At 51.6% G+C, this 71,788-nt stretch overlaps 1 pseudogene; it reads right to left on the minus strand.

The window, feature by feature from the left end:
* Positions 1 to 20,947: 20,947 nt before the first annotated feature.
* On the minus strand, positions 20,948 to 22,734 carry LOC115316614 (annotated as a pseudogene).
* Between the last annotated feature and the right edge of the window lie 49,054 nt (positions 22,735 to 71,788).

Consider the following 71,788-nt stretch of genomic DNA (forward strand, 5'->3'; position numbering starts at 1 on the left):
ATTTATTTTCGTTTAAGATTGTTCCATGTTATATTAAGCGGCGGAATGCCAAAGAACGAAATTGGCTCGGACCAACAGGCTTTCGTCGAGGATGCGCCTTTTGTCCGGTGTCTTCCGCTCGCTAACTAGGGCGGGGGCCATCTGGAACCTGGGGACCGTCCGTGTGAATTATGACCGGGGCGCGGGGCTGGCCTCGCCTCACTAGAGCGACCCCTACGCGGCTCCCCGGACCCCACGTGCAAAGAGACGGGACCTTGTTAGCGTATTCTTGGAAAACTCATTTCCCACTTGCTCTGGTTCTGTTGTCGCTTGCTTCGCTTTTAGATGTTTGCTTTGATTTTGTTGTCGCTTGCTTCGCTTTTAGAAGCTTGCTTTGGTTTGTTTCGCTGGCTTTGATTTGAGAGGTTTGCTTTGGTCGCCTAACCCATTCCCGCGGAATGGGTTAGTCTGAAACTGGGAGCTGAGAGAGACGGACTTTTCAGCAACACCCTCCTAACCCACACTTCGGCAACAAGTGCGCCGATATCTGGCACCGTACTATTTCTGAAACCTTGCTTGATTGACAGTCCTGAATTTTCTCTTAAATTACTTTTCATCTTTACGAACGTCTGAGCGGTTTGGTGGTCTGCCAGCGAAGTCACAGGTGTGAGCAGAATTACTGGACGTCCGGAAGCTTCTCAACAAGCGACGCCCAGCAGCGACAAAACATCCATCGTCGACAGAACAACGAAGCAAAGAACCTTTACTGGCGCAGCCCCGACAGGACTCTGCTCGTACCTCGGTGTGACTTAGGCGGCCATCTGCTAGCAGACATCCGGCGATCCCGACCGACGGACCGAGTCAAGGGATAAAATCTGCCAACCACTTCGGCGTCAAGACCCGGACCGACGGACCGTGTTCTGGAGGAGTGCTTTCCGACGGACTGGAAGAGTATTCATCGGCGTCGGAGAGGGACAGAGGAACGGCGTCTCGAAAATCAAATCGGCAAGACAAGCAGCGGCGAGCGGCACCATTCCGGAACCCGGACCAACGACCGTGTCTTGGGGCTCTCAGGGCCACCACTTGCCGACAGACAGGCAAGGCAAGAGTCCCGAGCTCAAGGACGACCAACGGGCTGTGTCCCAACGAGTTACCTGGCGACGGACTGCTAGGACGAAGCACAAAGAAAGCCAGCCAACGGACTGGCGTGGCGCTGTACGGACTTTGTGACGGACAGAAAAGCAGTGGTCGCGGCGAACCTGGGGCCAGCAAGCATCGAACACGGTAGGTGGTTCCAGATGATATTCTCGGAAGGCCGTAACAACCCGATTGTTGTAGTGCACGTTGATGCGCAGTGGTAGGACCGTTGCTGGCGAGGTACCATCCGCTATGAATAAAAACGCAGATGGGGAGTGCTCGGACTCCGTTGTTGACGCCGCGGCCGGCGGTCACGAAGAAAACCCTAACGAGTCCATGGCGCTTAGAAAGATCGAGCTTGAAACGAACAAAGCCGCCATGGAGCTTGAAAGAATGATTATTCTGCTCGCTATTGAGAAAGAAAAAAACTAAACAAATCGAGCTCCAAATGGCTCCTGAGAGGCGGGAGGCCCCAGACGGCGGGGCGCCGCGCGAAAACAGGCTAGATCACTTCGTTAAAAAACTCAAAAGCTTGTTGACGCCAATCCCGTCGAATGGTAGAATGTGCTCCGCTAATGGACGAGCCAGCTTATCGCGGGCTGCCTGAGTCTTCGACTAAACACCTTGCCCCCCGTAAGGAGCGGGAGGTGCGCGAGATTTTCGACCGCTACCCTGGCTTATTCTCCGAGACACCGGGAAAGGCAAATGTGGGTGAGCACACAATCTCCGTCTGCGAGGGGTTTGTGCCGAGGAGATCCTACCCGTATCGGGTGCCCGAGTTGCTAAAGAAAAATGTGGGAGTACAGGTTGGTGAGTTGCTCGAAGCGGGGCTCATTTATCCTAGCACTAGCGAGTACGCGCACCCAGTGGTATGCGTCTCAAAAAGGGATGGCACAATTCGGCTGTGCGTCGATTATCGGCAGCTGAATTCCGGAACCACAGACGACGCCTTCCCGATGGCTCGACAACAAGAGCTGATTTTCCGCGTCGGCGCGGCTTCGTTCGTTACTCTAATTGACTTAAGAAGGGGCTACTGTCAAATCCCTGTCGCCGAGGAGAGCCAGGAAAGGACGCCTTTGTGACCCACCTCGGGCAATTTGCGTGGAGAGTAATGCCGTTGGGTTTGAAGAATGCCGCGGCAACCTTTCAGCGCGTCATGAACGGGATCTTAACACGGCACCAGGACTACTCCTGTGCGTATCTCGATGACATCGCTGTCTTTTCGGACACATGGGAGAACCACCTGAAGCATCTGGACGTAGTGTTCAGAGTGCTCTGCGACGCAGGCTTCACCGCCAACCTTGACAAGTGCCAGGTGGCCAAAGGGGAGATCAGGTACCTAGGACACTTGGTCGGCTCGAGCAAGCCTGGTCAGGATCCTGACAAGATCAAGGCGACAAAGGGACTTAAAAGACCAGAAATAAAGCGTGACCTCCGGAGCTTGTTTGGTCTGTGCGGATACTACCGCGACTACCTGCAAAACTACGCCGAGATCGCAAAGCCTCTGACAGAGCTAACCGGGAAGGGGGTGCCGAGTGTTCTGCCCTGGAACCCGGAGGCAGAGAGAGCGTTCTTGAGCTTATAGGCATTGTGTGACGCGACCATGCTGGCGGCCCCAGATCTCGAACAGCCATACTGGTTATCTACTGATGCGTCCGCGCATGTGGCGGGGGCGTGCCTGGCTCAGGTGGGGACTGATGGGAAAAAGCGGCCCATATCTTTTGCGAGGCACAAATTCACTAACACGCAGATGCGTTGGGCCACCATTTAGCGCGAGGCCTTTGCCGTCGTATGGGCCCTTCAGAGGTTCGATACGTGGGTGTTCGGCGCTTCCGTCAACGTGGTGTCCGACCACAATCCCTTGGCGTACCTCACCCTCATGCGTCCAACAAGCGCGAAACTCGTGCGCTGGTCCCTCGCCTTTGCAGCGGTACACCATCACAATAACACACCGAAAGGGATCGCAGCATCTTAATGCCGATGCTCTTTTGCGTTTGCCTAACGAATGTTGGACGGTGTGATTTGTCGACCTCATGGCACGCGTCGTTAGCCTGGCCTTCCGAGGAGACTCACTGGAGCCGCCTTTCCGCATAATTTGAGTGGTTCTGAGCAAAGTGCTCGCAGCCCTTCATTTTAGTAATTTTTTTTTGTGCGTACTGTTTACATGAGCCAGTGTGTGCATTCATGTATTTTTCTTTCTTAGAGTAACGGGACGTTACTTAAGACAAGGGTTATTATGTGCACGTTATATTATCACTGCTGATTGCCTTTTATTTGAGTTGCTACGAGCGGGGATAAGGTATCGTTGTAGCTCTAATGTAATTGTGTTTAAGAGCCATAGGGTCCTTCCTTATCTCAATCTTAGGTGGGGGGTGTAAGGTTGTGTGGCAAAACCCCATTTATTTTCGTTTCAGATTGTTCTATGTTATATTAAGCGGCGGAATGCCAAAGAACGAAATTGGCTCGGACCAACAGGCTTTCCTCGAAGATGCGCCTTTTGTCCGGTGTCTTCCGCTCGCTAACTAGGGCGGGGGCCATCTGGAGCCTGCGGACGTCCGTGTGAATTATGATCGGGGCGCGGGGCTAGCCTCGCCTCACCAGAGCTACCCCTCCCCGGCTCCCCGGACCCCACGTGCAAAGAAATGGGGCCTTGTCAACGTATTCTTGGAAAACTCATTTCCCACTTGCCCTGGTTCTGTTGTCGCTTGCTTCGCTTTTAGAAGTTTGCTTTGATTTTGTTGTCGCTTGCTTCGCTTTTAGAAGCTTGCTTTGGTTTGTTTCGCTGGCTTTGATTTGAGAGGTTTGCTTTGGTCTTTTCGCGCGGAATGAGTTAGTCTGAAACTGGGAGCGGAGAGAGACGGACTTCTCAGCAACACCCTCAGTCACGGCTTGTGGTTTGGGCGCCGTGGGACCCGGGAAGGCAGGGAGCCAGCCTTTTGGGGGGAAAGCGTTTTATTCCGGTTCGAAGTCGTGCTTGCACCAGCTCCAGCCCACCGCGTTCCTTTTTCTCTCCTCGTGCACCGTCTCCAGCCTCGGTCCTTCCGTCGTCACTTCGTCTTTTTCGTCGCACCAATCAGCGCACACCACGGGTAACAAAAATATAACAATCGCAAAGCCCGATAACCCGTCGGCGACGGCGCGCGCTGAATCCGCTGCCTCGTGCATGCCACATGCATGACACGCCCCCCCCCCCCTTTTTTTTTCTTTTCCAATAAAAAAATTACAATTTATGTATTCCTTTACAATCGTAGCATTTAGAACAAAAGAAAACGAACTGCGCGCACATTCCCGTCCATTCGGCGTGAATGATCACTAGAAAGACTGACAAACTTCTTGAGAACATCTAAAGTACATTAACCACAAACAAAACTCCACCCCGCTACAGCCTTGACAACGCATCAGCAGCGACATTTCTCGTCCCTTTTACGTACCGGACATTCAGGTTAAATTTTTGCAACGCTAGCACCCAACGAGTCAGCCTCGCACTATTTGGTGCTGCTGACGCCAAATACTGCAAAGGGTTATGGTCGGTGCGAATTTCGACCTCCGCCCCAAATAGCCACGTTTCCAACTGACCCAAGGCCCACACAATCGCGTAAGCTTCGCGTTCGATTACAGCCCACCGGGTTTGGGGATCAGTTAGTTTTTTACTGAGAAACGCCACCGGGTACTCTTTCCCATCACCTGCCCTTTGGGCAAGACATGCCCCTATAGCTCTATCCGATGCGTCGGTGGACAGAACAAAAGGCTGGCTGGCATCTGGCGCTCTCATGACTGGGACTTCCATCAGGAGACACTTTGCCTTTTGGAACGCTTGTTCCTCCTCGTCACGGTCCCTGGTTCTAGGTCTCGCGTTAAACTGGCAGTAATGGCATTCTTTGCAGTATTTACTAATCTGCTCCTGCATGTTCGGCCAGTAAAATGAATTCTTAATTCGCTGTTGCGTTTTCTTTCCAGCGAAATGCCCGCCAACTGGTTTGTCGTGGGCTACTTCTAACACTGTCTTCCGCCTGCTTTCCGGTAAAACTAGCTGCTTGACAATTCTGCCATTTATTTTTTCAATTTCCAACCGAGTGTTCATCACTTCAGAATCAGTTCTCCCCTCATCCTCTGATGCGTTATCAGGCTCCTTAAGTGTATCAGGCATTTTACCCTCCCCTGTGCCCGAATCATAGTTCTTCGCCATGGCTCGAGTGATCATTCAACCCAAATAGACAAGCATATGCGCTCACCAATTCAGGTTGACCAGCTCTTCGTCGTCGATGGGCAGTCAGAAGCACTGGCAGCGGAAATGCATAACAGGAATGTCTCAGGGTCCGTGCATCACTGAAATCCGGATTCTACCCCTTGCAGGCAGTAGTTCCTGTCCCTTTCGAAGACTGGAAGTCTTGTTTTCTGCCGTTGGTTCTTGCGCCGAGGCTGCGTCATGCAGCGTTCGTCCCACTGGTCACGCCAAGCGCTCGCCTGGCGTCCGGTTGCATGGCCGCCGAAAAGCCGAGTTTGCTTGCTGTCAGCACCGTTCGTGCTGTGCTCCGGACTCGCCGCTCCGTCGCTTATGGTAGACGAAAAGCCTGGCTTGCTTGAACTGGCAACGTCCGTGTAGTATGCCGGACCCACCGCTCCGTCGGTTGTGTCAGGCAAAAATCCGGGCTTACTTGAACTCGGCGACGTCTGTGCGGTGTTGGAGCTGGCCGCTCATCCCAAGGTTCTGTAGCTGAACTCATCCTGTCGACTGCGCCAGTCACGGCTTGTGGTTTGGGCGCCGTGGGACCCGGGAAGGCAGGGAGTCAGCCTTTTGGGGGGAAAGCGTTTTATTCCGGTTCGAAGTCGTGCTTGCACCAGCTCCAGCCCACCGCGTTCCTTTTTCTCTCCTCGTGCACCGTCTCCAGCCTCGGTCCTTCCGTCGTCACTTCGTCTTTTTCTCGTCGCACCAATCAGCGCACACCACGGGTAACAAAAATATAACAATCGCAAAGCCCGATAACTCGTCGGCGACGGCGCGCGCTGAATCCGCTGCCTCGTGCATGCCACATGCATGACACCCTCCTAACCCACACTCCGGCAACAAGTGCGCCGATATCTGGCACCGTACTATTTCTGAAACCTTGCTTGATTGACAGTCCTGAATTTTCTTTTAAATTGCATTTCATTTTTACGAATGTCTGAGCGGTTTGGTGGTCTGCCAGCGAAGTCACAGGTGTGAGCAAAATTGCTGGACGTTCGGAAGCCTCTCAACAATCGACGCCCAGCAGCGACGAAACGTCCGTCGTCTACAGAACAACGAAGTAAAGAACCTTCACTCGGGTCACCAAAAATGTAGCGAGCTTGGTTTATGTAACTAAATTTATATTTAGAATATATACAACTGGTTGTTAGTTCCAATGCAGAATCCGGCCATCGTAGAACGTCCGTGCACCACGTCACCCCGAATCTCAGTGTCTCGTGGCACCCGTCACAAATCGCGTGACGCCGAGACACACCGCTCTCGCTGTCGTTCCTGTTGTCCTTGTAGCTCGGGGGTTACAGATTTTTTCCTGAGAGCGCTGGAGATTTGTTTTAATAAAATCCAGATATTTGACTATTCTTAGGAGTTTGAGCGCATTTTGAGGCAATTTTGAAATTAAAATTACTTAGATGATAATTACGCCCGAACGAATGGCGGTACCTACTAGAGACGTTTCCTACCTTAAATTTAAAACCCATACGGGAAGAATTAATGTCTTGGTATTTATATATTTGTTTAAATAAATTTGACAGGGCAGTTCTCGCAAGATTTATTTTCAATGGGATCAACGAGATGGCGACACCAGCACCAAAAGGCCCAAGCCAGAGCATTTGTTTCTGTTTTTTTCTCGAGGTCGCTCGGACGACGACTCGCGGCACGATTCCTTTACCTGATACCGCCGAAATAAATAAATATTTTATGTATAGACGCTTTGCAGCAGCTGTGCATGGGCGCCGCCATAACTGACCTTCAGTTTTTGTTCCCTCTTATTCCGTTCGCTTCACTTCAAGATTACCACAGCAGGACAGGTTATTGCCATTTTAGATGCTACTGTGTTCTTGTGCCCAGCATAGGCCCTTGTGAAGACCCGTGAACGCCCGCTTCAGTGGCTCGGCATCTCGGTAAGACAAGAGAAGGGCGGCTATGGCGGCTCATTCTGGCGCGTGTGTAAAGCGTCTATATAACTCAGGTCCGAGTCGGGTTTTTTTTACGTCGTGGCGTCTTCGGCGGAGCTCGTGGCTTCGAGCTCCTGGCTTGGTGTCGATAAAGGTTCTACCTGCTCGGGTTCTATCTGCTCGGGTTCCAGAATGCCGTGGATATGTGTGGCGAACAGCGGCCACAATGTGGCTTAGAGTTCATTAGGTGGGGGGGGGGGGGGGGGGGGGCAACTACGCCAGGTGTGGGGGATATGGGAAGTGAGGAGGATGGGGAGGAGGAAATGGAGGGATTGGGTGGCTCTGGGACATGTTCAATAGGTATGTTTGTTGTCTGGCTACGCATTACGCACTTTGCAGTGCGGGCGTCCTGAACGTTTGTGAATGTAGTGGTGGAATATGTCACACGGTAGTGAGTCCGTTTGAGCTCGTCGAATGTAAGTGGCGTCGCGTCGTGAAAGAATGTAGCATGGTGAGGGAAACTCACAGTGGTTCGTGAGGCTGGCCTGGAGCCTTGCTCCTCGCATCTTGCGGTGGTTGGCGTGCTCCTCTTTGGGGCCATAAACTTCAGGCCAGATTAGAGGGTTGCTCGGTGGCTGTGTATCACTAGCGAGGGCATGCGCGCTTTCATTTTCCTCTATACCCGATCACCCGGGATCCACTCCAGGAGGATGCGCAGTTGAGGGTGTTGGTGCACGTGTGTGGTGAGGGGCCCCCGGAGATGGTCAAGTATGTTCTTATCGGCGAAGACACGTAGCGCGCTCTGGTTGTGTGTACGTACCGTGATCATGAGTGTGGTGGGTTGATGCAGGGGGATGGCTTTCGGTATCGCTCGGGCCTCCGCAGCGATGGGAGTGAGGACGTTTCTGTGATGTTTTACGACGTGACCTTTTGATTCGATTGATGCAGTCGTTGTGATGTCGTCCGTGTGCCTAACTTCGGTGTAATACGTTTCGTGCAAGGGCTCCCTGAGGTGGTTAGCCCCCTGCCGACGGTCTTGGTTGGCTGTGGCCTCCATATTCTTGGGGATGGGTTCTACGGCGTTCAACCTTCGGTCAAATACTTTACTAGGGGGAATACATTCCACTCCGCTCATTTGCATTAGACAGAACGCCCACAGAGCCGAATCCAGCCCTGACGGAGGGGAGGCCCGCGTCAGTCCACGCGCATGTGCACCTGGATGTTCCCGGCGGCCGAGACGGTGTTGTCTCGTCTCCGATTCTACCTAAAGACCTTCCATTTTTCAAAAGTAGCGCAAGGTGCGTCGATGCACGAGGCACGTGCAACGTGCAACCCTTGGGAAGATCATGGCGGCACAGCGCAGCGAAGTATTTGGCGCAGCACTGAGCTAGATTTTAGACGCCATGTTCTTCCTAGAAGTGGCGCGAGGCACGTGTCTCGAGCATTTCCACAACAATGAATTTGGTATGTAGAAAGACCATCGTCATCATTATCATCATTTACCGCCCGATAGCCGAGACCTCCCCGACGATACATGGCACTTGCCAAGCCCAGAAAACCTGTCCACGTCGAGGCTATAGGAGGTATTCACTGGACGCCATATTTGAGGGCGATGTTTAGAGCGCATGATTAATTGATTGAAATGTTTATTTGAAAGACCACGCCTCTGGCTTGTGGGCCTCGTGTGGCGTGGAAGAAGGGAAAAAAGGAGCTAGCGATGACGATGGATCAGATGTACCGTCCGATCCCGGAGGACCGGAGGTAGGAGAGGATGGATAAAAAGACGGCTGTTCTATCCGCTGGTTCTGAGGACCTCGGGTGCTCAGAACGAGCTCACATTAATAGCCTGCTAAGACCGGCAACCTTGGTGGTGCTAAATGCACACCCCAAAAGGGCTGCGGACGCTCGCCGTCAGCACGCGCTCAGCAGCAACGCACGCGGATATGGCCGCCAGTGAATACTCCCTATTGTATTTGAGAGGAGTGGAATGTATACCCCTAGTAAAGTACTTGCTTCGGTAGTCGTGAAGCACCCATCTGGGAGGCGAGGGGTGATTCGGCTGACTGACCACGAGTGTCGGTGCAGCATATTCGCTTTGTGTAATGTAGTCCACTCGAGGCGTCGGGTGCGTCAGGCACGGAGGAACAAGGGTTTATTTGTACATGTACGTTGTGTACGTGCTCTAGGTCGAGTAGCCGTAACCGAATGGGGGCACGCGGAAGGAGGCCTGCTCGCGCAGCGGCCGGCGCTCGTGTGGACCGTCGCACTGTCTCGCGGCCGGTATGCCACCACAGATCAGTACACGACACACCTCCCCCCTAAATGTAGTCTCGAAGATACCCCGGACGACGATGTTCGCGTTGAGGACGTCCTGATGGAGCAGCGCCAGGATTAGGAAGATAGGAGGTCGATGTGGATTGACCTGCCTGGTGTTGCTCGGTCCCTTGGTCAGCAGTCGGAGCAGCTGCTAGACGGACGTCCGGGTCTGCATTCGGGCTTGACGTTGCGGAGCTTGTATCAGGAATCTGGACTTCGCAACTCTGGCTTGGACTGTCACTTGGCATGCTGCAATGCCGCGTACGGATATGATCTATGTGTCGCCGCCACACACGACCGTCTTCAAGTTGCACTTGATACGAAAGCGGGCCCAAACGGCAAGAGATCACACCTGGCAACCAGCGGTTCCCGCTCGTGCCAAAATTAATTGCAAAAACTTGACTTCCGGGTTCCAATTGGCGAGCGGCTTGCCGATTGCTCGCCTCAAAGGCTTCTTCCTGGCGCCGGGTTACTGCCGCCTGCTGATCTGGATGTAGGTGATCTAGGGCCGACCGAATCTGCCGTCCAAAAAGAAGCTCTGCGGGGCTCCTTCCAGTGGAAGTACTGGGAAGGATATGTTGGTCGAAAAGAAACCTGGCAAGACGGGTTGACCAGTCGCCGCGAATGATTTTCTTCAGTGATTTCTTGGTCTCTTGAACCATCCTTTCGGCTTGCCCGTTCGAGGAGGGATGGTAGGGTGCCGCGAGGACTTGGCGGATGCCATTTCTACGAAGAAACTCTTTAAAATCCACTGAAGTGAAAGCAGTACCGTTGTCGGACACCAAAACATCAGGCAATCCATGCGTTGCGAACAGCGTACGTAGAGCTGCGATCACTGTCGAAGCTGACATGGACTTAACTCGTTGAACTTCCAACCACTTAGAGTGCGAATCTACTACGATGAAGAAAAACTCCCCCTGGAACAGGCCCGCGAAATCAACGGGTAGCCTCGACCATGGTCTTGTTGTGAATTCCCATGGGTGGATGGGTGCGCGGGCTGGCGCGTTTCGTGACTCCTGGCACGGAAAGCAGCAACGTACTCGGCGCTCTATGTCTTGGTCAAGTCCCGGCCACCATACATAGCCCCTTGGAAGGCCCTTCATCCTCACCACGCCAGGGTGACCACTGTGAAGTAGGTCCAGAACTTCTTCTCGAAGAAGCGGTGGTACGATAACACGGCTGCCCCACAAGATACAGCTGTTGTAAACAGACAGTTCGTCACGGCGATCGTAGTATAGCTTGAAAAATTCGGAAGGTTTGTCAGATGGCCAGCCATGCAGAATCCAACGCAGTACGAGGGCAAGAACGCGATCCTTCCTTGTAAGGAAAGCTATCTTCTTCGAGTCGACAGGCACCTTGGGGGTTGACTCGATGAGCAAAACGTCATGAAGGGGAGGTACCTCGAAGTCCTGAACCTTCTGCGGAAGGCGGCTGAAAAGGTCAGCATTTCCCATCTGCCGGCCAGGTCGGTAAATGAGCTCGTAGTCGTACTGCGCCAACATCAGGCTCCAGCGCAAAAGGCGTGGTGACAAGACCTGGGGAATCGGGTTGCTGTGGTGAAGCAACCCCAGAAGGGGCTTGTGTTCCGTAAAAATCTTGAAATGCCGTCCGTACAGAAATTGATGAAACTTGTTCACTTCCGCTATGGCAGCCAAAGCCTCACGATCCGTCTGTGAGTAGTTTCGTTCTGCTTGTGTCATGGTCCTTGACCCAAACGCTACTGGAGATTCTTGACCCGACGGTGAGACATGGCTCATGACGAATCCTAACCCATACGAAGAAGCATCACAGGCCAATACCAAGGGAAGGGCAACATCATAATGTGCCAGAACCGCGGACGACTGTAATAGATCTTTGGCTTGTCGGAAAGCTGTCGCTTCTTCCCTTCCCCATTTCCATGCAGCACCGTTGTCCAGCAACCGATGAAGAGGCTCCAAAACATGAGCGGCCCCTTTCAGAAACCGACCATAGAAATTTAAGAGGCCAAGGAAAGACTGCATTTGCTGTTTGTCTTCCGGTTCGGGAGCGCTCTTGATGGCCAGAACCTTGTCTTCCGTAGGATGTATGCCTTCCCTGTCAACTTGGTACCCCAGGAACGTCACTTGAGGCACTCCGAACTTGCACTTGCCCTTGTTCAGGCGGAGACCGTCGTCACTGATTCTCTTCAGCACGGCCCGGAGAGGCGGGCTTCGTGTTCTTCACTGTTTCTACCACCAATCACAATGTCGTCGAGGAACACCAGAACACCATCAAGTCCGGCGAGCAATTCTTCCATGTAGCGTTGAAAGATCGTCACGGCTGTAGCGACGCCGAACTGTAGACGTGTGACCCGGAAAAGTCCTCGATGAGTGTTGACCGTTTGGAGATCTGCTGTATCCTTGTCTACTTCCTTCTGGTGGTATGCCTGTTCCAAGTCTAGCTGGGAGAACTTCTGACAGCCAGCCAGTTTGGCAAACAGCTGATCAGCCGTAGGCAAGGGGTATGTTTCCCACCGGAGGGCACGGTTTACCGTACACTTGTAATCGCCGCATAGGCGGATGTTCCCATTCTTCTTGAGAATGGGCACGACGGGGGTTGCCCAGGAAGAGTGACGAACAGGCTCAAATATTCCTTGTTCCACCAGTTTATCGATGGCCTCGTCGACTTTTGGCAGCAGCGGAAGTGGCACTTGGCGGGCCTTAAAGAACTTGGGACTCACGGCGGGGTCGATATCTACACAAACCGGCGGCCCCTTGCTTCTCCCGAGTCCTGCTTGGAACAGCTCAGAAAATTCGTCCATCACATTATGGACTGTGGCTGCCTGAACATGCTGCAACGAGGCGGCGACATGGTTGACACCCTCCAGGGAAATGCCCAAGGACCGGAACCAGTCGCGCCCTAAGAGACTAACGCAAAATCCCTTTACAACCAGAAGCTCCAATTATACGCTTTTGCCCTTGAAGGAAACGTCCGCTGTTGCTTTCCCGAGAATCCGAAGACTCTGCCGTGTATAAGAGCGCAGCTGGAAGGTGCACGGCCTGAGGTTGCTTTTGGAAATGCGGAGCTGGCGCATCACACGCGGGTTGACAACCGTAAAAGCCGACCCGGAGTCAACTTCCATCCGCAGATTGCAGCCGTTGATTATCACATCGCAAAATATGGGTGGCTCCACGGCGAAGACACAGTAGTCTCTCTTCAATGGGTCCACCGTCTCCAGCCTGTTGTTGCGGATTGCTGACCGTCGACGTTCGGCTCTCTCCTTTTGGCAGCACGCAGCGACAATGTGGCCCTTGTTATTACAGAAGTGGCACACGGCCCCAACGAAGCGGCACGTTTTTGCGTTATGCGCTCCATTGCAACGCCAGCATGTACCTGGCGAACCTGGCTTCAGGCTGCCCTCCATGGTTTCAGCTGTGCAGCTGGATTCGGTAGGCGGAGAGCTTGACGCGCGCGGTGCGGTGCTTCCACGCGGCGACCTTGACGTTGCGTCGATCCCCACGCGATAGGTTTCTGATACCGCCGTAGGCTCCGGTTTAGCAGAGGTGCGGATTTCGATGGTCTGGAATTTGGCTAGCTCCCCTGCCTTCGCCATGTCTAGGGTCTTGCACAGTGTTAGTTTCGGCTCGGCGAGTAGACGTCGCTGCAACGCGTCGTCTTGAACGCCGCAAACTACGCGGTCACGAAGCATGTCGTCGAGCATCTCACCGAACTCGCAGTGCTCCGACAAACGTCGGAGATCTGCTACGAAGTCTGCCATAGACTCCCCAAAACGCTGGCCCCGCTTGAAAACTGGAATCGCGCGAAGGTTACCGGCGGTAGGGGAGCGAAGTGCTCATGAAGCTTGAGTATGATGTCCTTGTATGGTGTTTCGAATGGAGCTCTTGGCGAACAGAGAGAGCGCAAGATGGCATATGTGGCCGAGCCACAGACGCTGCAGAGAACGGCTCGTTTCTTCTCTGGCGTGGTGATATCATTCGCCACGAAGTAAAATTCCAGGCGCTCGATATAGCGTGGCCAGGACGCAGGGTCATATGGTGTAAACTCTTCGAAGGGTGCATACGCAGTCATACTTGCTGCGGTGGAGCGCTGTCGTTGCCGAGACCTCAAGTTTACCTCGTCGCCAGTGTAATGTAGTCCACTCGAGGCGTCGGGTGCGTCAGGCACGGAGGAACAAGGGTTTATTTGTACATGTACGTTGTGTACGTGCTCTAGGTCGAGTAGCCGTAACCGAATAGGGGCACGCGGAAGGAGGCCTGCTCGCGCGGCGGCCGGCGCTCGTGTGGACCGTCGCACTGTCTCGCGGCCGGCATGCCACCACAGATCAGTACACGACACTTTGGCTTTCACGAACAATTCCACGCTGCCGGTAGTCTTCGACCTGTCGTTTGATGAATTTCCGGTTGGCTGGGGAGCATCGACAGGGCCGCGACGCCACAGGGATCTCGTCGCGTAGTTCGATGGAATACGCTGCGTGTGGCCTGGTGTCCAGTTGTTCATCCACCGTCGTAAACGCAGCGTGGTGTTTTGTGGGTATCCCAATGAGCCTTTCGCGTTCTTCCGGCGAGGCGTCTTCGGTACTACTGTCCACAGCTGTGTGGATCCGTTGCACTTTGTCCGCTTCCATGTCATTCCGCGCTGGCTCTAATTTCACGAACATGGCCAGGCGTTCAGCTCTGGGCAGTTTCTCGTGAAAGGTTGACACCGGTGCTTCTCCGGAGATTGTTGTTTTTGGAATCTCGGCGGGCGAATCATGTCGTTCAGGTAGTTGAACGATAGTTATGTCGTTTGAAACGTGAAACGTTTCGAACGACATAACAATCGTTTTAGCGAGTTAACCATCCATCGAATGACATAACCATCCACTTTAGCGAGTTGGCTGTAGTAATCTCCTCTACACGGCGGTACGAAAGAAGAGGACGCTAACAGCACTCACATGATGTGGCCGGGTAGGAAGCCGCGGCCCCGCGCGTTCGGGGCTTACGAAGAATGAGACAAAGACATGTTGCCTGCTGGGTGTCCCGTAGTTCTCTGACGTCGCTGACGGACGGCGGCTCTTTTATTAACATATGTCACGTGACATCATAGATGCATAAACACACATAACAACAAAATAAGACAACCCGATAAACTCACCATCAAAGCATACTAAACAGAACACACGTTGCGCCATCTGGTGGCAATATCACTTATCACAGATCACTACACACTTCCCTCCTTAACATTTTTAAAAAGAAACGGAGGGAAACAAAGCACAAAACACAATTCGAATTTCATCACAATAAAGACAACGCTCTCCCCTTGTCTGTTAAAAAAATTGTAACATATGGAACCGGGTATCGGCTCACAGCGGCGTTCCTGGCAATGAGACGGCAGATCGTCTGGTCGACGCTAAGCAGTACCGTAGCTCTTTTCATCCATGTCACCACAGTATGACAAAAACCATAGACAGTTTCTACATCAGATACAAACACAGTCTCCGATTCCCTATAGCCTACCTCGAGTTGCTACAGATTTGGACTGAAGTTTGTTTGCCTTTGTTTTCCTGTTTTGATGTCCATGACACAGGTGTAGTGTATGTTAGTAATTGTTAGTGGTTAGGTGTTGTCAAGAGTTGGTGTTTGTCATGGACATCTTTTTACCTTGGCCAAGGATACCTAAAGCATTTTCATTATTACATGCTATGACATAGGGCTATGTAAGGATGCAAAACAAAGACTCATTGAAGACATTTGGAGGAATATAAGAAACACATGGAAAGACATCTCCAAAAACAAGCTCTTGGACCTGAAGACTACACTCCACACGGGAACTCCAAACAGTCTCCAAAACAACAACTATGCGTTAAACGATGTCGATAAATGAATTCTGTTCACTTTCCATATTTGAGTCATCTGAAGAAATGAAAGACATGACATAGTCTTTCAACTTTGCTGGGAGACGTTTCTTTCGTTGTGGTCATAGGGGAGTACTAGTAGCCAATGGGGTTGCCAAAGTCACTGACGGCTGGGATACGAAAAAAAAATCACGGCTTGAAGGGTCGCACTGCACAACCACTGGGTCACAGGGTACCTCCACCTGCTGAGGAGCCCCACTTGGTTCGCCAGAACTTGGTTCCTCTGGGGAAGCAGGCTGCACGGAATCTCCGAGCGCAGCCGGAGGCTCGGTGTCGGGCCACCAGGAACATCCAAGTTGCCCAGGCGTCGGCCCAGACTCGCCAGCCAGTGGAGATTGAGGAGGCCCAGGGTCAAAAGCACCGGGGACGAGCAGTGGCCCCGGATCAGGAACTGTATGACTTTCAGGTATACTGTGTGGAATACTATCATTTTGATCTATATATGGTGCGAGGACATTTGGAAGTGGAAGTGAAGGAATACTATTGGAGAGTTCACGAAAATCTTCCTCGTCCGAGTAGATGTCGGAATCTCCCTCACGAGGCCGTGCAGACGCCTTCGTCAATTTACTGGCATTCCAGGTCCTTCCATCATCGAGCCTGTACGTGGCTGATCCCAGCTGGGCTTCAACCCTTTTCGACTGTGTATACCTTGATTGAAGTTTGCCACGATGTGTGGGCTTGAACACGCGCACGGCTTGACCGGCGGAGAACTGTGGCCGTTTGGCAGCCTTCCGGTGATCCCAATATGACTTCATGTTTGTTGATAACTTTGAACCCTCTCGGGAAGAAGAGCACGTTGTTGTAAAACGAAATCAGGAACCTGCCTTGTAGGCATCCCTTGGAGGTTTAGTTTAGACCGGTGGATCCGGCCATGCAATAAAAGTGAAGGGGCAAACCCCGTCGCAGGATGTACCGTACGGCGGTACGCTTCGAGATGGTCTCGAACAGCGTCTATAAGAGGACGGCCTTGAAATATAGCTGTCTGAAGGCACGTCTTGAGAACACGGTTAAATCTCTCCACCTGACCGTTACATTGTGGATGATACAAGGACGTTTTCAAATGTTTTATGCCATTTTCACGAAGGAAGTCTTGAAATTCTTTGGACATAAACTGTACCCCGTTGTCTGTAACAAGCTCACAGGGAAATCCTTCATGAGCAAACACATTTCTCAAAAAGGAAATGACAGTTGAAGACGTTACTGCTGCGGCAGACTGCACCTCAGGCCACTTCGAATGATAATCTATCAAGACAATGAAAAACCGTTGACTCTGTGGCGCCCTGTCGATAGGGCCTACGATATCGACAGCAAGTTTTTCCCAAGGCTGGTCGGGGAACTTTATGGGCTGCAACGGAGCGGGTGCGGCCTTTACAGGTTTATCAGTCGAATGACACACCGTACAATTTTCCACTTTTGTTTTGATCTCCTGGTTCATGCGGGGCCACCAATAGTGTTCACGTATGAGGCTTGTTGTTCGTGATATTCCTTGGTGTGTCTCGTGTGCAAGATGGATGATGTTGTCACGGAGTGTTGATGGCGGCACGAGCCTTTCTCCACGATACAAGATACCTTCATACAGTGAAAGTTGCTCACGCACTTGAAAGAACGGTCGCAAGTCGGTGTGGATGTCATTACCCTCCGGCCAGGACGTGGTAGTGTACCGGATTACAGATGGAAGGATAGTGTCATTAGCCGTAGCCTGTTGAAATGCGAGTTTGGACATGGGGACTGTGATAAGAGAAACGACCTCCTCGGTAAATTCCATACCATTCTCCGTGTCGTTAACGGGTAGCCGTGAAAAAGCATCGGCAACCAGGTTCGCAGATCCCTTCTGATATTCAATAGTGAAATTATAATTAAGCAGTCTGGCTGTCCACCGGGTGATCCTCAAAGGGCGGATCCCAGACCCCTTGCTAGAAAGCAGGGCGACTAGAGCTTGGTGGTCTGTTCGTATCACAAAGGACCGACCCCACAGATACACATGCCACCTCTCACAGTCTCACAAACAGGCCAGCGCCTCCTTTTCACCTGTTGAATACCTCCGCTCGGCATCAGTCAACGAGCGCGAAGCGAAAGCGACAGGACGCAGTTGACTTCCGTACTGTTGTTGTAACACAGCCCCAAGACCATAGTTAGATGCATCCGTAGCCAAAACGATAGGAAGTGTTGGATCAAACATCGACAAAATCGGAGCACTTTTTATGGAAGCCTTTACATTTTGGAAACTGGCCTCGGCTTCCGGGGACCAGTGAAAGCGAACTCCTTTACGGAGAAGACGACGGATGGGCTCTACGACAGTTGAGCAATGAGGGATAAATTTACTGTAATATTCAACAAGTCCCAGAAATGCTTTCAGCTTTGCTGGTTCGGTAGGGGTTTCAAAATTCAGGACTGCATCTACCTTAGCGGAAAGGTGTGCTAGTCCTTCCGCGGAAAGATGGTGTCCCAGAAACGAAAGTTCTGTAACTCGAAAAACACCTTTTCGATTTAGCTTCATCCCGGCTCGGGAGATACAAGAGAGGACCTGACGCAGATTCTCGTCGTGTTCTGCCTGCGTAGCACCGTAGACTATTATATCATCAAGGTAAAACTGGACTCCTTTGCAATCCTTCAGGATTTTTGACATGATGTTTTGAAACGCTGCAGGTGCCGAAGCCAACCCGAAACAAACGCGCTTGAATCTGAACAGTCCCTCATGCGTGATAAAAGCAGTGAGATCACGACTCACCGGGTCGAGACGAACTTGGTGGTAAGCGGACGCCAGGTCCAGCTTGGAGAAGCAACTGGCACCACGCAAGGAACCCAGTAGTTCATCGATGTGGGGTAGCGGGAAAGAATCGATGACTACCGCTTGATTTGGCGCACGGAGGTCAACACACATCCGGATACGTCCGTCAGTCCGCCGAACGACGACGATAGGTGAAACCCACTCGGAGGCATCCACTCTCTCGATCACACCTTCTCTCTCCAGTCTGAAAATCTCTTCCGAGACAGCATCCCTCAGGGTCATCGGAAGACGGCGCAGCTTGGACTGTACCGGTGGCACGTTGCAACGCTGCTTGATAATATGGGTGGAATTCTTGACCAAACCCAAACCTGGACTAAAGAGATGTTCAAATTCTTCGAAGCCTTTGGGCAACTTGGACTGATCTGGAAGAAAAGGACTTGAAACTTGAGATGCATTTGTATTTTCATGGTGTAGCAGTTGTGATGTGATTTCATGGCTTGTATTCTCAGGACTTGTGTTTTCAGGAAGATGTGGTTGATGGAGCCCATGGCCGGTTTGCTCATCTTGCGGCTGCGGACGCGGCCGCGGCCAGGAGGGATTTTTACGTCACGTGACCAGCTCCATGGGGACAAGGAAGTACCTAGCGTCCCTGCCTAATGGCGGAGAGATCCGCATCGCTTCAAGCACAAAAGCCTAACTTCGCTGGCAGAAACTGATTGGAGGGACTTTCAACTGGAAGCTAATTGACCGCCCCTTTATACTGTAGGAGCGGCAGGTAAAGTTACGGCCAGGGAGGGCAAATAGGAGCCAAAACAAAAGAAAAAGCCACACGAGATAAAAGCGGTAGCAGTATTTTTATATACCTCCGCTGGCCCCGCGCCTCGCGCCTTCTGTTGGTTCAAATCGCGCTAGGGACTTTTTTCTTTTTTTTTTTTCTTTGTATTTTGCGCGTGTCTTACTTTTGAACTGTGATCCTTTTTTGGAAATCATCCACTTGCACTACTGCGCCTTACACGCTTTTACTGTTAGTCCCACCTGTTCAATCGAAACACCGGGAAGAAGAAAAAAAAAGATCAACGCAAGTTAACGCGCTAATGCAATCATTTCGTAATGTTCATTAAAAGGAAACCAAGCTAACAGCATCAGTATGGCTTTCACACAAGCGGAGCCGAAACAAGCATCCTTTCCCCAGCGTTTACACATTTATCTGTTTTCAAATAACGCTCTTGCTACGATTCCTTTCAATAACAAGAGACGCCTATTTAGGACTAATAAAAACTGCTGTTGTAGCAATTAAAAATAAAAAAATAAAACGAGCAAAAAAAAAAGACTAGCAGCTGTGGATACATTGATTGAGCGAAATCCTACAGGCAAGGCAACAGGTCAAACGTCTGAGAAAGTAGTAAAACTGAACTAAAAGAGATCATACTTTTACTTGCATGGAATGAGATAAAAAGTAGATTTATACTCTTTACATTTTGTTGTGGCAATCGTTTTGTAATATTAACACATTACTTGTTGAATTTTAGTAGAATAGCAGACGATCACGACCAAATGCAAAAATGAATCAGGCATCGACCATCGCAAACCCTCTCTCTCATGCAAACACCTAAACTGACTTTGGATCAACAAATGGAATTAATGATAATTAATTCCATTTCTTCATCCAAAGTCATTTTAGGTGTTTGCATTAGAGAAAGGGTTTGCGATGGTCGATGCCTGATTCATTTTTGCATTTGGTCGTGATCGTCTGCTATTCTACTAAAATTCAACAAGTAATGTGTTAATATTACAAAACGATTGCCACAACAAAATGTAAAGAGTATAAATATACTTTTTATCTCATTCCATGCAAGTAAAAGTATGATCTCTTTTAGTTCAGTTTTACTACTTTCTCAGACGTTTGACCTGCTGCCTTGCCTGTAGGATTTCGCTCAATCAATGTATCCACAGCTGCTAGTCTTTTTTTTTTTTTGCTTGTTTTATTTTTTTATTTTTAATTGCTACAACAGCAGTTTTCATTAGTCCTAAATAGGCGTCTCTTGTTATTGAAAGGAATCGTAGCAAGGGCGTTATTTGAAAACAGATAAAATTGTAAACGCTGGGGAAAGGATGCTTGTTTCGGCTCCGCTTGTGTGAAAGCCACACTGATGCTGTTAGCTTGGTTTCCTTTTAATGAACATTACGAAATGGTTGCATTAGCGCGTTAACTTGCGTTGATCTTTTTTTTTTTTCTTCTTCCCGGTGTTTCGATTGAACAGGTGGGACTAACAGTAAAAGCGTGTAAGGCGCAGTAGTGCAAGTGGATGATTTCCAAAAAAGGATCACAGTTCAAAAGTAAGACACGCGCAAAATACAAAAAAAAAAAGGAAGTCCTTAGCGCGATTTGAACCCGGAACTTTCACGCCGCGACGACAAGTAACGGCGCTTTAACCTCTGGACCACAACAGAAAGCGCGATGCGCGGCGCCGGCGGAGGTATATAAAAATACTGCTACCGCTTTTATCTCGTGTGGTTTTTTCTTTATTTTGGCTCCTATTTGCCCTCCCTGGCCGTAACTTTACCTGCCGCTCCTACAGTATAAAGGGGCGGTCAATTAGGTTCCAGTTGAAAGTCCTTCCAATCAGTTTCTGCGAGCGACATTAGGCTTTTGTGCTTGAAGCGATGCGGATCTCTCCGCCATTAGGCAGGGACGCTAGGTACTTCCTTGTCCCCATGGAGCTGGTCACGTGACGTAAAATCCCTCCTGGCCGCGGCCGCATCCGCAGCCGCAAGATGAGCAAACCGGCCCATGGCTCTCAGGATGGCGTCGCGGAATCGCGGCTGTCGACGAATCGTGGTCAAAGTCCGCGGGAACTTTCGGAGTGGTCTCTTCCGAGACCGATGACGATGTAGACACGTTGGCACCCGAAGGTACAAAAGAAGATGGCCGGGACCTTGCATCTCTGGATCCGGCCGGTTGGCGGTTTTGGCAGGACGTGATGGTGAACGGCCGTCGCTGCAGGGGGACCGCCGACTTCACATACTGCCGTGGAACTCCTCCTCCCTGAGCTGCATCAACATGCGAACAAACATAATCATTTTCATCTCCTGATAATCTCATGCGCAACGCTCGGACGGCGTCGACGCCAAGTAGCGATCGTCCAGTCCGGGTGACAAAAAACTCCAACGGTGCATAACGATCCTTAAAAACAACTTGAGCGGTGAAGCATCCAAGCACAGGGATAGTGTCTTGCATGTAGTGAACAAGAGTTTTCGAGGGCGGACATAGTCGAATGTCGGAGCTGCGTTGTACTTCATTAAACTCTCGTTCATTCAGAATGGACACAAAAGAGCCAGTGTCGACAAGGAGACGAAGAGGGGTTGTATTTACCTTGATGTCGGCCATGAAGGCATCCCGACGATAAACACCTCTTGCTGCTTGCTCGGCCGACTCAACGGGGACGCTCGGCAGCATCTCCGGCACCAGGGATGGCCCAACAATGTTCACAGGATCGTTACCTCCTGACGGCACATTCCGTGAAAACGGTCGGGCAGCGAAGTAACGGCCGGAGCCCTGGCCACGGCTCGGGAACGACGTTCGCCGCGGGTCACTGACGAAGGCCGCCGACGGTGGGCGGCGACTCCGACAAACCACCGCAAAGTGGCCTGTCTTTCCACACAAAAAACATGCCACACCAGACGCTGGACACTCGTTGCGGTTGTGGCCGCGTCGACCACAGAAGTTGCAGGGAACACCGACTCCTTCATCTCCGTGCCTTGAAGGAGGAGGGTAGGGCAGACGCTGGGGTGGGTGGTGTTGTAAAGTCCGGGGCACGTGACTGGAAGTGACGCCGGACCGGCCATCTTGCCACCGACTTCGGGAAGGAGCCGGCCATGGACCTCCATCTTGGACGTCCGGCGTTCCAATGGGCACGTGCGCAAAGACGCGCTCAACGGCTGCCGGCGCCGCACCGCTAGCACTGGGAGCTCGCAGGTGGAAGCTTTCTGTGGTGCGCGCAAGTTGCTCGTACTGCAGCGCGAGCTGAACGACACGGGTTAAAGTGGGTACCCCCGTCCCCACTCACTCTCGAAGGATGCGGTCTTGGACCCGCTTAGAGTCCAACCCCTCCAAAAAGACCTCAGCAAGCCTCTCTTCCAAAGCGTCTCCATAAGAACAAAAAGACCCTTGGCGTCGCAGAGCGGTCAAGTACTCCGAGACGGTTTCTCCCGGGCGTTGGACGCGAGCGCGAAGCTTTTGGCGTTCCAGCGCGATACACCCAGAAAACTCAAAGTGCTTCTCGATAGCACTCAAAAAGACTTCAAAAACATCGCCTTCCTCGGAAGCGGGAGTCTCATCGAGCTGAAAAGCGTCAACAATTCTCTGGCCCTCAGCCCCAAGCATGGAAAACAAGATCGCCTTTTTTCGACTAGGCGCAACACTGTCCAAGCCGGACGCCTCAAGGAACATCAAGAAAGCACGTTTCCACGCGGGCCATGCACGCTCGGGCTTGCCCGGAACTGGCAAGAAGTCGGGCGGTGATGGAACCGGCGCGAGCGCTGACGTACCGGCAGCTACAGGAGGCTGTGTTCCATTATCCATTATATATATGTTGTAGAAGGTTGTAGGAAACGATGCAAAAACAGTGCAAACTCACATCTTACGTTATCACGAGACGCATGCTGAAGGGAAGCAGCTGTCAGGGCCCATTCTGACTAGCCATGGAACGTGTTCCAAGTGAAACGAAATGGATCGAAGAAGAAAAAAAAAATCGCGTCGGCTCTCACGGCCAGTGCACCGAGACGCGGAGAGAACTACGGTTAACCACCTCGTCGCCAAAATTTGTAGTAATCTCCTCTACACGGCGGTACGAAAGGAGAGGACGCTAACAGCATTCACATGATGTGGCCGGGTAGGAAGCCGCGGCCCCGCGCGTTCGGGGCTTACGAAGAATGAGACAAAGACATGTTGCCTGCTGGGTGTCCCGTAGTTCTCTGACGTCGCTGACGGACGGCGGCTCTTTTATTAACATATGTCACGTGACATCATAGATGCATAAACACACATAACAACAAGATAAGACAACCCGACAAACTCACCATCAAAGCATACTAAACAGAACACACGTTGCGCCATCTGGTGGCAAAATCACTTATCACAGATCACTACATTGGCGCCAATCTGATCCGATACGTAGGTCAACTGATTTGGGGAGTGGGAAAATGAGTGTTTCCGGTACCTTCACCGTTGTTGTTCCAATGCTTATCGCGTCAGAGATGTGTACTTGTCAGGCGTCAGCTTGTTGTCCAAAACGTTGACAAAGTCTACTCTTCGGGATTACGGCGATACGCAAGCGTCCTGGGCCGGTTTTCTCGAAGTGATGGTAAACCCATTTTGGTAAACCACGGTGCCTAGGAAGGGAAAAGTACCTAGGTACTGTAATAAACGGCTGGATATAGAACAACAATAATTATTTTTGATTGGGCAATAAGATGTGCCATCTATCGGTGAAACAAGGCAGTCATTTTGTTTATCCTCTTTTTCCGCTGGTTGTCATCGATCTAGTATGGTATTTTAAGTCAAAATATAGTAATGTTGTACTTGAAGACCAATTTATTTGCTTCCGATAGTACGAAGAAATTTTAGCTACTATGCTAGAGTTTGTCGACGAATATTCGAAAATGTAAGAAACATTTCCTTCAATATGTTTCGCCATAAACAACGCATAACTTTCCCGCGTTTCTTCCAGTCTGGCAACGCCGGTGCTGTAGTCTGCTTTTCGTTCCTTACAACGCACGTTTTTGCGATTCCTGCTGATCTCAACTCTTTGCCCCCTTTTCCGTTTGCCCAACCGATTCACCGGTGACGAGAAGCTAAGCTTCTCGTCACCGTTGAATTGCTGGCCACCGGGGATATGTAGAAACCTCAATGCTGTCGGCGTACTGTCGGCGCACTGTGAACAAAAAAACAGTACAATGTCTCAACTGTTCACCCCGAACGAAGACTTTATTGAGGATAACCCCCTTTCTCCGCAAAGTAATCGCTGCTCACGAGTTGGCGTGCATAGTGTAACGAATTAAACGTCTTAGTATAAATATGTGCCAACACTCATTCGCAAAACATTTTTTTTACTCACCATAAAAACACTTGCAACGCTTATGTACCGTATATGTCTTGGATCCCGGACTGCTGAAGAGTGATGCGTTCGCGGAATGCTGCCGTCGATTAGTTTAGTAGTCCCTCGGAACTATCGTTTTGCTTGACGTGCTAATAGGTTGATGGTGAGTCATTAATATAACAGTCAGATCGAAATGAATGTTCAGCAGAACCAAGCAGAACTATTAGCCCTCATTAAGCGACGCCGCGGCCATTTTGCTTCTAGGTACTGCTCCTCCCTCGGCGCCCCTGCTCTCCCAGTCACGTGACCTGGAATTCCCCCTTCTAGGGACAATAGTTAGCTTTAAACCACGGTTCGCGTTCGAGAAAACGGGCCCTGGTGTAGTGCCCTGGGATAGATGATCGATATATTTGCCCCGGTGTCGGTGCACGCCTTCAAAGGAGGGTTCCTCTCCGTGAGAGGCGGTAACGATAGGGAGAGAGTCTCCTGTCGTGGCGTAAGAAGCAGTGGAAATTCTTCTCGCTTCGACGCGTGCCCTTTTGCCCGCGTTTCTCCTCTGCGCGGTTGGCCGCCGTAATTGTTGGCTCTGGACAGTCCCTGGAGAAGTGACCGGGCTGGTCGCAATCCAAACAGTTGCTCTGCATTGTGCGTTTGAAAGGTTTCAGTGATGGGCCATTCGTCGGGGCGCCCGTCGTTTGCTCCGTTGATGTCACATGTTCGTGTGTGCTTTGTTTGCGTGATAGCGTCTTTTCTCTTTGGCGGCGGTTGTCCAGAGTCTTCACGCAGTCAATTAGCTTGAAGACCGACTTACAGTTTTGGGCTGCCAGGCATTGGCCCACTTGTCCTCAATGATTCCGTGTAGGATTAAGGAAATTTGTTCGCTGGCTCCTAGTTCACAGGGAGCTCGCTCGAGCATGGCATTCTTTGCATAGATATATGTGGCGAAGCTTTCGACGTTGTTGGTGCTCCAAGCATTGTTGAAGTCCCATTTTTTGTTGGAAGCGTTCCCTTGATGGCCTCCTTTTATGCTTCCCAGTCGTCGATCCGGGAACCGTATGGCTTGTGCCAGTCTCGTGCGGCACCGTAAAGTCGGGTGACAGGATTCAGCGGGGTGATGTTTGGCGTCCGAATTGCGATTAGAGCTACCCGATCGCTTTCTCGAAGCCATTCAGCCACGTTTTCGTATCAGTTCCCTTCGAACGTGGGAATCGCGTGCAAAATGTCGCTCGTGGAGTGAACGTGTAGGGGACTTGTGGACTGTCGTAGAATTTTGGCCAGTTGTTGCGTTTAGACGATGACCGACAGGAAATCGATCGTTGTTGCGTTGCCACTCACCTGAGTTGTCGTGCCCAGTGCAGTGGCATATCCGTCATGGTTACTTCCCGTTCTGGTCCGTTTTCTTCTGTCACGTTGATGCCATCATCTGGTTGCCGTGTAGAAAGTGCATTGTTGAATGCCAGAAAAACCTGCTAGAGTTGAATTTCGATGTCTTTTTCTCTTGACGCACGGTGTCCTGATTGGTGACTTCGGTTCCGTTGTTGAAGTCCGTGATCAGGGCGTGGTCACCGGTTTCGTTGGATTCTGAGGATCCTGTAGCATGCGCAATGTCGGCGGTGGCCGGGTGCTGACATTTCGTTAATTTGTAATGCGACGTTGGTTACTGAAGGAATCAAATAGCGTTTATATTACTGAATTAAATTAGATTCCACGGAGAGGTCTCCTTCGCGTCCATTTCGTGGCGTGCATCCGGTCGTTCTTTTCATGGCGGTTTCTTGTTCCCAGACAGGTGCTATGGGCAAGGTTCAATTCTCCGAATCGCGCTCGCGAAGCGTCACGTGTTCGAGGATCTATATCACACATTTTACCGAGGCCAGACAAACAAGGAGACAAACAAGCTGGGCAGCTAACAGAACTAAAGGCGAAATATGAAAGGCAGATCCTTCGAGCCGACCCTAATATTATGGCAAATACTTCAAAATGAATCCTGTGATTGTACCGGTTAATTTGGGATAATACAAAGATATACTTATTTAACGGTTTAGGTTACAATCGGCAGGTATTACGAGAAGCGTCTTTTCTTGTTTGCGACCGCGGCCAGTCTGTGGCTTCCGGGCGTCCTGTGCTTCTCCGTGGCTCGGCTCTCGACTGCCGGTGTCTACAGTTTTACCCACCGTTGTTTGGGCTCAATAGGTCGTGTTCGCTATACGTGGCGAACACGTAAATAATACACGGCTAAACTGTTTTGAGAAAATCGGTCTAAAATGGGGTATGGTTTGACCGTTTTTACGTAGTCATTCATCTTTTGAGATTAGGGCACCCGCGTCCCGCCAGGAAACTTTTTTTTTTATGACAACGCAGTTCCAACTAAAGGAGAAATATAAAATACAGATTATTCGGGACCATCCTGGTAGAAGGGCAAATACTTCATAATCAATCCTTTTTAAGAAAACCGATCTAAAAGTGGCGTATGGTTCGACCGTTTTATGTATTCATTCATCTCTTGAAATTGGGGCACGCGCGCCTCGCCAGGGACGTTTTTGAGCGAAACCCAGTTTCAATCTAAAAGATAAATACAAAATGCATTCTTCGAGCCTATCTTGGTACCATGGCAAATGCTCCAAAATGAATCTTTTTTAAAGAAAACCGGTTGAAAAGTGAGGTAAGGTTCGGCCGTTTTCACTTATTCGTTCATCTTTTGAAGTTGGGGCACGCGCGCCTCACCAGGGGACTTTTTCTGGACAACCCAGTTCCAAAATAAAGGCAGAATATTAAATGCAGAGCATTTGAGCCAATCCTGTACTATGGCAGATACTCCAAAATTAATCTCTTAAAAAAAAACTGTCTCAAGTGGTGATTTTTCGGCTGCTTTTAGGTATTTAGTCATCTTTTGGAATTGGGGCACACGCGTCTCGCCAGAGAACTTTTTGAGGGCAACCCAGTTCCAAACTAAAGGCGAAAATAAAATGCAGAACCTTTGAGCCCATCCTGGTACTATGAAAAGTAATCCGAAATGAATACGGTTTGGGAAAACCGGTCTCCAATTGGGGGTTTGGTTCGCCCACTTTTACGCATTCCTTCATCTTTTTAAATTAGGGCACACGCGCTTCGCCAGGAAACTTTATTAGGACAGCACAGTTTCCAACTGAGGATGATGGAATATAAAATGCAGATCTCTCAAGCTCATCTTGGTACTATGGCAGATACTCCAAAATGAATCCTTTGCTTGAGAAAATCGGTCTCCATGTGGGGATAGTTCGGCCGTTTTGACGCATTCGTTTTTGTTTTTTTTTTTGATTCGGGCGCCCGCGTTTTATTAGGAAATTACTGAGGCCGTCCGAGAACTTAACTGGTGGTGAAATAAAAAATTTAGGGCCCTGGTGTATACGCTGCTGCTATGGCGAATTCTCTAAAATGAGCCATCTTTGTGGAAAAAAACTCGTCGCGAAGGGGACATGGTTCGAATATTTTCAGGCGTTCGTTCATCATTTCAAAATCGGGCGTCCGCGCCTCATCCAGGAAAATTTCAAGGTTGGCCGAATTCTTAATTTGTGAGAAATTACAAACTTTAAGGCCTCTGAATAGACGCCGGTGCTATTGCAAAATCTTAGGTATCAGCCCTGTTCGAAGAATGTGACACGAAGTCGAATATTTTAATACGCCCTTGTTTCATTTTTTTAGGTTGTTGTTTGTGTGCAGGGCGATTGGAATCATTAATTCAATGTAAACATTTAGTACGTGGCTACATAATATTTTGACATGGAAATGTCAAGTTTCCAATAACAATCATTTTCTCATAAATTGTTTATTCACCGCAGTGCTCAGTTACAGTAAAAATCACCGTTATAATCACGTGACGTTAATAATTTGTGAGAATATTTTGAAACTTTCTTTTACTGATTTTATATTGCTGTGATGCAAACTGATGTTTTTGTTTGCTGGTTTATTGATATCAGTAGTATAATATTGGAAATGATCGTGAACGTCTAAACGACAATTAATGTACCTTATTTGGCAAAAATAATTTCAGGAACCCAAGAAGCTAATTTTGAGAAAAAACAAAATGTACCCAGCGCATTATCGATCTTTCTGGATTAGTGCAGTCGATTGGAAAATCTTGCATTTCGCTGTATCTTTAAATTGTGCTCGTTTGAACATCGCTGTTCTTCTAAAATGTGTGTGAGGTGAATCCGAATTATATTTTTTCTACAGATGTAATACACATCTTAGACACTACAGAATTAGCCAAAATATTGGGAGGGATCCTATCTAATTTATACAATCAAAACTAGTTGTTTATACCCAAGAGCAAACTGTACACTGCGATTAACTTGGATACTATCCGTAGTGGCACTACATCAAAAAGTGTATTCGACTAAAAAACCTGTATTTACACCTTAACTTTTTTCAAATTTGGGACAACAATAACCGTTTAAGGTAGAATGGAGTAGTAGCATGGCAAATTGTTCAAAGCGTAACGTTTTGAAGTTATATGGTCATATTTCCATATTAAATACATAGGTTTTAATGAGAGCGCTGCCTTAACCCGCTGAAAATTGCCGCAAGCGTACGATGGCACAAATTTCTGGGGATGGTTAGGGAGGATTTCATCGATTATTTCTGTTATCATTTGGTGTATTTCGTGGCGAGAGATGGGCAGGGTTTACGGTGGGCGGGTTCGCTAGGATGGTATAATTGTAGTGTGGGGTTTTCGACGATGAGAGTTAGGGATGTGGGAGCTGTACCGCTCGCCTGGTTGGGGGCTTGGGGACCGCCTGCTCTTTAAGGATCTGTGAAACGATTTTAACGTCGAAAGAATTTGCATCTTCTACTTTTGACAGTATTTTTCTTGTCACAGAGGAAAGAAACCAGATCTCCTTTCTTCGAAATGTTGCGGTTCCGCCGCGTAATCGCGAGGCGAAAATTGGGATATTTCCCCACCTGCAGCCGCGAGCGGCGGCCATGAGAACCACGCGGCGTGACGTCAGTGGGGGAGTTGTAAAAATATAGCAAATTATGCAAATACCTGCTCGATAAAAGGTTATTTTTCTATAAATCTTGTCGTTCCAACATAAATATGAATGCGTAAAAAACATTGTTTAAGGTTTTTACGCATTCATATGCGCACTCGACAAAACTTTTATGATAGGGAGTTTTTGTAGCGTCATCTATCCGAGGTCAACAAAACCGCCAGCTCTATCCGCTACCGCAACAACCGCCAGGAGCCGGAGGGGGACAAGAGTAGAGCCGGACGGCCATGGCCGCACCCGGAAGAGACTTTCCTCCTTTCGCAATGTCGATCTATTTATTTATTTATTTACAATACCCTCAGGGCCATAAGGCGTTAGAGAGGGGAGTGGGTGTTAAGTACAATGTTTGATACTAAAGTCAAATTTGGGGGTTTTACGTGCCAAACCTACGACGGGCATCTGACACGCTCCAGCGGAGGACTGAGGATTAATTTGGACCACCTGGGGATCTTTTGACGCGCAACCGAAAGCTCGGTTACACGGCGCCTCCTCCGCAATAAGCCTCCGTCAGATTGCGGGCACCTCGGCCGGGATTCGAACCCGCCACATGGGGATCCGTAGGCCAGCGCTCTCGCCTCGTAGCCACCGAATTTTTGATACGGCTCCTCGGAATCTGATGGGGCCCTGGATGGTGACGATGTCTTCGGGAAGGTAATTCCAGTCCACAATTGCATCAGGAAGAGGGGCGTGCTGATGTGCTGTGGAAAAACACTTTGGCCGGGCTATTTTATTGCAATTATCGAGTCTGTGGGAAAGATAAGCCGGTGTGGAAAGAAGACTGATTTAGAAGTGGCGAATTAAAAACTTTATGCAGAAGGCAGAGACGGACTATTTTTCGACGGGTGAAAAGCAATGGGAGGGAGATATTTGATTTAATGAGGGACACACTGGAAAAACTGGAGTAATCGGAGTATATAAAGCGCGCAGCACGGTTTTGAACAGATTCAATGTAGTCTGTTAATGTAGCATGATGAGGGTGCCAGATTGAAGATCATACTTGGGTAGTAATTCAATTACAGTAATTAAATTACTGTAATTTAATTACTTTTCCTGGTAATTTGTAATTGTAATAATCACTTTTGGCTAAAAGGAATTGTAATTGTAATTTAATTACTTTCTAGCGTCAGTAATTGCTAAATTTCAGGCACAATTACAATTACTTTTGCAAGATTTTGTGGCGGCGGCGCTTTTCCCCCCTGGCCACGGAGACGACAACACAGCCAAAGCGACAGGAGAGAGAGCGTCTCCCAACCTGCTAAAAAAATATAAAAAAGAGCGATGGGAAAGAGAGGCTGGGATAGAACGGAATGAAGGATTTTGTAGACTGTAAAACGATTTAATGCAGAATTTAAAAAATAATTTGATAAATGAGGGCTACATTCGCGTCCGTTTTCGTTCCCGTCGTAGTTGAATCTGACTCTTCGTCTCGTTTGCTTCCTGTTGCTCCAGTACTCCAGCTTCTAGGGGTCTTTCTTATTTCTCATTCCCACACGGGGGCATCGGAGGTCGAAGTCGAGCTGGTTGGCTCCGATCACATCATCCGGTCGAGGCGGGGAGGTTCGAGGTTCTCCTTACGCGTCTTCGCCGCTAGCATATTCGCTTACATATTTCAGTCAAGTTTGGAACTTTTTTGTTCATGAAATTATTCTCTTTTCTTTATGAGTTTTTTACGTCCTTCTCCTCTATCTCGTATGTTGATACCACTAACAGTAAGTCGTGCTACTCCAACATCGAGGCGAAGAAGTAAAGAAGCAGCAGGTCTCATTAACACGACTCACCCTGCCTTACTTCCAACTGTTCTTGCTACACTGCTCTTCCTTCTCCCAATCCTCATCTACCTTTTTGTATAAATCTTCATTATTTAGTGTTCGCTCTACCTAAACCTTTCAACCGTTTGTCAGCCTGATTGGACGAGATTCCAAAACTTACAAATCGCGGCTTTAGCTGTAGGGAGCTTGTTTTTGCATTTGTTGTTCGTTGAAGGCTTCTTTTTTTATAGAGGGCTTGGCTTGCACTTTGTTTTTACACCTCTATCGTGACCCTCCACGCGTTGTCCTCTCGTCTTGACCTGTGGAACCGCCCCGAGGCGCGCAGTGCTGCTTTGCATTGAGAAGCTGCAACAGTCTTATCTACAATGGAAAAGGAAAGGCTGCCGGGGCCTTGTTGCGAAAAATTCTCTAAACAGATTAGCACCAATGTAAAAAACTATAATCGTGAGGAGCAAACTCTCCGGACCGTTTCTGAAAACAACTTCAATAAACCGAAAGCCGACCTCCAATTTGCGGAAACACCTGCAGGTAGGCAACTTTCTTGTTGCTTTGAATAATACTTACAGTTATAAAAAAATAATAATAATAGCTCGTCTATATCATCCAGCTGAAACAGGCTCAAGTAAATCGTGAAATCGAGGCGTCCAAGAGGCCGCAGTTTTGGAATAATTCGCGGATTCTAATTTTCGCGACGCGGTGCGGTCGCGATATAGATTCCAATGTGTTTACATTTTTTTTCGCGAATTGTAGGCGATTCGCGAAATTCGCGAAAATAAAGTCGTTTGCAGTGTATCATGAATTTTTCGAGGTTGTTCTTGCCATGCTAAATTCAAATCGGCCTTCTTTATGAGACGCACAACATCGATACAATCATTGCTATCCTAATGATTAGCTACATGACGATCCTAAATTTATTATTTATCTCAGGAGCTTTTTGGGTGTTACCGTGCACTGAATTAACCCAGAATCCCTGGCAATAGAGTTGCTGCTATTGTGACACTAGTTTTGTGGAAGCGACCACAGTTCGTGTGCTACGGTTACCCACATCCGGCATGTTACGAGTCCACAGACAAGGAGAGGCAGCGAATCATCGTGGCTGCAATGTTTTCATAAGCTGTCGTATCCTTTAAATGTTTGACGTCGTTTACAAGTTTCTCTTATTAGCCATTTTTACGTGAGTTTTATGATACCAGTACTGTCGCATATTTGTTTCCTTGTATTATTTTTAAGTTTATTTTTTCTTGGTTTGACTTGGATACCATTTGCATAAGCTCTAAGGAGATTCACCTCGCACCTGTGAATTTTGTCGCCATTTTTTATGTTTTGAGAATATATGAACGCAGGAGTCCATTACTCCAAACTATTAAGTTCTATAATCCATTTAACAAATTTCATAAAAGGAAAGTACAATGCGTGACATTTATACAGCGGCCATATAACTCGTTTACAGTTATATGGCCCAATGTGGGGGGTAACTCTGAGAAATAAGTAATTGTAAAGTAATTGCATTACTTTTAAAAAGTAATTTGTAATTGCAATGAACTACTTTTGCGTAGTAGTAATTGTAATTGTAGTTAAACTACTTTTGGAGCTAAGTAATTGTAATTGTAATTAAATTACATTTTGAAAGTAATTTACCCATGTATGTTGAAGATGTGTATTTTAATTTAGACCAAACTAGGGCAAGAGAGAGGAGCCGTTTTAGTTGAGAAGGGGCGGATTTGAAATTTGGGACGAAGGAAACCCAAGTTTTTGTTAGCGGAACTCACAACTGAATTAATATAGTTTTCCCAAGATAGGTTTCAAGTTAGAAGAACACCGAGGTATTTATACACATCCGTGGGTTGAAGAGGGATGCCATTGAGAAAATGAACAGGAGAGGTTTGGAAAGAGGAACGAGAGAAGCGCATGCATTTACATTTACTGACGTTATTAAGCGTCATCTGCCAGTTAGTACACCAGCTCTGAACTACGCCGAGGTCATTTTGTAGGGTTAAAGAGTCATGTGGGGATGTTATTCTCCGGTAAAGGACACAGTCGTCAGCAAATAGGCACATGGGTGAGGATACCTGAAGAGGAAGATCGTTGACGTAGATGAGGAAAAGTAACGGACCAAGCACCGTTCCCTGAGGCGCGCCAGATGTTACGGGGGCTAAAGTAGATGAGCAATCATTAACATAAACAAACTGATGACGCTGAAAGAGAAAAGAATCAATCCAGGAGAGAACATTATTATCGAGGTTTAATGAGGATAGTTTTAGATGCAGTCTGTTATGCGGAACTTTGTCAAATGCTTTAGCGAAGTCGAGAAATACACCGTCAGCCGGGAAGCCAGAATTAAGGTTTGCGAACAGGTCGTCGGTTAAGCAGAGAAGTTGGGTTTCGCAGGAGTAGTTTCTACGGAAGTCGTGCTGCGCTTTGTTAGAAAAAGAGATAGAATCAAGGTGGATAGATAGTTGCTTGTGGATTGCGTGCTCGAATATTTGAGAAGGTATAGAAGTTAGAGATATTGGCCTATAGTTTAAAGGAGAAGATTTATCACCGCTTTTGTGGACCGGAATAACCTTGCCGGTTCTCCAATCCTCAGGAACCGCCGCCGTATCTACTGATTGCTGAACATTTTTGGTTAGAAATAGGCTTGAGGAATATTTTGTGCTTTGCAAAACCTTAGAATTTATGCCGTCGACACACCAGTGTGAGGACATTTTTAGCGACTTAATAATATTAACACTACCTTCGAAATCAATACAGATTGGATCCATAGGTAGAACATTGGTAGTAATAGGTAAGGACAGTGTTAAGGGACTGTGGGCGGTAAATTGGGAAGAAAATAAATGATTAAGAACTGTGGCACACTGATTACTCTCGATAATGTTCCCAGAATCATTAATAAGCGCTAGCGGGGAGTATGGTGCACGATTAATAATATTCCAAATTTGGCAGGGGTTGTTTAGTAGCATAGATGAAAGGGTTTTCTGGTAGAGTATACGCTTCTGCTGCTTTAACATAATTTTATAATCAGTGGCACATTCATTATATCTAGACCATGGATTAAGCAGTGTCTTGTCTTTTGGCTACTCGAAAAAGTCGTTTTTCCTTATTGTTAAGGGTTTTCAGTGAGCGAGAATACCAAGGGTTAGAAGACCGGGAACTGATGTTAATAGTTGGAACACGAGCTTCAATGAGTTGCAGTAATTTGTTTTTTAAACGCACGAATTTTCATTTAAATTTCAATCATCAAAACCATCCAGGAAGACTGAGAAGTAGCTCGAGAGGTCTTGGTTAAGCTGCTCATAGTTTCCCTTATTATATAGCCTTATTTGCTTGGTCAGCCTGACCGCTTCTGGTGCTTGAAATCCTAGGTTATAGAACACTGCTTTGCGGTCACCGATACCTTCAAAACCGATAAGAGAGGTAATAGATTTCAGATGGTTAGTCAAAAGCAAGTCTACTATACTTGAACATGTGTTGGTTACACGGGTAGGGAAAGAAATCATCTGCGAAAAGTTGAAATCGAGGCAGAGACTGATAAGATCGCGACACTCACCAGAACTTCCAGTGCCAGCAAGGATCTGATAAATTCCAATTTATCTCACGGTAGTTAAAATCACCTACTAAGAAAACAAGATGACCGGGATGTTGCGTGAATAAAATTGACAATGCATCATGCAAAGAAGTTACAAAACTAGATGACGCATCTGGCGGTCCATAACACACGCCAACCAGGATTGACTTAAAACCACATTTCACTGAGACTCAGATTGCCTCAATTGACATGGAAGCGAAAAGAAGTGTACTTTGATACTTTTATGAACGCATATTAAAACGCCGCTACCACGACGATCCTTTCGATCGCGTCGATAAAATGTAAAGTTTGAATGATTCGGCAGTGTTTCATTATCGTTCATATCAGGATGGAACCAGGTCTCAGTCATCAGTACTATCTTAGCATCACAGGTTGAAATATGAGAACACAATTTGTCACGCTTTGATATTAAACTCCGCGAATTTAAGTAAAAAAACACCGATAAGAGAGTTAAAAGTTCGAGGAAGCAAACCGTTTGTTCCCACTCCCAGTGTGTGCCTATGCGAAAGCTCTAACCACAGAATCGGAAACAGAGTCGTAAATGAAGACATTTGAACCCATATGTAGTTTATCAAAACGCAGCTTATACAGACCGCCTTGTGACTTGGCGAATGCAAGAAGCTTCTGACGCGCAACGCGAACTTTCTTCGAGAAATCTTCAGACATAGAAAAAGGCAGGCCGCGCAGCTTCGGTTCATACGAAAGTAACAAGTTTTTCGTTTTGTATGAAGAAAAGCTTGCAATAATAGGCCTGTCATTTTCCTGAGATTGGGATCCCAATCTATGAGCACGTTTAATCTGAGAGCTAAATCAAGTGTGACACCAAGTTTCTCACTTGCAAATCCTAAATCGTTTTGCTCGGATAAAGACCATGACTCGCCGGCAGCATCGGGTATGCCATAAAATATAAGATTACACCGTCGCGAGCGGTCTTCAATATCATCAAGTCGAGATGGCGTAACGTCAGTTGCAGTTCACTGCACGGCGACGGAATGTTGCAGATTACAGATATCTGCTTTGGCCTGCGTGATAGACAAAATTTCTTTTTCGAATGAAACAAGTTTCGCATTTAGCGCCGATATCGAAGTCTCAAGTTGAGCCTGTTTGCCAAGTATCGCCTCGACATCGGCTTTTAGGGCAGCTTGTCCCGTCGCTAGGACATTAGTATCGAGTTTCCGCATTAGCTCGTGCATACTATCAAGTTGTTTCACCTGCGCTTCCAATTCAGCCTAGGTAGGCCCGGGACCAGGATTTGTCTCAATGTCACCGGACAAGAGTAGCAGATTACCAACAACGTGCGCACAATCTCAAGCGACACAAAGTAACACTTTGGGGCACGGGAATAGTAAAGTGTTCACGTTATTTGTGCTCTTAGCATGCAACGAGAAACGTTTACAAACCTGTACGAGAGGAAACATTTCATGCGTAAGCGCCCGTGCTGCTTTGGGGTTCCCGGGCCCACTGAGGAAGGAGTGACTTGCGGCGTCCTTATGTAGGCTGGGATCTTGGAATGCTAGGAATGCTTGCGACCAGGGCGACGTCATGGTGCTTGGGGGCGGGTCCTCCTGACGCACGGACGATGACACGTCGAGAAACGGTGCCAGTCGGGTGGATCCGCCAGAATTGCTAAGGTGGACCCGGTGATAGTGCGAAACCGAGAAGGGCCTGAAAAAGTGAGATCTGTACGAGAGGAAGCATTCCATGCGTAAGCGTCCGTGCTGCTTTATGGTTCCCGTGCCCACTGAGGAAGGAGTGGCTTGCAGCGTCCTTATGTAGGCTGGGATCTTGGAATGATAGGAATGCTCGCGACCAGGGTGACGTCACGGTGCTTGGGGGCGCGTCCTCCTGACGCACGGAGGATGACACGTCGAGAAACAATGCCAGTCGGGTGGATCCGCCAGAATTGCAAAGGTGAACCCGGTGATAGTGCGAAACCGAGAAGGGCCTGAAAAAGTGAGATCTGTACGAGAGGAAGCATTTCATACGTAAGCGTCCGTGCTGCTTTAGGGTTCCCGTGCCCACTGAGGAAGGAGTGGCTTGCGGCGTCCTTTGTAGGCTGGGATCTTGGAATGCTGGGAATGCTTGCGACCACAGTGACGTCATGGTGCTTGGGGGCGGGTCCTCCTGACGCACGGAGGATGACACGTCGAGAAACAATGCCAGTCGGGTGGATCCGCCAGAATTGCAAAGGTGAACCCGGTGATAGTGCGAAACCGAGAAGGGCCTGAAAAAGTGAGATCTGTACGAGAGGAAGCATTTCATACGTAAGCGTCCGTGCTGCTTTAGGGTTCCCGTGCCCACTGAGGAAGGAGTGGCTTGCGGCGTCCTTATGTAGGCTGGGATCTTGGAATGCTAGGAATGCTTGCGACCAGAGTGACGTCAGGGTGCTTGGGGGCGGGTCCTCCTGACGCACGGAGGATGACACGTCGAGAAACAATGCCAGTCGGGTGGATCCGCCAGAATTGCAAAGGTGGACCCGGTGATAGTGCGAAACCGAGAAGGGCCTGAAAAAGTGAGATCTGTACGAGAGGAAGCATTTCATACGTAAGCGTCCGTGCTGCTTTAGGGATCCCGTGCCCACTGAGGAAGGAGTGGCTTGCGGCGTCCTTATGTAGGCTGGGATCTTGGAATGCTGGGAATGCTTGCGACCAGAGTGACGTCAGGGTGCTTGGGGGCGGGTCCTCCTGACGCGCGGACGATGACACGTCGAGAAACAATGCCAGTCGGGTGGATCCGCCAGAATTGCAAAGGTGAACCCGGTGATAGTGCGAAACCGAGAAGGGCCTGAAAAAGTGAGATCTGTACGAGAGGAAGGATTTCATACGTAAGCGTCCGTGCTGCTTTAGGGTTCGCGTGCCCACTGAAAAAGGAATGGCTTGCGGCGTCCTTATGTAGGCTGGGATCTTGGAATGCTGGGAATGCTTGCGACCACAGTGACGTCATGGTGCTTGGGGGCGGGTCCTCCTGACGCACGGAGGATGACACGTCGAGAAACAATGCCAGTCGGGTGGATCCGCCAGAATTGTAAGGTGGACCCGGTGATAGTGCGAAACCGAGAAGGACCTGAAAAAGTGAGATCTGTACGAGAGGAAGCATTTCATACGTAAGCGTCCGTGCTGTTTTAGGGTTCCCGTGCCCACTGAGGAAAGAGTGGCTTGCGGCGTCCTTATGTAGGCTGGGATCTTGGAATGCTAAGAATGCTTGCGACCAGAGTGACGTCATGGTGCTTGGGGGCGGGTCCTCCTGATGCACGGAGGATGACACGTCGAGAAACAATGCCAGTCGGGAGGATCCGCCAGAATTGCTAAGGTGGACCCGGTGATAGTGCGAAACCGAGAAGGGCCTGAAAAAGTGAGATCTGTACGAGAGGAAGGATTTCATACGTAAGCGTCCGTGCTGCTTTAGGGTTCGCGTGCCCACTGAAAAAGGAATGGCTTGCGGCGTCCTTATGTAGGCTGGGATCTTGGAATGCTGGGAATGCTTGCGACCAGAGTGACGTCAGGGTGCTTGGGGGCGGGTCCTCCTGACGCACGGAGGATGACACGTCGAGAAACAATGCCAGTCGGGTGGATCCGCCAGAATTGCAAAGGTGAACCCGGTGATAGTGCGAAACCGAGAAGGGCCTGAAAAAGTGAGATCTGTACGAGAGGAAGGATTTCATACGTAAGCGTCCGTGCTGCTTTAGGGTTCGCGTGCCCACTGAAAAAGGAATGGCTTGCGGCGTCCTTATGTAGGCTGGGATCTTGGAATGCTGGGAATGCTTGCGACCACAGTGACGTCATGGTGCTTGGGGGCGGGTCCTCCTGACGCACGGAGGATGATTGATTGATTGATTGATTGAGTTTTATTGGCGCAAAAGCATCTAAGGCTATAGAGCGCCAAAGTCTGTGACTATTTCATAAATGGTTTCTAGAGAGGAAAGAGGGCTCTAGTGGCCAGTGATAGAATAAAAGGATGTGCATGAATCTGTATATAAATAATGTGGATGAAAAATTTAAAATTGCAAAGCAAGTTTAAAGTCGATGTAAAAGTCCAGTGCTTTCTAGGAATTTAAAAACATTTGTATGATTTATAAAAGGTTCATCTCCAAGCAAAAGAGCAAGGTGTAAAGGCATCTGTGCTGAATAAAACTGGGCAAAGTAGAATTGGCGGTATCTGTGATATGCGGGGCACTCAAGAAGGATATGAACTACTGTTAATGGTTCTGAGCAGTGTTCGCATGCAGGTGGATCCTCTCGACGAAGCAGATACCCATGTGTTAGATGTGTATGGCCAATTCTTAGCCGACAAAGGATTACCTCGAAAAAACGGTCCCTATGACGGGCACTCGCCCACTCCTGTAGCATCGGCTTCACAACATGAAGTTTGTTGCTGGTTTCGCGGGACCATTCCTCTTGCCATTTACACTTGATACTTTTCTTTACAGTCGCTTTGTAGTCTTGGTAGGGTATGTCGTGAAGATCAACCTTCCTTGTAGCACATGTGGAAGCGGCACGATCAGCAGCTTCATTGCCGGGAATACCCGCGTGACTAGGCACCCAGCAAAAGACTATCTGCAATTTGTTGTCCCTAGCCGCAGCAACCACTTTATGTTGTAGCTGAGTTATTATAGGGTTTTTCGCTATCTCAAGGGATCTGAGTGCTCTCAGAGCACTTAGTGAATCAGTGTAAACTACAGAGTATGTATGCCTATTTTTGATAATATAGTCTGTGGCCAATAGTAAACCGTATAACTCGGCAGTCAAGATAGTTGCACTGGAATTAATCCTCCGCACACATTTAAGTGATGGTCCAATCACGGAACATCCGACACAAGAATCGTTTTTTGTGCCGTCAGTATAAAAGCTGGTGTAGTCTTTATATGTATTTTGTAGCTCAAAGAATTCCTGTTTTAAAACTTCTGGTGGAATATTTTTCTTAGTGTACTCAGTAAGTGACAAGTCTGTGATGAGCAGACCATGTTCCCATGGTGCCACTGTTCCCAAAAGCTGAGCAACAGGTGGGTTTGTCTGAAGGTTAGCTGATGCGGCCGCAGTCTTGTTCCGCAATGAAAAGGGAGGCTTAACAGCGGGCTTGCTTTGGAAGGTTCGTTCAAAAGGTGTTCCCTCGACTAGTTCCCGACACGGATGTTGTACTACCGACCGTATCCTAAGGGAATACATTAGACCTAGGACATCTCGCCTTTTCTCTAGAGACATTTCATTAGCTTCGGCATAGAGGCTCAGCACAGGGGATGTACGAAATGCACCAGTGGCAAGTCTGATCCCTGCATGATGGATTGGATCCAACATTTTCAGTGTTGATGCACTCGCTGATCCATACACCAAACATCCATAATCTAGGCGTGACCGCACAATCGACCTATAGATTCTTAGAAGGCACAGTCGATCGGAGCCCCAAGTCATGTGGGAGAGAACTCTTAAAATATTAAGGGATTTATGGCATTTTTGTTTTAGAGTTTTGATATGCTGGCTGAAAGAGAGCTTGGAGTCGAATATAAGCCCTAGAAACTTATACTCAGTTTTTATCTGAACTGGTGCACTGTATATGGTCAACGAAGGCGTCGGCATCACACCACGTTTTCGTGAAAAACAAACACAAGCAGTCTTCTCCGTGGCCAACTTAAATCCTTTATTGTCAGCCCACCTTGTCACATTATTAATAGTCAGTTGAACACGCCGTTCACAGATTGCAAGGTTACATGAGGAAACAGCGATCTGGAGGTCATCTACATATAGCGAATAGTGGACCGATGGTGGTATGACACGCGCGATAGAATTGATTTTTATAGCAAACAGAGTAGCACTTAGGACACCGCCCTGTGGAACACCGTTTTCCTGTACGAACCATCGTGAGTGTACAGACCCCAGCCTTACTCGGAAGGTGCGTCTACCTAAATAGCTTTCAATGGCAAAGAACATGCGGCCCTGGATACCAATGTCAATCAAGTCCCTCAAAATTCCATGCCGCCAGGCAGTATCGTATGCTTTCTCGAGATCGAAGAACACAGAGAGGCAGTACTGTCTATTGACAAAGGCCTCTCGAACAGTTGTCTCCAATCGAACCAACTGATCCTGCGTTGAGCGGAATGAGCGGAAACCGCACTGGTATTTATCCAGGATGCAATGTTTTTCCAAGTGCTGCATCAGTCGTCTATTAATCATTTTTTCGAGGGTTTTACACAAGCAGCTCGTCAATGCGATTGGCCTGTAACTAGTAGCAGCATCCGAGTTTTTTCCGGGTTTAAGTAGAGGGATAATTGTAGCCGTTCTCCAAGCTGATGGAAAACGTCCCTCCTCCCATATTCTGTTGAAAAGGTATAAAACCAACTCAAGTGTAGACGGGTGGAGATGATTCAACATGAAGTAGTGGATACCGTCAGGACCAGTTGCCGAGGGTTTGACGTTATGAAGGACCATCTTTAGTTCAATAAGGGTGAAGAATCTATTGTACGGCCCCCGTGCACCGCCAGGTGCCTTTATGGTCCTGGCTTCTTTCTGTTGTTTTAGCCGAAGAAATGATGGTGAATAGCGCCTGGAACTTGAAACAAACTCGAAATGTTCCCCGAGAATATCGGCTTGTTCCTCTAGACTTTCTGGACAGGTTCCGTTGCAGGATAACAGGGGGATGGTGAATGCAGTATAACATCCATTGATTTTGTTAATTCGGTCCCAGACCTCTTTCGGGGATGTGTGGCTATTTATTGATGTCGCATACCCTTGGAAACTTGTTCTTTTTGATTGCCGGCGAATGTACCGTGCACGGGCCTTCATTTGCTTAAAGTGAAGATGATTGCTTGATGTCGGATACCGTCGAAATATGCTCCATGCCTTGTTTTGTTTTTTTCGTGATTCTGAGCATTCTTCGTTCCACCAAGGCTTGGGACGGCGTGGGAGGCGTCCCGAGGTCATGGGGATTGCCATTATGGCTGCCTGAAGGATACAATTCGTTAAGTATTCGTTCACGTCATCAATTGAAAGCTTGTCAAGAGATGTGCATGCCAGCAGTGAGAATTCACTAAATTGTGACCAGTTTGCCTTCTCAAATTTCCAGCGGGGAGTTCGGCTGGGGAGGGTCACACCTGGGTTATTTCGTCTTAAAACAATCGGCATGTGGTCACTACCTAAAGGATTATCTGTAACCTGCCATGAAAAGAGTGAAAATAAAATAGGTTCACTTATAGAGAGGTCAATTGATGTAAATGAGTTTGTGGGTGCACTAAAATATGTAGGTTTCTTTTCGTTAAACAGACACAAATTTGTAGATAAAATATACCGTTCGACAATTGCTCCACGAGTATCGCGTCTAGTAGTGCCCCATAAAGGATTGTGTGCATTAAAATCGCCAAGAATAATGAATGGATGGGGGAGTTGCGCGATGAGTGATTCAAGATCTTCACACCTTAAATGAAAGTTTAAAGGAATGTAAAGTGAACAAAGGGTTATCAGGCGGTCTGACAGAATGCGAACAGCTACTGCTTCCAAGGCGGTCTGCACGGGAACCTCAACACATGCAGCTGATTTTTGCAGTACTATGGCCACGCCGCCAGAAGAGTAAGACGAGTGATCTCTATCCTTGCGGAAAAATTGAAAGTGCCTAAAGACACCTGACTGATTTCCCTTCAAGTGAGTTTCCTGGAGACACACTGCCAGTGGACGATATTCCTCCAAAAGGGAGCAAACATCGTCATAATTATGTAGGAGACCTCGGCAGTTCCATTGAATAAGACTCATTGTCGGTTACAAGTTTGAAACTCAGGACCTCGAGTTCGTAGCCTTAGCGCATAAGCAGCTAAAGCTGTAATGCACCACTCACAAACTAGGGTTCTAAGGAAAAATCTAAAAACTAATCTAATAAAAAACGAAAGTGCGCACGGAGGATGACACGTCGAGAAACAATGCCAGTCGGGTGGATCCGCCAGAATTGTAAGGTGGACCCGGTGATAGTGCGAAACCGGGAAGGGCCTGAAAAAGTGAAATCTGTACGAGAGGAAGCATTTCATACGTAAGCGTCCGTACTGCTTTAGGGTTCCCGTGCCCACTGAGGAAAGAGTGGCTTGCGGCGTCCTTATGTAGGCTGGGATCTTGGAATGCTAAGAATGCTTGCGACCAGAGTGACGTCATGGTGCTTGGGGGCGGGTCCTCCTGATGCACGGAGGATGACACGTCGAGAAACAATGCCAGTCGGATGGATCCGCCAGAATTGTAAGGTGGACCCGGTGATAGTGCGAAACCGAGAAGGGCCTCAAAAAGTGAGATCTGTACGAGAGGAAGGATTTCATACGTAAGCGTCCGTGCTGCTTTAGGGTTCCCGTGCCCACTGAGGAAAGAGTGGCTTGCGGCGTCCTTATGTAGGCTGGGATCTTGGAATGCTAAGAATGCTTGCGACCAGAGTGACGTCATGGTGCTTGGGGGCGGGTCCTCCTGATGCACGGAGGATGACACGTCGAGAAACAATGCCAGTCGGGTGGATCCGCCAGAATTGCTAAGGTGGACCCGGTGATAGTGCGAAACCGAGAAGGGCCTGAAAAAGTGAGATCTGTACGAGAGGAAGCATTTCAAACGTAAGCGTCCGTGCTGCTTTAGGGTTCCCGTGCCCACTGAGGAAAGAGTGGCTGGCGGCGTCCTTATGTAGGCTGGGATCTTGGAATGCTAGGAATGCTTGCGACCAGAGTGACGTCATGGTGCTTGGGGGCGGGTCCACCTGGCGCACGGAGGATGACACGTCGAGAAACAATGCCAGTCGGGTGAATCCGCCAGAATTGCTAAGGTGGACCCGGTGATAGTGCGAAACCGAGAAGGGCCTGAAAAAGTGAGATCTGTACGAGAGGAAGCATTTCATACGTAAGCGTCCGAGCTGCTTTAGGGTTCCCGTGCCCACTGAGGAAGGAGTGGCTTGCGGCGTCCTTATGTAGGCTGGGATCTTGGAATGCTAGGAATGCTTGCGACCAGAGTGACGTCATGGTGCTTGGGGGCGGGTCCACCTGACGCACGGAGGATGACACGTCGAGAAACAATGCCAGTCGGGTGAATCCGCCAGAATTGCTAAGGTGGACCCTGTGATAGTGCGAAACCGAGAAGGGCCTGAAAAAGTGAGATCTGTACGAGAGGAAGCATTTCATACGTAAGCGTCCGAGCTGCTTTAGGGTTCCCGTGCCCACTGAGGAAGGAGTGGCTTGCGGCGTCCTTATGTAGGCTGGGATCTTGGAATGCTAGGAATGCTTGCGACCAGAGTGACGTCATGGTGCTTGGGGGCGGGTCCACCTGGCGCACGGAGGATGACACGTCGAGAAACAATGCCAGTCGGGTGAATCCGCCAGAATTGCTAAGGTGGACCCGGTGATAGTGCGAAACCGAGAAGGGCCTGAAAAAGTGAGATCTGTACGAGAGGAAGCATTTCATACGTAAGCGTCCGAGCTGCTTTAGGGTTCCCGTGCCCACTGAGGAAGGAGTGGCTTGCGGCGTCCTTATGTAGGCTGGGATCTTGGAATGCTAGGAATGCTTGCGACCAGAGTGACGTCATGGTGCTTGGGGGCGGGTCCACCTGACGCACGGAGGATGACACGTCGAGAAACAATGCCAGTCGGGTGGATCTGCCAGAATTGCTAAGGTGAACCCGGTGATAGTGCGAAACCGAGAAGGGCCTGAAAAAGTGAGATCTGTACGAGAGGAAGCATTTCATACGTAAGCGTCCGAGCTGCTTTAGGGTTCCCGTGCCCACTGAGGAAGGAGTGGCTGGCGGCGTCCTTATGTAGGCTGGGATCTTGGAATGCTAGGAATGGTTGCGACCAGAGTGACGTCATGGTGCTTGGGGGCGGGTCCACCTGACGCACGGAGAAACAATGCCAGTCGGGTGGATCCGCTAGAATTGCTAAGGTGGACCCGGTGATAGTGCGAAACCGAGAAGGGCCTGAAAAAGTGAGATCTGTACGAGAGGAAGCATTTCATACGTAAGCGTCCGAGCTGCTTTAGGGTTCCCGTGCCCACTGAGGAAGGAGTGGCTTGCGGCGTCCTTATGTAGGCTGGGATCTTGGAATGCTAGGAATGCTTGCGACGAGAGTGACGTCATGGTGCTTGGGGGCGGGTCCTCCTGACGCACGGAGGATGACACGTCGAGAAACAATGCCAGTCGGGTGGATCCGCTAGAATTGCTAAGGTGGACCCGGTGATAGTGCGAAACCGAGAAGGGCCTGAAAAAGTGAGATCTGTACGAGAGGAGGCATTTCATACGTAAGCGTCCGTGCTGCTTTAGGGTTCCCGTGCCCACTGAGGAAGGAGTGGCTGGCGGCGTCCTTATGTAGGCTGGGATCTTGGAATGCTAGGAATGCTTGCGTCGAGAGTGACGTCATGGTGCTTGGGGGCGGGTCCTCCTGACGCACGGAGGATGACACGTCGAGAAACAATGCCAGTCGGGTGAATCCGCCAGAATTGCTAAGGTGGACCCGGTGATAGTGCGAAACCGAGAAGGGCCTGAAAAAGTGAGATCTGTACGAGAGGAAGCATTTCATACGTAAGCGTCCGTGCTGCTTTAGGGTTCCCGTGCCCACTGAGGAAGGAGTGGCTGGCGGCGTCCTTATGTAGGCTGGGATCTTGGAATGCTAGGAATGCTTGCGTCGAGAGTGACGTCATGGTGCTTGGGGGCGGGTCCTCCTGACGCACGGAGGATGACACGTCGAGAAACAATGCCAGTCGGGTGAATCCGCTAGAATTGCTAAGGTGGACCCGGTGATAGTGCGAAACCGAGAAGGGCCTGAAAAAGTGAGATCTGTACGAGAGGAAGCATTTCATACGTAAGCGTCCGTGCTGCTTTAGGGTTCCCGTGCCCACTGAGGAAGGAGTGGCTGGCGGCGTCCTTATGTAGGCTGGGATCTTGGAATGCTAGGAATGCTTGCGTCGAGAGTGACGTCATGGTGCTTGGGGGCGGGTCCTCCTGACGCACGGAGGATGACACGTCGAGAAACAATGCCAGTCGGGTGAATCCGCCAGAATTGCTAAGGTGGACCCGGTGATAGTGCGAAACCGAGAAGGGCCTGAAAAAGTGAGATCTGTACGAGAGGAAGCATTTCATACGTAAGCGTCCGTGCTGTATTAGGGTTCCCGTGCCCACTGAGGAAGGAGTGGCTGGCGGCGTCCTTATGTAGGCTGGGATCTTGGAATGCTAAGAATGCTTGCGACCAGAGTGACGTCATGGTGCTTGGGGGCGGGTCCTCCTGACGCACGGAGGATGACACGTCGAGAAACAATGCCACTCGGGTCGATGCGCTAGAATTGCTAAGGTGGACCCGGTGATAGTGCGAAACCGAGAAGGGCCTGAAAAAGTGAGATCTGTACGAGAGGAAGCATTTCATACGTAAGCGTCCGTGCTGCTTTAGGGTTCCCGTGCCCACTGAGGAAGGAGTGGCTGGCGGCGTCCTTATGTAGGCTGGGATCTTGGAATGCTAGGAATGCTTGCGTCGAGAGTGACGTCATGGTGCTTGGGGGCGGGTCCTCCTGACGCACGGAGGATGACACGTCGAGAAACAATGCCAGTCGGGTGAATCCGCCAGAATTGCTAAGGTGGACCCGGTGATAGTGCGAAACCGAGAAGGGCCTGAAAAAGTGAGATCTGTACGAGAGGAAGCATTTCATACGTAAGCGTCCGTGCTGTATTAGGGTTCCCGTGCCCACTGAGGAAGGAGTGGCTGGCGGCGTCCTTATGTAGGCTGGGATCTTGGAATGCTAGGAATGCTTGCGACCAGAGTGACGTCATGGTGCTTGGGGGCGGCTCCACCTGACGCACGGAGGATGACACGTCGAGAAACAATGCCAGTCGGGTGAATCCGCCAGAATTGCTAAGGTGGACCCGGTGATAGTGCGAAACCGAGAAGGGCCTGAAAAAGTGAGATCTGTACGAGAGGAAGCATTTCATACGTAAGCGTCCGTGCTGCTTTAGGGTTCCCGTGCCCACTGAGGAAGGAGTGGCTGGCGGCGTCCTTATGTAGGCTGGCATCTTGGAATGCTAAGAATGCTTGCGACCAGAGTGACGTCATGATGCTTGGGGGCGGGTACTCCTGACGCACGGAGGATGACACGTCGAGAAACAATGCCACTCGGGTCGATGCGCTAGAATTGCTAAGGTGGACCCGGTGATAGTGCGAAACCGAGAAGGGCCTGAAAAAGTGAGATCTGTACGAGAGGAAGCATTTCATACGTAAGCGTCCGAGCTGCTTTAGGGTTCCCGTGCCCACTGAGGAAGGAGTGGCTTGCGGCGTCCTTATGTAGGCTGGGATCTTGGAATGCTAGGAATGCTTGCGACGAGAGTGACGTCATGGTGCTTGGGGGCGGGTCCTCCTGACGCACGGAGGATGACACGTCGAGAAACAATGCCAGTCGGGTGGATCCGCCAGAATTGCTAAGGTGGACCCGGTGATAGTGCGAAACCGAGAAGGGCCTGAAAAAAGTGAGATCTGTACGAGAGGAAGCATTTCATACGTAAGCGTCCGAGCTGCTTTAGAGTTCCCGTGCCCACTGAGGAAGGAGTGGCTTGCGGCGTCCTTATGAAGGCTGGGATCTTGGAATGCTAGGAATGCTTGCGACCAGAGTGACGTCATGGTGCTTGGGGGCGGGTCCACCTGGCGCACGGAGGATGACCCGTCGAGAAACAATGCCAGTCGGGTGAATCCGCCAGAATTGCTAAGGTGGACCCGGTGATAGTGCGAAACCAAGAAGGGCCTGAAAAAGTGAGATCTGTACGAGAGGAAGCATTTCATACGTAAGCGTCCGAGCTGCTTTAGGGTTCCCGTGCCCACTGAGGAAGGAGTGGCTGGCGGCGTCCTTATGTAGGCTGGGATCTTGGAATGCTAGGAATGCTTGCGACCAGAGTGACGTCATGGTGCTTGGGGGCGGGTCCTCCTGACGCACGGAGGATGACACGTCGAGAAACAATGCCAGTCGGGTGGATCCGCCAGAATTGCTAAGGTGGACCCGGTGATAGTGCGAAACCGAGAAGGGCCTGAAAAAGTGAGATCTGTACGAGAGGAAGCATTTCATACGTAAGCGTCCGAGCTGCTTTAGGGTTCCCGTGCCCACTGAGGAAGGAGTGGCTGGCGGCGTCCTTATGTAGGCTGGGATCTTGGAATGCTAGGAATGCTTGCGACCAGAGTGACGTCATGATGCTTGGGGGCGGGTCCTCCTGACGCACGGAGGATGACACGTCGAGAAACAATGCCAGTCGGGTGGATCCGCCAGAATTGCTAAGGTGGACCCGGTGATAGTGCGAAACCAAGAAGGGCCTGAAAAAGTGAGATCTGTACGAGAGGAAGCATTTCATACGTAAGCGTCCGAGCTGCTTTAGGGTTCCCGTGCCCACTGAGGAAGGAGTGGCTTGCGGCGTCCTTATGTAGGCTGGGATCTTGGAATGCTAGGAATGCTTGCGACCAGAGTGACGTCATGGTGCTCGGGGGCGGGTCCACCTGACGCACGGAGGATGACACGTCGAGAAACAATGCCAGTCGGGTGGATCCGCCAGAATTGCTAAGGTGAACCCGGTGATAGTGCGAAACCGAGAAGGGCCTGAAAAAGTGAGATCTGTACGAGAGGAAGCATTTCATACGTAAGCGTCCGAGCTGCTTTAGGGTTCCCGTGCCCACTGAGGAAGGAGTGGCTGGCGGCGTCCTTATGTAGGCTGGGATCTTGGAATGCTAGGAATGCTTGCGACCAGAGTGACGTCATGGTGCTTGGGGGCGGGTCCTCCTGACGCACGGAGGATGACACGTCGAGAAACAATGCCAGTCGGGTGGATCCGCCAGAATTGCTAAGGTGGACCCGGTGATAGTGCGAAACCGAGAAGGGCCTGAAAAAAGTGAGATCTGTACGAGAGGAAGCATTTCATACGTAAGCGTCCGAGCTGCTTTAGAGTTCCCGTGCCCACTGAGGAAGGAGTGGCTTGCGGCGTCCTTATGAAGGCTGGGATCTTGGAATGCTAGGAATGCTTGCGACCAGAGTGACGTCATGGTGCTTGGGGGCGGGTCCACCTGGCGCACGGAGGATGACCCGTCGAGAAACAATGCCAGTCGGGTGAATCCGCCAGAATTGCTAAGGTGGACCCGGTGATAGTGCGAAACCGAGAAGGGCCTGAAAAAGTGAGATCTGTACGAGAGGAAGCATTTCATACGTAAGCGTCCGAGCTGCTTTAGGGTTCCCGTGCCCACTGAGGAAGGAGTGGCTTGCGGCGTCCTTATGTAGGCTGGGATCTTGGAATGCTAGGAATGCTTGCGACCAGAGTGACGTCATGGTGCTCGGGGGCGGGTCCACCTGACGCACGGAGGATGACACGTCGAGAAACAATGCCAGTCGGGTGGATCCGCCAGAATTGCTAAGGTGAACCCGGTGATAGTGCGAAACCGAGAAGGGCCTGAAAAAGTGAGATCTGTACGAGAGGAAGCATTTCATACGTAAGCGTCCGAGCTGCTTTAGCGTTCCCGTGCCCACTGAGGAAGGAGTGGCTGGCGGCGTCCTTATGTAGGCTGGGATCTTGGAATGCTAGGAATGCTTGCGACCAGAGTGACGTCATGGTGCTTGGGGGCGGGTCCTCCTGACGCACGGAGGATGACACGTCGAGAAACAATGCCAGTCGGGTGGATCCGCCAGAATTGCAAAGGTGAACCCGGTGATAGTGCGAAACCGAGAAGGGCCTGAAAAAGTGAGATCTGTACGAGAGGAAGCATTTCATACGTAAGCGTCCGTGCTGCTTTAGGGTTCCCGTGCCCACTGAGGAAGGAGTGGCTTGCGGCGTCCTTATGTAGGCTGGGATCTTGGAATGCTAGGAATGCTTGCGACCAGAGTGACGTCAGGGTGCTTGGGGGCGGGTCCTCCTGACGCACGGAGGATGACACGTCGAGAAACAATGCCAGTCGGGTGGATCCGCCAGAATTGCAAAGGTGAACCCGGTGATAGTGCGAAACCGAGAAGGGCCTGAAAAAGTGAGATCTGTACGACAGGAAGCATTTCATACGTAAGCGTCCGTGCTGCTTTAGGGTTCCCGTGCCCACTGAGGAAGGAGTGGCTTGCGGCGTCCTTCTGTAGGCTGGGATCTTGGAATGCTGGGAATGCTTGCGACCAGAGTGACGTCAGGGTGCTTGGGGGCGGGTCCTCCTGACGCGCGGAGGATGACACGTCGAGAAACAATGCCAGTCGGGTGGATCCGCCAGAATTGCAAAGGTGAACCCGGTGATAGTGCGAAACCGAGAAGGGCCTGAAAAAGCGAGATCTGTACGAGAGGAAGGATTTCATACGTAAGCGTCCGTGCTGCTTTAGGGTTCGCGTGCCCACTGAAAAAGGAATGGCTTGCGGCGTCCTTATGTAGGCTGGGATCTTGGAATGCTGGGAATGCTTGCGACCACAGTGACGTCATGGTGCTTGGGGGCGGGTCCTCCTGACGCACGGAGGATGACACGTCGAGAAACAATGCCAGTCGGGTGGATCCGCCAGAATTGCTAAGGTGGACCCGGTGATAGTGCGAAACCGAGAAGGGCCTGAAAAAGTGAGATCTCTACGAGAGGAAGCATTTCATACGTAAGCGTCCGTGCTGCTTTAGGGTTCCCGTGCCCAGTGAGGAAGGAGTGGCTTGCGGCGTCCTTATCTAGGCTGGGATCTTGGAATGCTAGGAATGCTTGCGACCGGAGTGACGTCATGGTGCTTGGGGGCGGGTCCACCTGACGCACGGAGGATGACACGTCGAGAAACAATGCCAGTCGGGTGGATCCGCTAGAATTGCTAAGGTGGACCCGGTGATAGTGCGAAACCGAGAAGGGCCTGAAAAAGTGAGATCTGTACGAGAGGAAGCATTTCATACGTAAGCGGCCGAGCTGCTTTAGGGTTCCCGTGCCCACTGAGGAACGAGTGGCTTGCGGCGTCCTTATGTAGGCTGGGATCTTGGAATGCTAGGAATGCTTGCGACGAGAGTGACGTCATGGTGCTTGGGGGCGGGTCCTCCTGACGCACGGAGGATGACACGTCGAGAAACAATGCCAGTCGGGTGGATCCGTTAGAATTGCTAAGGTGAACCCGGTGATAGTGCGAAACCGAGAAGGGCCTGAAAAAAGTGAGATCTGTACGAGAGGAAGCATTTCATACGTAAGCGTCCGAGCTGCTTTAGGGTTCCCGTGCCCACTGAGGAAGGAGTGGCTTGCGGCGTCCTTATGTAGGCTGGGATCTTGGAATGCTAGGAATGCTTGCGACCAGAGTGACGTCATGGTGCTCGGGGGCGGGTCCACCTGACGCACGGAGGATGACACGTCGAGAAACAATGCCAGTCGGGTGGATCCGCCAGAATTGCTAAGGTGAACCCGGTGATAGTGCGAAACCGAGAAGGGCCTGAAAAAGTGAGATCTGTACGAGAGGAAGCATTTCATACGTAAGCGTCCGAGCTGCTTTAGGGTTCCCGTGCCCACTGAGGAAGGAGTGGCTGGCGGCGTCCTTATGTAGGCTGGGATCTTGGAATGCTAGGAATGCTTGCGACCAGAGTGACGTCATGGTGCTTGGGGGCGGGTCCTCCTGACGCACGGAGGATGACACGTCGAGAAACAATGCCAGTCGGGTGGATCCGCCAGAATTGCTAAGGTGGACCCGGTGATAGTGCGAAACCGAGAAGGGCCTGAAAAAAGTGAGATCTGTACGAGAGGAAGCATTTCATACGTAAGCGTCCGAGCTGCTTTAGAGTTCCCGTGCCCACTGAGGAAGGAGTGGCTTGCGGCGTCCTTATGAAGGCTGGGATCTTGGAATGTTAGGAATGCTTGCGGCCAGAGTGACGTCATGGTGCTTGGGGGCGGGTCCACCTGGCGCACCGAGGATGACACGTCGAGAAACAATGCCAGTCGGGTGAATCCGCCAGAATTGCTAAGGTGGACCCGGTGATAGTGCGAAACCGAGAAGGGCCTGAAAAAGTGAGATCTGTACGAGAGGAAGCATTTCATACGTAAGCGTCCGAGCTGCTTTAGGGTTCCCGTGCCCACTGAGGAAGGAGTGGCTTGCGGCGTCCTTATGTAGGCTGGGATCTTGGAATGCTAGGAATGCTTGCGACCAGAGTGACGTCATGGTGCTCGGGGGCGGGTCCACCTGACGCACGGAGGATGACACGTCGAGAAACAATGCCAGTCGGGTGAATCCGCCAGAATTGCTAAGGTGGACCCGGTGATAGTGCGAAACCGAGAAGGGCCTGAAAAAAGTGAGATCTGTACGAGAGGAAGCATTTCATACGTAAGCGTCCGAGCTGCTTTAGGGTTCCCGTGCCCACTGAGGAAGGAATGGCTTGCGGCGTCCTTATGAAGGCTGGGATCTTGGAATGCTAGGAATGCTTGCGACCAGAGTGACGTCATGGTGCTCGGGGGCGGGTCCACCTGACGCACGGAGGATGACACGTCGAGAAACAATGCCAGTCGGGTGAATCCGCCAGAATTGCTAAGGTGGACCCGGTGATAGTGCGAAACCGAGAAGGGCCTGAAAAAAGTGAGATCTGTACGAGAGGAAGCATTTCATACGTAAGCGTCCGAGCTGCTTTAGAGTTCCCGTGCCCACTGAGGAAGGAATGGCTTGCGGCGTCCTTATGAAGGCTGGGATCTTGGAATGTTAGGAATGCTTGCGGCCAGAGTGACGTCATGGTGCTTGGGGGCGGGTCCACCTGACGCACGGAGGATGACACGTCGAGAAACAATGCCAGTCGGGTGAATCCGCCAGAATTGCTAAGGTGGACCCGGTGATAGTGCGAAACCGAGAAGGGCCTGAAAAAGTGAGATCTGTACGAGAGGAAGCATTTCATACGTAAGCGTCCGAGCTGCTTTAGGGTTCCCGTGCCCACTGAGGAAGGAGTGGCTTGCGGCGTCCTTATGTAGGCTGGGATCTTGGAATGCTAGGAATGCTTGCGACCAGAGTGACGTCATGGTGCTCGGGGGCGGGTCCACCTGACGCACGGAGGATGACACGTCGAGAAACAATGCCAGTCGGGTGGATCCGCCAGAATTGCTAAGGTGAACCCGGTGATAGTGCGAAACCGAGAAGGGCCTGAAAAAGTGAGATCTGTACGAGAGGAAGCATTTCATACGTAAGCGTCCGAGCTGCTTTAGGGTTCCCGTGCCCACTGAGGAAGGAGTGGCTGGCGGCGTCCTTATGTAGGCTGGGATCTTGGAATGCTAGGAATGCTTGCGACCAGAGTGACGTCATGGTGCTTGGGGGCGGGTCCTCCTGACGCACGGAGGATGACACGTCGAGAAACAATGCCAGTCGGGTGGATCCGCCAGAATTGCAAAGGTGAACCCGGTGATAGTGCGAAACCGAGAAGGGCCTGAAAAAGTGAGATCTGTACGAGAGGAAGCATTTCATACGTAAGCGTCCGTGCTGCTTTAGGGTTCCCGTGCCCACTGAGGAAGGAGTGGCTTGCGGCGTCCTTATGTAGGCTGGGATCTTGGAATGCTAGGAATGCTTGCGACCAGAGTGACGTCAGGGTGCTTGGGGGCGGGTCCTCCTGACGCACGGAGGATGACACGTCGAGAAACAATGCCAGTCGGGTGGATCCGCCAGAATTGCAAAGGTGAACCCGGTGATAGTGCGAAACCGAGAAGGGCCTGAAAAAGTGAGATCTGTACGACAGGAAGCATTTCATACGTAAGCGTCCGTGCTGCTTTAGGGTTCCCGTGCCCACTGAGGAAGGAGTGGCTTGCGGCGTCCTTCTGTAGGCTGGGATCTTGGAATGCTGGGAATGCTTGCGACCAGAGTGACGTCAGGGTGCTTGGGGGCGGGTCCTCCTGACGCGCGGAGGATGACACGTCGAGAAACAATGCCAGTCGGGTGGATCCGCCAGAATTGCAAAGGTGAACCCGGTGATAGTGCGAAACCGAGAAGGGCCTGAAAAAGCGAGATCTGTACGAGAGGAAGGATTTCATACGTAAGCGTCCGTGCTGCTTTAGGGTTCGCGTGCCCACTGAAAAAGGAATGGCTTGCGGCGTCCTTATGTAGGCTGGGATCTTGGAATGCTGGGAATGCTTGCGACCACAGTGACGTCATGGTGCTTGGGGGCGGGTCCTCCTGACGCACGGAGGATGACACGTCGAGAAACAATGCCAGTCGGGTGGATCCGCCAGAATTGCTAAGGTGGACCCGGTGATAGTGCGAAACCGAGAAGGGCCTGAAAAAGTGAGATCTCTACGAGAGGAAGCATTTCATACGTAAGCGTCCGTGCTGCTTTAGGGTTCCCGTGCCCACTGAGGAAGGAGTGGCTTGCGGCGTCCTTATGTAGGCTGGGATCTTGGAATGCTAGGAATGCTTGCGACCAGAGTGACGTCATGGTGCTTGGGGGCGGGTCCACCTGACGCACGGAGGATGACACGTCGAGAAACAATGCCAGTCGGGTGGATCCGCTAGAATTGCTAAGGTGGACCCGGTGATAGTGCGAAACCGAGAAGGGCCTGAAAAAGTGAGATCTGTACGAGAGGAAGCATTTCATACGTAAGCGGCCGAGCTGCTTTAGGGTTCCCGTGCCCACTGAGGAACGAGTGGCTTGCGGCGTCCTTATGTAGGCTGGGATCTTGGAATGCTAGGAATGCTTGCGACGAGAGTGATGTCATGGTGCTTGGGGGCGGGTCCTCCTGACGCACGGAGGATGACACGTCGAGAAACAATGCCAGTCGGGTGGATCCGTTAGAATTGCTAAGGTGAACCCGGTGATAGTGCGAAACCGAGAAGGGCCTGAAAAAAGTGAGATCTGTACGAGAGGAAGCATTTCATACGTAAGCGTCCGAGCTGCTTTAGGGTTCCCGTGCCCACTGAGGAAGGAGTGGCTTGCGGCGTCCTTATGTAGGCTGGGATCTTGGAATGCTAGGAATGCTTGCGACCAGAGTGACGTCAGGGTGCTTGGGGTTGGGTCCTCCTGACGCACGGAGGATGACACGTCGAGAAACAATGCCAGTCGGGTGGATCCGCTAGAATTGCTAAGGTGGACCCGGTGATAGTGCGAAACCGAGAGGGGCCTGAAAAAGTGAGATCTGTACGAGAGGAAGCATTTCATACGTAAGCGTCCGAGCTGCTTTAGGGTTCCCGTGCCCACTGAGGAAGGAGTGGCTGGCGGCGTCCTTATGTAGGCTGGGATCTTGGAATGCTAGGAATGCTTGCGACCAGAGTGACGTCATGGTGCTTGGGGGCGGGTCCTCCTGACGCACGGAGGATGACACGTCGAGAAACAAAGCCAGTCGGGTGAATCCGCCAGAATTGCTAAGGTGGACCCGGTGATAGTGCGAAACCGAGAAGGGCCTGAAAAAGTGAGATCTGTACGAGAGGAAGCATTTCATACGTAAGCGTTCGTGCTGCTTTAGGGTTCCCGTGCCCACTGAGGAAGGAGTGGCTGGCGGCGTCCTTATGTAGGCTGGGATCTTGGAATGCTAGGAATGCTTGCGACCAGAGTGACGTCATGGTGCTTGGGGGCGGGCCCACCTGACGCACGGAGGATGACACGTCGAGAAACAATGCCAGTCGGGTGAATCCGCCAGAATTGCTAAGGTGGACCCGGTGATAGTGCGAAACCGAGAAGGGCCTGAAAAAGTGAGATCTGTACGAGAGGAAGCATTTCATACGTAAGCGTCCGAGCTGCTTTAGGGTTCCCGTGCCCACTGAGGAAGGAGTGGCTGGCGGCGTCCTTATGTAGGCTGGGATCTTGGAATGCTAGGAATGCTTGCGACCAGAGTGACGTCATGGTGCTTGGGGTTGGGTCCTCCTGACGCACGGAGGATGACACGTCGAGAAACAATGCCAGTCGGGTGGATCCGCCGGAATTGCTGAGGTGGACCCGGTGATAGTGCGAAACCGAGAAGGGCCTGAAAAAGTGAGATCTGTACGAGAGGAAGCATTTCATACGTAAGCGTTCGTGCTGCTTTAGGGTTCCCGTGCCCACTGAGGAAGGAGTGGCTGGCGGCGTCCTTATGTAGGCTGGGATCTTGGAATGCTAGGAATGCTTGCGACCAGAGTGACGTCAGGGTGCTTGGGGTTGGGTCCTCCTGACGCACGGAGGATGACACGTCGAGAAACAATGCCAGTCGGGTGGATCCGCCAGAATTGCTAAGGTGGACCCGGTGATAGTGCGAAACCGAGAAGGGCCTGAAAAAGTGAGATCTGTACGAGAGGAAGCATTTCATACGTAAGCGTCCGAGCTGCTTTAGGGTTCCCGTGCCCACTGAGGAAGGAGTGGCTTGCGGCGTCCTTATGTAGGCTGGGATCTTGGAGTGCTAGGAATGCTTGCGACCAGAGGGACGTCATGGTGCTCGGGGGCGGGTCCACCTGACGCACGGAGGATGACACGTCGAGAAACAATGCCAGTCGGGTGGATCCGCCAGAATTGCTAAGGTGAACCCGGTGATAGTGCGAAACCGAGAAGGGCCTGAAAAAGTGAGATCTGTACGAGAGGAAGCATTTCATACGTAAGCGTCCGAGCTGCTTTAGGGTTCCCGTGCCCACTGAGGAAGGAGTGGCTGGCGGCGTCCTTATGTAGGCTGGGATCTTGGAATGCTAGGAATGCTTGCGACCAGAGTGACGTCATGGTGCTTGGGGGCGGGTCCTCCTGACGCACGGAGGATGACACGTCGAGAAACAATGCCAGTCGGGTGGATCCGCCAGAATTGCTAAGGTGGACCCGGTGATAGTGCGAAACCGAGAAGGGCCTGAAAAAAGTGAGATCTGTACGAGAGGAAGCATTTCATACGTAAGCGTCCGAGCTGCTTTAGAGTTCCCGTGCCCACTGAGGAAGGAGTGGCTTGCGGCGTCCTTATGAAGGCTGGGATCTTGGAATGCTAGGAATGCTTGCGACCAGAGTGACGTCATGGTGCTTGGGGGCGGGTCCACCTGGCGCACGGAGGATGACACGTCGAGAAACAATGCCAGTCGGGTGAATCCGCCAGAATTGCTAAGGTGGACCCGGTGATAGTGCGAAACCGAGAAGGGCCTGAAAAAGTGAGATCTGTACGAGAGGAAGCATTTCATACGTAAGCGTCCGAGCTGCTTTAGGGTTCCCGTGCCCACTGAGGAAGGAGTGGCTTGCGGCGTCCTTATGTAGGCTGGGATCTTGGAATGCTAGGAATGCTTGCGACCAGAGTGACGTCATGGTGCTCGGGGGCGGGTCCACCTGACGCACGGAGGATGACACGTCGAGAAACAATGCCAGTCGGGTGGATCCGCCAGAATTGCTAAGGTGAACCCGGTGATAGTGCGAAACCGAGAAGGGCCTGAAAAAGTGAGATCTGTACGAGAGGAAGCATTTCATACGTAAGCGTCCGAGCTGCTTTAGGGTTCCCGTGCCCACTGAGGAAGGAGTGGCTGGCGGCGTCCTTATGTAGGCTGGGATCTTGGAATGCTAGGAATGCTTGCGACCAGAGTGACGTCATGGTGCTTGGGGGCGGGTCCTCCTGACGCACGGAGGATGACACGTCGAGAAACAATGCCAGTCGGGTGGATCCGCCAGAATTGCAAAGGTGAACCCGGTGATAGTGCGAAACCGAGAAGGGCCTGAAAAAGTGAGATCTGTACGAGAGGAAGCATTTCATACGTAAGCGTCCGTGCTGCTTTAGGGTTCCCGTGCCCACTGAGGAAGGAGTGGCTTGCGGCGTCCTTATGTAGGCTGGGATCTTGGAATGCTAGGAATGCTTGCGACCAGAGTGACGTCAGGGTGCTTGGGGGCGGGTCCTCCTGACGCACGGAGGATGACACGTTGAGAAACAATGCCAGTCGGGTGGATCCGCCAGAATTGCAAAGGTGAACCCGGTGATAGTGCGAAACCGAGAAGGGCCTGAAAAAGTGAGATCTGTACGACAGGAAGCATTTCATACGTAAGCGTCCGTGCCGCTTTAGGGTTCCCGTGCCCACTGAGGAAGGAGTGGCTTGCGGCGTCCTTCTGTAGGCTGGGATCTTGGAATGCTGGGAATGCTTGCGACCAGAGTGACGTCAGGGTGCTTGGGGGCGGGTCCTCCTGACGCGCGGAGGATGACACGTCGAGAAACAATGCCAGTCGGGTGGATCCGCCAGAATTGCAAAGGTGAACCCGGTGATAGTGCGAAACCGAGAAGGGCCTGAAAAAGCGAGATCTGTACGAGAGGAAGGATTTCATACGTAAGCGTCCGTGCTGCTTTAGGGTTCGCGTGCCCACTGAAAAAGGAATGGCTTGCGGCGTCCTTATGTAGGCTGGGATCTTGGAATGCTGGGAATGCTTGCGACCACAGTGACGTCATGGTGCTTGGGGGCGGGTCCTCCTGACGCACGGAGGATGACACGTCGAGAAACAATGCCAGTCGGGTGGATCCGCCAGAATTGCTAAGGTGGACCCGGTGATAGTGCGAAACCGAGAAGGGCCTGAAAAAGTGAGATCTCTACGAGAGGAAGCATTTCATACGTAAGCGTCCGTGCTGCTTTAGGGTACTCGTGCCCACTGAGGAAGGAGTGGCTTGCGGCGTCCTTATGTAGGCTGGGATCTTGGAATGCTAGGAATGCTTGCGACCAGAGTGACGTCATGGTGCTTGGGGGCGGGTCCACCTGACGCACGGAGGATGACACGTCGAGAAACAATGCCAGTCGGGTGGATCCGCTAGAATTGCTAAGGTGGACCCGGTGATAGTGCGAAACCGAGAAGGGCCTGAAAAAGTGAGATCTGTACGAGAGGAAGCATTTCATACGTAAGCGTCCGAGCTGCTTTAGGGTTCCCGTGCCCACTGAGGAAGGAGTGGCTTGCGGCGTCCTTATGTAGGCTGGGATCTTGGAATGCTAGGAATGCTTGCGACGAGAGTGACGTCATGGTGCTTGGGGGCGGGTCCTCCTGACGCACGGAGGATGACACGTCGAGAAACAATGCCAGTCGGGTGGATCCGTTAGAATTGCTAAGGTGAACCCGGTGATAGTGCGAAACCGAGAAGGGCCTGAAAAAAGTGAGATCTGTACGAGAGGAAGCATTTCATACGTAAGCGTCCGAGCTGCTTTAGGGTTCCCGTGCCCACTGAGGAAGGAGTGGCTTGCGGCGTCCTTATGTAGGCTGGGATCTTGCAATGCTAGGAATGCTTGCGACCAGAGTGACGTCAGGGTGCTTGGGGTTGGGTCCTCCTGACGCACGGAGGATGACACGTCGAGAAACAATGCCAGTCAGGTGGATCCGCTAGAATTGCTAAGGTGGACCCGGTGATAGTGCAAACCGAGAGGGGCCTGAAAAAGTGAGATCTGTACGACAGGAAGCATTTCATACGTAAGCGTCCGTGCCGCTTTAGGGTTCCCGTGCCCACTGAGGAAGGAGTGGCTTGCGGCGTCCTTCTGTAGGCTGGGATCTTGGAATGCTGGGAATGCTTGCGACCAGAGTGACGTCAGGGTGCTTGGGGGCGGGTCCTCCTGACGCGCGGAGGATGACACGTCGAGAAACAATGCCAGTCGGGTGGATCCGCCAGAATTGCAAAGGTGAACCCGGTGATAGTGCGAAACCGAGAAGGGCCTGAAAAAGCGAGATCTGTACGAGAGGAAGGATTTCATACGTAAGCGTCCGTGCTGCTTTAGGGTTCGCGTGCCCACTGAAAAAGGAATGGCTTGCGGCGTCCTTATGTAGGCTGGGATCTTGGAATGCTGGGAATGCTTGCGACCACAGTGACGTCATGGTGCTTGGGGGCGGGTCCTCCTGACGCACGGAGGATGACACGTCGAGAAACAATGCCAGTCGGGTGGATCCGCCAGAATTGCTAAGGTGGACCCGGTGATAGTGCGAAACCGAGAAGGGCCTGAAAAAGTGAGATCTCTACGAGAGGAAGCATTTCATACGTAAGCGTCCGTGCTGCTTTAGGGTACTCGTGCCCACTGAGGAAGGAGTGGCTTGCGGCGTCCTTATGTAGGCTGGGATCTTGGAATGCTAGGAATGCTTGCGACCAGAGTGACGTCATGGTGCTTGGGGGCGGGTCCACCTGACGCACGGAGGATGACACGTCGAGAAACAATGCCAGTCGGGTGGATCCGCTAGAATTGCTAAGGTGGACCCGGTGATAGTGCGAAACCGAGAAGGGCCTGAAAAAGTGAGATCTGTACGAGAGGAAGCATTTCATACGTAAGCGTCCGAGCTGCTTTAGGGTTCCCGTGCCCACTGAGGAAGGAGTGGCTTGCGGCGTCCTTATGTAGGCTGGGATCTTGGAATGCTAGGAATGCTTGCGACGAGAGTGACGTCATGGTGCTTGGGGGCGGGTCCTCCTGACGCACGGAGGATGACACGTCGAGAAACAATGCCAGTCGGGTGGATCCGTTAGAATTGCTAAGGTGAACCCGATGATAGTGCGAAACCGAGAAGGGCCTGAAAAAAGTGAGATCTGTACGAGAGGAAGCATTTCATACGTAAGCGTCCGAGCTGCTTTAGGGTTCCCGTGCCCACTGAGGAAGGAGTGGCTTGCGGCGTCCTTATGTAGGCTGGGATCTTGGAATGCTAGGAATGCTTGCGACCAGAGTGACGTCAGGGTGCTTGGGGTTGGGTCCTCCTGACGCACGGAGGATGACACGTCGAGAAACAATGCCAGTCAGGTGGATCCGCTAGAATTGCTAAGGTGGACCCGGTGATAGTGCGAAACCGAGAGGGGCCTGAAAAAGTGAGATCTGTACGAGAGGAAGCATTTCATACGTAAGCGTCCGAGCTGCTTTAGGGTTCCCGTGCCCACTGAGGAAGGAGTGGCTGGCGGCGTCCTTATGTAGGCTGGGATCTTGGAATGCTAGGAATGCTTGCGACCAGAGTGACGTCATGGTGCTTGGGGGCGGGTCCTCCTGACGCACAGAGGATGACACGTCGAGAAACAAAGCCAGTCGGGTGAATCCGCCAGAATTGCTAAGGTGGACCCGGTGATAGTGCGAAACCGAGAAGGGCCTGAAAAAGTGAGATCTGAACGAGAGGAAGCATTTCATACGTAAGCGTTCGTGCTGCTTTAGGGTTCCCGTGCCCACTGAGGAAGGAGTGGCTGGCGGCGTCCTTATTTAGGCTGGGATCTTGGAATGCTAGGAATGCTTGCGACCAGAGTCACGTCATGGTGCTTGGGGGCGGGCCCACCTGACGCACGGAGGATGACACGTCGAGAAACAATGCCAGTCGGGTGAATCCGCCAGAATTGCTAAGGTGGACCCGGTGATAGTGCGAAACCGAGAAGGGCCTGAAAAAGTGAGATCTGTACGAGAGGAAGCATTTCATACGTAAGCGTCCGTGCTGCTTTAGGGTTCCCGTGCCCACTGAGGAAGGAGTGGCTGGCGGCGTCCTTATGTAGGCTGGGATCTTGGAATGCTAGGAATGCTTGCGACGAGAGTGACGTCATGGTGCTTGGGGGCGGGTCCTCCTGACGCACGGAGGATGACACGTCGAGAAACAATGCCAGTCGGCTGAATCCGCCAGAATTGCTAAGGTGGACCCGGTGATAGTGCGAAACCGAGAAGGGCCTGAAAAAGTGAGATCTGTACGAGAGGAAGCATTTCATACGTAAGCGTCCGTGCTGCTTTAGGGTTCCCGTGCCCACTGAGGAAGGAGTGGCTGGCGGCGTCCTTATGTAGGCTGGGATCTTGGAATGCTAGGAATGCTTGCGACCAGAGTGACGTCATGGTGCTTGGGGGCGGCTCCACCTGACGCACGGAGGATGACACGTCGAGAAACAATGCCAGTCGGGTGAATCCGCCAGAATTGCTAAGATGGACCCGGTGATAGTGCGAAACCGAGAAGGGCCTGAAAAAAGTGAGATCTGTACGAGAGGAAGCATTTCATACGTAAGCGTCCGAGCTGCTTTAGAGTTCCCGTGCCCACTGAGGAAGGAGTGGCTTGCGGCGTCCTTATGTAGGCTGGGATCTTGGAATGCTAGGAATGGTTGCGACCAGAGTGACGTCATGGTGCTTGGGGGCGGGTCCACCTGGCGCACGGAGGATGACACGTCGAGAAACAATGCCAGTCGGGTGAATCCGCCAGAATTGCTAAGGTGGACCCGGTGATAGTGCGAAACCGAGAAGGGCCTGAAAAAGTGAGATCTGTACGAGAGGAAGCATTTCATATGTAAGCGTCCGAGCTGCGTTAGGGTTCCCGTGCCCACTGAGGAAGGAGTGGCTTGCGGCGTCCTTATGTAGGCTGGGATCTTGGAATGCTAGGAATGCTTGCGACCAGAGTGACCTCATGGTGCTCGGGGGCGGGTCCACCTGACGCACGGAGGATGACACGTCGAGAAACAATGCCAGTCGGGTGGATCCGCCAGAATTGCTAAGGTGAACCCGGTGATAGTGCGAAACCGAGAAGGGCCTGAAAAAGTGAGATCTGTACGAGAGGAAGCATTTCATACGTAAGCGTCCGAGCTGCTTTAGGGTTCCCGTGCCCACTGAGGAAGGAGTAGCTGGCGGCGTCCTTATGTAGGCTGGGATCTTGGAATGCTAGGAATGCTTGCGACCAGAGTGACGTCATGGTGCTTGGGGGCGGGTCCTCCTGACGCACGGAGGATGACACGTCGAGAAACAATGCCAGTCGGGTGGATCCGCCAGAATTGCAAAGGTGAACCCGGTGATAGTGCGAAACCGAGAAGGGCCTGAAAAAGTGAGATCTGTACGAGAGGAAGCATTTCATACGTAAGCGTCCGTGCTGCTTTAGGGTTCCCGTGCCCACTGAGGAAGGAGTGGCTTGCGGCGTCCTTCTGTAGGCTGCGATCTTGGAATGCTGGGAATGCTTGCGACCAGAGTGACGTCAGGGTGCTTGGGGGCGGGTCCTCCTGACGCGCGGAGGATGACACGTCGAGAAACAATGCCAGTCGGGTGGATCCGCCAGAATTGCAAAGGTGAACCCGGTGATAGTGCGAAACCGAGAAGGGCCTGAAAAAGCGAGATCTGTACGACAGGAAGGATTTCATACGTAAGCGTCCGTGCTGCTTTAGGGTTCGCGTGCCCACTGAAAAAGGAATGGCTTGCGGCGTCCTTATGTAGGCTGGGATCTTGGAATGCTGGGAATGCTTGCGACCACAGTGACGTCATGGTGCTTGGGGGCGGGTCCTCCTGACGCACGGAGGATGACACGTCGAGAAACAATGCCAGTCGGGTGGATCCGCCAGAATTGCTAAGGTGAACCCGGTGATAGTGCGAAACCGAGAAGGGCCTGAAAAAGTGAGATCTCTACGAGAGGAAGCATTTCATTCGTAAGCGTCCGTGCTGCTTTAGGGTTCCCGTGCCCACTGAGGAAGGACTGGCTTGCGGCGTCCTTATGTAGGCTGGGATCTTGGAATGCTAGGAATGCTTGCGACCAGAGTGACGTCATGGTGCTTGGGGGCGGGTCCTCCTGACGCACGGGGGATGACACGTCGAGAAACAATGCCAGTCGGGTGGATCCGCCAGAATTGCTAAGGTGGACCCGGTGATAGTGCGAAACAGAGATAGGCCAGAAAAAGTGAGATCTGTACGAGAGGAAGCATTTCATACGTAAGCGTCCGTGCTGCTTTAGGGTTCCCGTGCCCACTGAGGAAGGAGTGGCTTGCGGCGTCCTTATGTAGGCTGGGATCTTGGAATGCTAGGAATGCTTGCGACCAGAGTGACGTCATGGTGCTTGGGGGCGGGTCCTCCTGACTAACGAAGGATGACACGTCGAGAAACAATGCCAGTCGGTTGGATCCGCCAGAATTGCTAAGGTGGACCCGGTGATAGTGCGAAACAGAGATAGGCCAGAAAAAGTGAGATCTGTACGAGAGGAAGCATTTCATACGTAAGCGTCCGTGCTGCTTTAGGGTTCCCGTGCCCACTCAGGAAGGAGTGGCTTGCGGCGCCCTTATGTAGGCTGGGATCTTGGAATGCTGGGAATGCTTGCGACCAGAGTGACGTCATGGTGCTTGGGGGCGGGTCCTCCTGACGCACGGAGGATGACACGTCGAGAAACAATTCCAGTCGGGTAGATCCGCCAGAATTGCTAAGGTGGACCCGGTGATAGTGCGAAACCGAGAAGGGCCTGAAAAAGTGAGATCTGTACGAGAGGAAGCATTCGATACGTAAGCGTCCGTGCTGCTTTAGGGTTGCCGTGCCCACTGAGGAAGGAGTGGCTGGCGGCGTCCTTATGTAGGCTGGGATCTTGGAATGCTAGGAATGCTTGCGACCAGAGTGACGTCATGGTGCTTGGGGGCGGGTCCTCCTGACGCACGGGGGATGACACGTCGAGAAACAATGCCTGTCGGGTGGATCCGCCAGAATTGCTAAGGTGGACCCGGTGATAGTGCGAAACCGAGAAGGGCCTGAAAAAGTGAGATCTGTACGAGAGGAAGCATTTCATACGTAAGCGTCCGTGCTGCTTTAGGGTTCCCGTGCCCACTCAGGAAGGAGAGGCTTGCGGCGCCCTTATGTAGGCTGGGATCTTGGAATGTTGGGAATGCTTGCGACCAGAGTGACGTCATGGTGCTTGGGGGCGGGTCCTCCTGACGCACGGAGGATGACACGTCGAGAAAAAATGCCAGTCGGGTGGATCCGCCAGAATTGCTAAGGTGGACCCGGTGATAAAGCGAAACCGAGAAGGGCCTGAAAAAGTGAGATCTGTACGAGAGGAAGCATTTGATACGTAAGCGTCCGTGCTGCTTTAGGGTTCCCGTGCCCACTGAGGAAGGAGTGGCTGGCGGCGTCCTTATGTAGGCTGGGATCTTGGAATGCTAGGAATGCTTGCGACCAGAGTGACGTCATGGTGCTTGGGGGCGGGTCCTCCTGACGCACGGAGGATGACACGTCGAGAAAAAATGCCAGTCGGGTGGATCCGCCAGAATTGCTAAGGTGGACCCGGTGATAGTGCGAAACCGAGAAGGGCCTGAAAAAGTGAGATCTGTACGAGAGGAAGCATTTGATACGTAAGCGTCCGTGCTGCTTTAGGGTTCCCGTGCCCACTGAGGAAGGAGTGGCTGGCGGCGTCCTTATGTAGGCTGGGATCTTGGAATGCTAGGAATGCTTGCGACCAGAGTTACGTCATGGTGCTTGGGGGCGGGTCCTCCTGACGCACGGGGGATGACACGTCGAGAAACAATGCCAGTCGGTTGGATCCGCCAGAATTGCTAAGGTGGACCCGGTGATAATGCGAAACCGAGAAGGGCCTGAAAAAGTGAGATCTGTACGAGAGGAAGCATTTCATACGTAAGCGTTCGTGCTGCTTTAGGGTTCCCGTGCCCACTGAGGAAGGAGTGGCTGGCGGCGTCCTTATGTAGGCTGGGATCTTGGAATGCTAGGAATGCTTGCGACCAGAGTGACGTCAGGGTGCTTGGGGTTGGGTCCTCCTGACGCACGGAGGATGACACGTCGAGAAACAATGCCAGTCGGGTGGATCCGCCAGAATTGCTAAGGTGGACCCGGTGATAGTGCGAAACCGAGAAGGGCCTGAAAAAGTGAGATCTGTACGAGAGGAAGCATTTCATACGTAAGCGTCCGAGCTGCTTTAGGGTTCCCGTGCCCACTGAGGAAGGAGTGGCTTGCGGCGTCCTTATGTAGGCTGGGATCTTGGAGTGCTAGGAATGCTTGCGACCAGAGGGACGTCATGGTGCTCGGGGGCGGGTCCACCTGACGCACGGAGGATGACACGTCGAGAAACAATGCCAGTCGGGTGGATCCGCCAGAATTGCTAAGGTGAACCCGGTGATAGTGCGAAACCGAGAAGGGCCTGAAAAAGTGAGATCTGTACGAGAGGAAGCATTTCATACGTAAGCGTCCGAGCTGCTTTAGGGTTCCCGTGCCCACTTAGGAAGGAGTGGCTGGCGGCGTCCTTATGTAGGCTGGGATCTTGGAATGCTAGGAATGCTTGCGACCAGAGTGACGTCATGGTGCTTGGGGGCGGGTCCTCCTGACGCACGGAGGATGACACGTCGAGAAACAATGCCAGTCGGGTGGATCCGCCAGAATTGCTAAGGTGGACCCGGTGATAGTGCGAAACCGAGAAGGGCCTGAAAAAAGTGAGATCTGTACGAGAGGAAGCATTTCATACGTAAGCGTCCGAGCTGCTTTAGAGTTCCCGTGCCCACTGAGGAAGGAGTGGCTTGCGGCGTCCTTATGAAGGCTGGGATCTTGGAATGCTAGGAATGCTTGCGACCAGAGTGACGTCATGGTGCTTGGGGGCGGGTCCACCTGGCGCACGGAGGATGACACGTCGAGAAACAATGCCAGTCGGGTGAATCCGCCAGAATTGCTAAGGTGGACCCGGTGATAGTGCGAAACCGAGAAGGGCCTGAAAAAGTGAGATCTGTACGAGAGGAAGCATTTCATACGTAAGCGTCCGAGCTGCTTTAGGGTTCCCGTGCCCACTGAGGAAGGAGTGGCTTGCGGCGTCCTTATGTAGGCTGGGATCTTGGAATGCTAGGAATGCTTGCGACCAGAGTGACGTCATGGTGCTCGGGGGCGGGTCCACCTGACGCACGGAGGATGACACGTCGAGAAACAATGCCAGTCGGGTGGATCCGCCAGAATTGCTAAGGTGAACCCGGTGATAGTGCGAAACCGAGAAGGGCCTGAAAAAGTGAGATCTGTACGAGAGGAAGCATTTCATACGTAAGCGTCCGAGCTGCTTTAGGGTTCCCGTGCCCACTAAGGAAGGAGTGGCTGGCGGCGTCCTTATGTAGGCTGGGATCTTGGAATGCTAGGAATGCTTGCGACCAGAGTGACGTCATGGTGCTTGGGGGCGGGTCCTCCTGACGCACGGAGGATGACACGTCGAGAAACAATGCCAGTCGGGTGGATCCGCCAGAATTGCAAAGGTGAACCCGGTGATAGTGCGAAACCGAGAAGGGCCTGAAAAAGTGAGATCTGTACGAGAGGAAGCATTTCATACGTAAGCGTCCGTGCTGCTTTAGGGTTCCCGTGCCCACTGAGGAAGGAGTGGCTTGCGGCGTCCTTATGTAGGCTGGGATCTTGGAATGCTAGGAATGCTTGCGACCAGAGTGACGTCAGGGTGCTTGGGGGCGGGTCCTCCTGACGCACGGAGGATGACACGTTGAGAAACAATGCCAGTCGGGTGGATCCGCCAGAATTGCAAAGGTGAACCCGGTGATAGTGCGAAACCGAGAAGGGCCTGAAAAAGTGAGATCTGTACGACAGGAAGCATTTCATACGTAAGCGTCCGTGCCGCTTTAGGGTTCCCGTGCCCACTGAGGAAGGAGTGGCTTGCGGCGTCCTTCTGTAGGCTGGGATCTTGGAATGCTGGGAATGCTTGCGACCAGAGTGACGTCAGGGTGCTTGGGGGCGGGTCCTCCTGACGCGCGGAGGATGACACGTCGAGAAACAATGCCAGTCGGGTGGATCCGCCAGAATTGCAAAGGTGAACCCGGTGATAGTGCGAAACCGAGAAGGGCCTGAAAAAGCGAGATCTGTACGAGAGGAAGGATTTCATACGTAAGCGTCCGTGCTGCTTTAGGGTTCGCGTGCCCACTGAAAAAGGAATGGCTTGCGGCGTCCTTATGTAGGCTGGGATCTTGGAATGCTGGGAATGCTTGCGACCACAGTGACGTCATGGTGCTTGGGGGCGGGTCCTCCTGACGCACGGAGGATGACACGTCGAGAAACAATGCCAGTCGGGTGGATCCGCCAGAATTGCTAAGGTGGACCCGGTGATAGTGCGAAACCGAGAAGGGCCTGAAAAAGTGAGATCTCTACGAGAGGAAGCATTTCATACGTAAGCGTCCGTGCTGCTTTAGGGTACTCGTGCCCACTGAGGAAGGAGTGGCTTGCGGCGTCCTTATGTAGGCTGGGATCTTGGAATGCTAGGAATGCTTGCGACCAGAGTGACGTCATGGTGCTTGGGGGCGGGTCCACCTGACGCACGGAGGATGACACGTCGAGAAACAATGCCAGTCGGGTGGATCCGCTAGAATTGCTAAGGTGGACCCGGTGATAGTGCGAAACCGAGAAGGGCCTGAAAAAGTGAGATCTGTACGAGAGGAAGCATTTCATACGTAAGCGTCCGAGCTGCTTTAGGGTTCCCGTGCCCACTGAGGAAGGAGTGGCTTGCGGCGTCCTTATGTAGGCTGGGATCTTGGAATGCTAGGAATGCTTGCGACGAGAGTGACGTCATGGTGCTTGGGGGCGGGTCCTCCTGACGCACGGAGGATGACACGTCGAGAAACAATGCCAGTCGGGTGGATCCGTTAGAATTGCTAAGGTGAACCCGGTGATAGTGCGAAACCGAGAAGGGCCTGAAAAAAGTGAGATCTGTACGAGAGGAAGCATTTCATACGTAAGCGTCCGAGCTGCTTTAGGGTTCCCGTGCCCACTGAGGAAGGAGTGGCTTGCGGCGTCCTTATGTAGGCTGGGATCTTGCAATGCTAGGAATGCTTGCGACCAGAGTGACGTCAGGGTGCTTGGGGTTGGGTCCTCCTGACGCACGGAGGATGACACGTCGAGAAACAATGCCAGTCAGGTGGATCCGCTAGAATTGCTAAGGTGGACCCGGTGATAGTGCAAACCGAGAGGGGCCTGAAAAAGTGAGATCTGTACGACAGGAAGCATTTCATACGTAAGCGTCCGTGCCGCTTTAGGGTTCCCGTGCCCACTGAGGAAGGAGTGGCTTGCGGCGTCCTTCTGTAGGCTGGGATCTTGGAATGCTGGGAATGCTTGCGACCAGAGTGACGTCAGGGTGCTTGGGGGCGGGTCCTCCTGACGCGCGGAGGATGACACGTCGAGAAACAATGCCAGTCGGGTGGATCCGCCAGAATTGCAAAGGTGAACCCGGTGATAGTGCGAAACCGAGAAGGGCCTGAAAAAGCGAGATCTGTACGAGAGGAAGGATTTCATACGTAAGCGTCCGTGCTGCTTTAGGGTTCGCGTGCCCACTGAAAAAGGAATGGCTTGCGGCGTCCTTATGTAGGCTGGGATCTTGGAATGCTGGGAATGCTTGCGACCACAGTGACGTCATGGTGCTTGGGGGCGGGTCCTCCTGACGCACGGAGGATGACACGTCGAGAAACAATGCCAGTCGGGTGGATCCGCCAGAATTGCTAAGGTGGACCCGGTGATAGTGCGAAACCGAGAAGGGCCTGAAAAAGTGAGATCTCTACGAGAGGAAGCATTTCATACGTAAGCGTCCGTGCTGCTTTAGGGTACTCGTGCCCACTGAGGAAGGAGTGGCTTGCGGCGTCCTTATGTAGGCTGGGATCTTGGAATGCTAGGAATGCTTGCGACCAGAGTGACGTCATGGTGCTTGGGGGCGGGTCCACCTGACGCACGGAGGATGACACGTCGAGAAACAATGCCAGTCGGGTGGATCCGCTAGAATTGCTAAGGTGGACCCGGTGATAGTGCGAAACCGAGAAGGGCCTGAAAAAGTGAGATCTGTACGAGAGGAAGCATTTCATACGTAAGCGTCCGAGCTGCTTTAGGGTTCCCGTGCCCACTGAGGAAGGAGTGGCTTGCGGCGTCCTTATGTAGGCTGGGATCTTGGAATGCTAGGAATGCTTGCGACGAGAGTGACGTCATGGTGCTTGGGGGCGGGTCCTCCTGACGCACGGAGGATGACACGTCGAGAAACAATGCCAGTCGGGTGGATCCGTTAGAATTGCTAAGGTGAACCCGGTGATAGTGCGAAACCGAGAAGGGCCTGAAAAAAGTGAGATCTGTACGAGAGGAAGCATTTCATACGTAAGCGTCCGAGCTGCTTTAGGGTTCCCGTGCCCACTGAGGAAGGAGTGGCTTGCGGCGTCCTTATGTAGGCTGGGATCTTGGAATGCTAGGAATGCTTGCGACCAGAGTGACGTCAGGGTGCTTGGGGTTGGGTCCTCCTGACGCACGGAGGATGACACGTCGAGAAACAATGCCAGTCAGGTGGATCCGCTAGAATTGCTAAGGTGGACCCGGTGATAGTGCGAAACCGAGAGGGGCCTGAAAAAGTGAGATCTGTACGAGAGGAAGCATTTCATACGTAAGCGTCCGAGCTGCTTTAGGGTTCCCGTGCCCACTGAGGAAGGAGTGGCTGGCGGCGTCCTTATGTAGGCTGGGATCTTGGAATGCTAGGAATGCTTGCGACCAGAGTGACGTCATGGTGCTTGGGGGCGGGTCCTCCTGACGCACAGAGGATGACACGTCGAGAAACAAAGCCAGTCGGGTGAATCCGCCAGAATTGCTAAGGTGGACCCGGTGATAGTGCGAAACCGAGAAGGGCCTGAAAAAGTGAGATCTGAACGAGAGGAAGCATTTCATACGTAAGCGTTCGTGCTGCTTTAGGGTTCCCGTGCCCACTGAGGAAGGAGTGGCTGGCGGCGTCCTTATTTAGGCTGGGATCTTGGAATGCTAGGAATGCTTGCGACCAGAGTCACGTCATGGTGCTTGGGGGCGGGCCCACCTGACGCACGGAGGATGACACGTCGAGAAACAATGCCAGTCGGGTGAATCCGCCAGAATTGCTAAGGTGGACCCGGTGATAGTGCGAAACCGAGAAGGGCCTGAAAAAGTGAGATCTGTACGAGAGGAAGCATTTCATACGTAAGCGTCCGTGCTGCTTTAGGGTTCCCGTGCCCACTGAGGAAGGAGTGGCTGGCGGCGTCCTTATGTAGGCTGGGATCTTGGAATGCTAGGAATGCTTGCGACGAGAGTGACGTCATGGTGCTTGGGGGCGGGTCCTCCTGACGCACGGAGGATGACACGTCGAGAAACAATGCCAGTCGGCTGAATCCGCCAGAATTGCTAAGGTGTACCCGGTGATAGTGCGAAACCGAGAAGGGCCTGAAAAAGTGAGATCTGTACGAGAGGAAGCATTTCATACGTAAGCGTCCGTGCTGCTTTAGGGTTCCCGTGCCCACTGAGGAAGGAGTGGCTGGCGGCGTCCTTATGTAGGCTGGGATCTTGGAATGCTAGGAATGCTTGCGACCAGAGTGACGTCATGGTGCTTGGGGGCGGCTCCACCTGACGCACGGAGGATGACACGTCGAGAAACAATGCCAGTCGGGTGAATCCGCCAGAATTGCTAAGATGGACCCGGTGATAGTGCGAAACCGAGAAGGGCCTGAAAAAAGTGAGATCTGTACGAGAGGAAGCATTTCATACGTAAGCGTCCGAGCTGCTTTAGAGTTCCCGTGCCCACTGAGGAAGGAGTGGCTTGCGGCGTCCTTATGTAGGCTGGGATCTTGGAATGCTAGGAATGGTTGCGACCAGAGTGACGTCATGGTGCTTGGGGGCGGGTCCACCTGGCGCACGGAGGATGACACGTCGAGAAACAATGCCAGTCGGGTGAATCCGCCAGAATTGCTAAGGTGGACCCGGTGATAGTGCGAAACCGAGAAGGGCCTGAAAAAGTGAGATCTGTACGAGAGGAAGCATTTCATATGTAAGCGTCCGAGCTGCGTTAGGGTTCCCGTGCCCACTGAGGAAGGAGTGGCTTGCGGCGTCCTTATGTAGGCTGGGATCTTGGAATGCTAGGAATGCTTGCGACCAGAGTGACCTCATGGTGCTCGGGGGCGGGTCCACCTGACGCACGGAGGATGACACGTCGAGAAACAATGCCAGTCGGGTGGATCCGCCAGAATTGCTAAGGTGAACCCGGTGATAGTGCGAAACCGAGAAGGGCCTGAAAAAGTGAGATCTGTACGAGAGGAAGCATTTCATACGTAAGCGTCCGAGCTGCTTTAGGGTTCCCGTGCCCACTGAGGAAGGAGTAGCTGGCGGCGTCCTTATGTAGGCTGGGATCTTGGAATGCTAGGAATGCTTGCGACCAGAGTGACGTCATGGTGCTTGGGGGCGGGTCCTCCTGACGCACGGAGGATGACACGTCGAGAAACAATGCCAGTCGGGTGGATCCGCCAGAATTGCAAAGGTGAACCCGGTGATAGTGCGAAACCGAGAAGGGCCTGAAAAAGTGAGATCTGTACGAGAGGAAGCATTTCATACGTAAGCGTCCGTGCTGCTTTAGGGTTCCCGTGCCCACTGAGGAAGGAGTGGCTTGCGGCGTCCTTCTGTAGGCTGCGATCTTGGAATGCTGGGAATGCTTGCGACCAGAGTGACGTCAGGGTGCTTGGGGGCGGGTCCTCCTGACGCGCGGAGGATGACACGTCGAGAAACAATGCCAGTCGGGTGGATCCGCCAGAATTGCAAAGGTGAACCCGGTGATAGTGCGAAACCGAGAAGGGCCTGAAAAAGCGAGATCTGTACGACAGGAAGGATTTCATACGTAAGCGTCCGTGCTGCTTTAGGGTTCGCGTGCC

Source organism: Ixodes scapularis, unplaced genomic scaffold, assembly GCF_016920785.2.
Source record: "Ixodes scapularis isolate PalLabHiFi unplaced genomic scaffold, ASM1692078v2 PGA_scaffold3__209_contigs__length_174095766, whole genome shotgun sequence".
In the NCBI taxonomy this organism is placed as follows: domain Eukaryota; kingdom Metazoa; phylum Arthropoda; class Arachnida; order Ixodida; family Ixodidae; genus Ixodes; species Ixodes scapularis.